The sequence below is a fragment of the Hyaena hyaena genome, unplaced genomic scaffold, assembly GCF_003009895.1.
Source record: "Hyaena hyaena isolate Hyena2069 unplaced genomic scaffold, ASM300989v1 scaffold_357, whole genome shotgun sequence".
In the NCBI taxonomy this organism is placed as follows: domain Eukaryota; kingdom Metazoa; phylum Chordata; class Mammalia; order Carnivora; family Hyaenidae; genus Hyaena; species Hyaena hyaena.
The window spans coordinates 1,303,649-1,375,737 of NW_024080990.1; the positions used below are offsets into that span (position 1 = coordinate 1,303,649).

Sequence of the window (72,089 nt, forward strand, 5' to 3'; positions counted from 1 at the left end):
AAATTTCTAACACTTGTACTTTGAAGACCAGTTTTAGAAGAAGGGGCTACGACAACTTGTTAATTTTCTTGGAATAAAATTCTAGAGTTAATGTTACCCATGAAAACCACATATTTTTGTTATTAATTTATATGTTTAATTTTACAGTTCCTGTGCTCAATAGGCCATAATTCCTCACAGGCTTCCTCAGACATGTGGTCTATGGTCAGAAAATCAGATCAGAATCATATTGTCTTAAAACAACATTAAATGAATTCATTATTAAAATAATAAAAAGACATCATTTTGACAGTTTTGTTTTTGTTTTTGTTTTGTTTTGGTTTGTTTTTGGGTTTTCTTTGACAGTTTCTGTTGTTGTTTTTTAAAGGAAAAGCTGTAAGATTCCTAAAGAGCAAATGCTTAAAGAAAATAAACCCAAGGTGGACTTCATTTTAAGTAGAAAGAAGAGCCGTGAGGAAGGAAGACTTTGGGCTCCTGGCCAGCAGCTCTTCTAGGTGCTGTTCTTTGTGCTTCAGTGAGACCCCGTGTGACTATGCTCCACAACCATATTTGTTGTATGAGAAGTTTCAAATAAGAAAATCAGCTGATCAAAGGAATAGGGAAATACCTTTGTTCCCCCTCCCCACCATTGTCCTAAACTATATACCTTTCATAGTTACATGTGTATATGTTGAAACTAAAAAACTACACCACATCCCCTTGGCAATTGAGATGATTGTAAACAGCATACAACATACAGAACACACTCACAGTTTTGGTTTTGGTTTAAAAATCTGCTTCTCTTGTAGAATTCCCCATTCTATTTCATGGCATCATCCATCTGTCCCTCCGTCCATTCATATTTATTTTTAAAATTCCAGTATAGTTAACATACAATGTTTTATTAGTTTCAGGTGTACAATACAGTGATTCAACAATTCTATACATTATGCACTGCTCATCGTGATAAGTGTACACTTAATCCCCTTCACCTATTTCACCTATCCCTCCACCCAACTCCTCTTTGGCAACCAGCAGTTCTCCATATTTAAGAGTCTGTTTTTAATGTCTGACTCTTTTTTTCTTTGTTCATTTGTTTTGTTTCTTAATTTCCACATGTGAGTGAAATCATATGGTATTTGGCTGACTGACTTATTTCACTTAGCATTATACCCTCCAGACTGCATCCATTGCAAATTGTTTTAAGTGGCAAGATTTCATTCTTTTTTATGGCTGAGTAATATGTCCATATATATATATATATATATATACACCACATCTTTATTTATCATCTGTGGATGGACACTTGGGTTGCTTCTACACCTTGGCTATTGTAAGTAATGCCATGGCATTATTCTATAAGTCATCCAAGCTAACTGAATCCTAGAATTCCCATTCTAAATGCCTTCTTCTCCCTCACTCCTCATATGCTATTGGCCATGAATTCTTGGAAATTCTGTAATTCATAAATTACTATCTTATGTCATTAGCTCTCCTCTTTTATCTATCCTCTCTGTAACAATCTTGGTTTAAAACATTACTTTGTCCTGAGATATTGCAGTTGTTCCCTAAATAGTTATCTGACCTTCCAACTTGCCCTTATCCTTTGGCCCCAGGACCAAATCCACCTACTAGATAGTCTACAGATAAATCTTTTTGAAATGCAAATATAATTATGCTAAACTCCTGTGTAAACTTTTGTCAGTGGCTTCCCCACTCCTTGAAGGGCAAAGTCCAAACTTAGCTTCATGTCATAAAGTGACCTTGTTTATTTATCTGGCCTATGTCCCTACCCCGTCTGGTATTTCCTTCATAGATGCTATTCCAGGACTTTAGTCCTTCTACACATCTTATCCCCTTATTTTACACCTCCATGCTGCTCACTGAGCTACTTATCTTTCCATTCTGTCAGAAGAACTCTTACCCTTTATCCCAGATAATTCCTCCTTCGTATTTTTACTTATTTATTTTTAAGTATGCTTCATGCTCAGCATGGGGTTTGAACTTCTGACCCTGAGATCAAGACCTGAGCTGAGATCAAGAGTCAGACACTTAACCGACTGAGCCACCTAAGGGCCCACGTTCTTGTTCTTCTTCTCCTTCTCCTTCTCCTTCTCCTTCTTCTTCTTCTTCTTCTTCTTCTCAATGTCACACCTTTCTTACTTTGCCCTTCTAAAAAGAACTGGTCATTTCCTCCCTAGTGATACCAGTAAACCTAGAATCCATTGCTAATCTCAAATGTCTTCCCTATGAGACTGAGTAGGGACTAGGTCATTTCTATTTTGATGTCTTCTGTCTAGCACTGGACCTGATACAGGGGAGGTGCTTTATAAATGTCCATTAAGTAAAAGGAAATCCAAGCCCATACCAGAATATAACATTGTTTTTTTAAAGACTTTTTAATTTTTAAAAAATGTTTATTTTTGAGGGAGAGAGTGAGAGGGAGGGAGGGAGAGAGACAGCACACGTGGGAGAGAGGTAGAGAGAGATACAGACAACAGAATCTGAAGCAGGCTACAGGTTCTGAGCTGTCAGCACAGAGCCCAACACAGGGCTGGAACCCATGAACTGTGAGATCATGACCTGAGCTGAAGTTGGATGCTCAACTGACTGAGCCACCTAGGCACCCCTGTTTTCTTCTAATAACATTACTACATTACTACCCAACCATTGTAAAAAAAATCAGTAAAGATACAAAGAGTGAATACGCTGTTTTTCAGAAGCCTGAGTACCAATTGAAACTACATGTTTTTTTACTTCTAAGGTCCTTAAAGACCCCTTTTCTTTTATCACTGGGAATTCCCTAAAGGGTATATGCTGTGTTTCAGAATAGGGCTATTGTTGTGGATTACCACGGCTAAGAGAGATAGGACTCCAATAACCAAGCTAGAACTCAGCTGTTTTCCCTGACAGCTTCCTCAAAATGCTGCTTCAGGTTCTAACCTTGTTCCCAAGCTGTAGCCACCATGAGGTCTTTCTTGGTGCCAGAAGGCTGGAACTCAATTTCTCCCTCTCAGTCCTGGAGATGCCGGCACTATGCCATTATGAAATGCAGTTGAGCGGGCAAGCACTCAACTGCTGCATCCCAGGGCTGGTTGGTAAGGGCATGACATGTATCACATGCTTAGTTAAGTGGTACCGTTGTTATATCCCCTTGAAGGATCTGGTTTGCAACTCTAAAGCCCTAGATTCCTTCTTATCTAATGGTGAATTATTTCTCAAACAGAATTATGTCTGCTGTTTCCAATTGTGCCACTCTGAACTCTTCTTCACTGTCTGCAGACATTTCCGTAAGTCTGAGTCTCAATAGTGTATAACTCAAATTTATATTCCAGAAGCCTCCTTAGTTGTAATAATACAGAATAGTCCTTTGTAACACTCAGGGAACGTACTATTTTTCCACATTTGTATCTTCATTAGCTATATTGTTATTAATCACAAAAAATGGCTTACCTATATAAAAGATATGGTTTGTGGTTAGTTTTGTTAATTATAAAAAACCTGTGAAGTACAGTCAGTTGGGTTACAGAGTCCTGACAGCAGAAGTATGTGTTGCTCTTTGAGGAACAGGTTCAAGGTATGCTTTCACCAATGTATTATGTTCAATGAGTTATGTTGTACATAACTCATATAGAGAAGAGTGAATTTACTTTTCCTCCCGGAGAGCCTGAGCTTTACTTTGCCTGGATGTATATCTCATATTATTCTGTTGTTTTACTTTTATAGACATAATCTGTGTTTTGTGTTCAGTGTTTCATGAATAACACCCAGTTACAGGAAAATGAAACTTCTTTTTTAGAAAATTTTTAATTTATGAGACAGAGAAAGAAGGAGAGAATGAAGAGAGACAGCATGCACATGAGTGGAGTGGGGAGGGACAGAGAGAGAGAGAATCTCAAGCAGGTTCCACATTTAGTGTGGAACCCCAAATGGGACTCAATCCCATGACCCTGGGATCATGACTTGAGCCACATTCAAGAGTCAGATGCTTATCTGATGAGCAACCCAGGCACAAAGGAAAAGGAAACTTCTTTAACAACAATTAATAAATACTGGATATACTTGCATGGTAGATTCAGATGATACATTTTTTAATGGCTCATGATATCGTTTAATGAGTAGTAAGGACTGGTACTTCATGACCTTTTATTATTTATAGTGCTATACAGTCTGACAAATCAGATGTGATTGCTTTGTTATGATTAGTTCTACTGAACACAGAGAATGTGCTAAAATTATTTTATTTATTGCTTTGAATCAAACTACAAAGAACTACAAATATTCAGATTCACGACTTATAACCAAAAAGATACATAAAGACTCTCAAGTGATCATTTTATTAAACAAATACAAATTTAAAATGTTTATGGTAAAATATATCAGTATTGAACAAAAATGTTTGTAAACAGTAGTTCTACAACTGGGTAGACATCTTGGTTTTATTAATTTTGGTGATGTCTTCCCAACCACGTCTAATCTTCAGTATCTTCTTCCTCAAGCATGGCAGGAATAGTATGGCTTTACATATCAGGACAACAGTTGGAAGGATAATGGCGATCATAAAAGATGGAGGTGTATACCATACAAATTGTTTTATATCCACCCATTTATTCCAGGCGAAAATCAATGCATGTATTGTGCCCAGCAGAAGGCAAACAATTCCTAGCTTGCTCTGCAAAAGAAAAAAAAAATTATCTTGGTGAGATTGGTTCAAGAAGAGTTTATTTTGTCTGACCTCTTCTGGATCCATTTTGTTGCTTGGAAATTCTTTCATTCATCTGTGTTTATTTCCCTATCATATTTCTCAACAATGTTCACTCACATCTTTCCATTCTTTTCACATATCCCCACCATACTACTTTGGGTAGTGTCTTTGTTATATAAGAAAATCCACAATCAATCTCTTCTCGGTCTCAGCCAATCAATAACACTGACTTCCTTTTCTCCACACTTTGTTCATCTGTCTTATGACATTTATTTGATCCACTTTGTCTCTGTAGCATTTGCCTTCATTCTGCCTATCAAGAGACTTCTAAAATCAGGGACTCTTACTCATCACAGCCTCCCTGCAGAACCAACATAATGATTTGTGCATTTTAGGTGCTCAGTAAATATTAATAGGTTGACTGAAAATTAGTGCAAAAATCAATTTGGTATTAGTGATCTTTATCAATTATGAAAGCAACTAAAGTCAGTGACTCTGATTTTGGTACATGGATACTAATTGGCCCATGTTAAAAATGAAAGATCCTGATAAAGTGGAAAAACACCAACAATTATTTCCACTGTTTGAACAACACATAAAGATGAAGATGTGAAGAAAAATTTCAACTTGCATTGGGATACTTGGCACTATCCAGAAAAAGTTGCTTTAAAACAGTTGTTCATGTATGTAATTTTATGGCATTCTGACAAGAGCTTTTCTAGATAAGTTTTGACTTCTATTCATTTTACTGGAAATGGTCATTAGCCTGCCAGAATGAATCCAACTCACAATTATTCAGCAGTAAGCACTCTTAAGCCCCCAACAAATACAATCAAATAGCTAAGTTTATCTTTTCAAATATGTATCTCTGAGGTAAATCAGAGAGTAACTAGTTCTTGCATTGTAAATGGAAAGTTTCTAGGTTATTAATTGAAAAATACATGTGACCGGTTGAAGGTTAAGTTAACCAAGTACGTATTGTATACTTATTATGGGCTACGTATTGTGTGCATAGCGGAATGGGACGGGATGTTGAGATGCAGTACGTGAATTCTTAATTAAATCTGAGAAGTAATGTCAGCATATGTGTGATAGAGCAAATGTAGTAAGAAAGTTATTTAATGAGGAGGGGCGCCTGGGTGGCTAGTTGGTTAGATGTCCCACTTTGGCTCAGGTCATGATCTCATGGTTTGTGGGCTCGAGCCCCGTGTTGGGCTCTGTGCTGACAGCTAGCTCAGAGCCTGGAGCCTACTTCAGGTTCTGTATCTCCCTCTCTGACCCTCCCCTGCTCATGCTGTCTCTCTCTCTCTCTCAGAAATAAATAAAACATTTAAAAAATTAAAAAAGAAAATTATTTAATGAGGAACAGAGAACTCTACTGCCTACCAAGCTGAACCTACGAAATCAGTAAATACTGTACTTGGAAAATGTGGCATCATTTCTAAGCTCCACTGGAACAATTCAGACGGAGACACATTTTCCAGCCTCATCAGGTGTCCTAAGTGTCTGTAGGAGTAGATGTATAGACCAGTAGAAGCGATAGTGGGGAATGTCTGACTTTGTGGGCATTTCCAAAAATGTCCACCCATAAAAGCTAAAGCAATATACTTTTTAAAATCTTGGCAGTGCCTGTGACTAAACTGTAGTCCTTTGACTCTGGTCGGACATGGATTCCCCTGTGACTTCTGGCTCATAACTCTTTTTAGGGTGTAATCTACCACTAGCAGATTAACCTCAGTAAATCTGAGACAATTTTGAATTCCAAGAATACAGAGCAACTTCAAGTGAGTGAGCTACATAAAATGGAGGTTGGAAAAAGCAGCTTTTAAAATTAGATATTAGAATACTTTCAGTAGATAAAACTCCGTATTTCAAGGAGAGATGCTTTTTTATAGATAGTACCAAGCTATATAACTTAAAAGTCATAAATAAAATCAGGGGACAGGAGGTAGAATATTTTCATTTTGGGGGAACTAACAAACTATGGATATTAAATTCCTAAAATATCACCTTTGTAGCTAGTGGGTGGATAGAAAATTATCTAGCAAGTTTCAAATGTTAGAAATATTTTTCTTTGAGTAATGCCTTTTATTTATGTCTAGAAAACACTTCTACTTAGAAGCAATAGGGAAAAATGATTGGAGAGCACATTATTGATTGGAACAAGCGTGGGATTTTTGCTATTGGAAAACCATTTGTTATTTTTTTATGGGGTAAAGTCAATATACTTGATGATATTATAAGCACAAAAAGATTTGCCTCTCTGAGGGGCCGAAGTTCTTTTATATACAATTTACCTGGATATAGTGAAATTCTCTCCACGTCAGAGAGTCGCTCACAGATGGAATAGATGTCACAGCTAACAGAGCCAGTATTGCGAGTGCCACAATTCCCACAGACACATAAATTTCCATTCTCCACACATCATCTGCAATCCAGGCATCTTCTTTATTTTGTTGGACCTACCAGACAGGAAAAGAGGAAAGAAAGAATGCAAACAACATTGGTTTCCGGCAGATGAGCCTCCTCCTTTCTACATTCCCTCTGTCTATGACGGAGGGCCTGCTAACTTGGAGCCTCCACAAATTTATGACTTTGTTTTTGCATTCCTCTAGAAGTGACATAGGAGCTATCAGTCTCTTTCCTTGAATGCAACATTTACATACTCTGTTTTATTAATTTATGTAATAGTTACTTGATGCTTACGATTGTAATGTGCACACTTGTGTGGTAAAGAACAATTACCATTACAAAGTAATCTCATGAGGGTGGCAGAAGGTTGCTATGTGGCCCTGTCCATGAACAAAACTCGTTGTTTCTGTTGTTCAAGTCGGAGTTTACTATTTTCAACTGAAAAACAATTCCTCAGTATAAAACTATTTACAACTAAGCCCCAAGGAAGAGTTACAAGAAAACATTTAGAAATGCAGATTACATTCCCAACACAGCATTTCAAGAGAGGTTTGGGGTACTGAGATTAAAATAAGATAGAGTTAATTTGTTAGAAGACTTAGACTTTTTAGTGTAGTGACACTGATAATGTTGTCACCTACCTGTTGATATGCCAGGTTTAGCATCATGTATCTGTAGGATCGCCTCATTGGATAGGATAAACTATAGATTGTATGCAGTACAGCAAAAAAGAAACTCAGAAGCCCAAATTGTTTTCTTGTTAACATCCATCTATCCAACCAATGTGGAAATTTCTTATATTTGGTTCCATTATGAAGCTGTACAATTGCTGCTATCACACCTGGCATATAAACCAGTGCCAAGAGGGTGATGGAAACCATTGGCAAGACTTTGTTGATAACCAGGATTGGAATTTTATAAAAATACATTTTACGGGAAGTTACAAAAGGGTGAATTATTTCCCTCAGAAGAGTGTAAAGAAAAGTCAGAGATGATACGATAGCAGCAACTTTAACTGGCAAGCGCCACTCTGGTAAGAGTTCCTGCTTGTTCTGAAGTTCCGCGGGGCAATCAAATTCATCAAAATGGGTTGTTTGGTGCGTGTGCAAAGGCACAGGTCTTTTCAGCATGTTGATCTTCCCTGAGTCCTTATTCTACAATGGAAAGAAAATAAACATTTTAAAATTAAACAAAACGATGAGATTTTTCCTAAACTCATTACTTATTTTGCTCATTGTGCTTATTAGTAAAAAAAGACATTCAGAACCTTGCTTTTGGATATTGGTTAGCTGAAGATGTCATAGTCCTATGTAGCACTGATCAATGCTGGACTTGGCTATGTTAGGATTCTCCATTATAAATTTTAAAACATTTTTTACTTATGTAGTTTTTAAAAGAGAGAGAGAGAGAGAGAGAGAACGCACAAGTGGGGAGGGGCAGAGAGATGGAGAGAGAATCCCAAACAGGCTCTGCACTGCCAGCACAGAGCCCAACGTGGGGCTCAATCTCGCAAACTGTGAAATCATGACCCGAGCTGAAACCAAGAATTGTACTGAGCACCCACGTGCCTCTAGGATTCTCCATCAATATCTATTAGTCATTTTTCTGTAAGACAGACAATATCTCTATGAAAGCTGACACCATTGTATTTTTATCTCGAAGGCACCAAAGAATAGAATAATGTAAGCGGGAAACTAAAATTGAAAAACTTAAAAAAATATCCAGGAATCGTTGGTAAAAAAAAAAAAAAAAAATCCAGGAATCGGTAAAAATAATAGCACGTGTAGATTGTACAGATAGTTGTATTTGTTTTATAATATTTTTATTGGTTACTTGGCAACTCTCCACAAAGAATGAAAGAGTGAATTCTTCATTCAGTCAAGTACAAACGATTAAGAATAATATAGTCATTACAATTATAAAAATATATAATTTCCATCATGATGTACTTTGGTTTTATATTTCTAAAATATCTCATTTGCATAAGTAATGATTGACAACTGCTCTATCAGGAGGTACAAAGGTTATATAAGTAGTTAAATCCCATAGGGATGATCTATTTCCTAAGAAAGTTATACTTCTTTATCCAGTTGCATTTCTAAGCCGTCAACAACTCAAAAGTAGAGTGCTTTGAATATTTTGTCATTTCTCCAACTGACTGATACACTAGCAAGGTAAAAAAAAAAAAAAATAAAGAAAACAAAAACAAAAAAAAATACTTCTAAGTAAGAACTTAGAATAGTTCATATCATGTTGGTTTAATGAATAAATTTACTTTCTCACCCAATTTATTCTTCATTTCTTAGAGCTCTATATGTAGAACCATAACATTTTTATTCTCAAAATATTAGTGAAAATCTTGTTCATTTCCTCATTTTATGCAGAATAACTTTAATTCACATAGTCCTCTATCATTTTTAGTGTTTAAAGTAGTCTCTTGCCATTTGACTTTTACTTTCAGTGATAAATCAGTTACATCCAATGCTTCTTCTAGGTGCTCTATTTAGAAAGAAGTTGAGCATGATACAGCTTCTGTCATCTCTGCATGTTAAAACAATCTAAGTACAGTCGACTGAGATCAATCTTCTGGTTAACAATGAAGAATTATAGACAGCAGGTAAGATGGTTAACTTGAAAAGTGAAGATGATTTTATTTTATCCACATTTATTTTATAGAACATGTGCTAGTAATATCTTATTATCCCCATTAAAATAATTAACAAAAATAATATAAATAAGTAACATATATAATTTATATACTATTTTTCCTATTAAAATAATTAAGATAAAATAATTTCTGTAAAAATTGCAGAAAATACTACTTAGAAAGGTAAAAAGTTTGGAACAAAAAGTTTCCACCACTTTTCAGTTGAATCATGTAGAAAGGTGGCACAAAAATGGGACAAATAATTCTTATTCCAAAATTGAATTTACTTGTTTAAATGGTAAATCATCAATTAACTTGATAATTTCTTGGTAAGCAGCCATAAAACCTATGGAATAAAAAACGCATACTCACAAAATTACTGTTATATAGGCACTGATGGCTCTTTTTACAACCTTAGACCCACAGTATGTTGGAAGGAATTGGAAAGGCCTTGGAGATGAACTAGTCCAACTCTCTCATTTTATAGAAAAACCAAGACCCAGAGTTTTCAGTGACTTATTTGAAGTTATTCAATGAAGTCCATGACAAGTCAGTCAAGGTAGAATTTCTTATACCACACTGAACCTTCAGCCATCACAGTATCAGTGATAGGAATCAGAGTGAAGGTATCAGGCAGCTACAGTGAAAATCACTTTTACAACCCTAGGAGAGAGAGGACAGCATTAAAATCATGTTTCTAGATTTTAATTAATTATTATTATTATATTACCAAATAATCATCATCTTCTAGATTTTTCCTAGGCTTCATTGTCCAAGGTTGTTGGCTCATAATGTCTTGTCTGCTCTCCATTAATTCTTTAAAATAGAATTGTTTCAGCCACCTATGAAAACATAATTATCTTCTTTGAGTCTAATGTTGGATACGGCAATATGAAAAATTTACTCACATAAGGACGAGAGTGACCTAGAAAGTGCAATTAAAATACATATAGTGACTGATTTACTATTAAACCTCACATAATATGTCAGAATCTCAAACCAGTGCCCTTGTGTCAATAGTAACTGCTTTGCTTTGTCGACTATTCATACAATGAGTGACAAACATGTCTATATGGAATTCAAAGGGTCAGATGTTGCCTTTTATTTTAGGGGAAGTTAATTCCTGGTGCTCATTTAGAGGAAAACCAGCTCTGCTCAAAGGTAAATAGAATTAGGAATGAATTTTTTTTTTTTTTTTTTTGAGCTACAATGCTATCAGTAGAGGTTAGAATTGGCTGAAGATTATACTGTAGGAAGTTGTGTTGAATAGACTTTTGGGGTTGATACTGGAATATGAAATAATAATTAAATGACTTTATGGGGGAAACATTCTGAGGTTCCAACAGTAAACAGAATAGACACTCTTGGAAAGGTGGACCTGGATAGTGGCATAAAGGACCAAAAGCTGTATGTTCAGAGTGCCATCTTCTCATCGGAGTAACAGGCTGGTTTTTGTAGATAAGACATGAACTGTTAGTATATTTCCAAAGGAGTTGTTGAATCAAATTGTGTTCAATCATTGACCTGCCAATTCTCCAAACTTCCTACCTGACAAAAGAATCTCTTCCTTAACACCCTTCGTTGTTCCTCCTCAGGCTTGGGTGTGGCCTTTTTTTTTTTTTTTTTTTAAGGAAGGGAAACATATGATATCACAATATTATTCACTGTTTTGATTAGTTCTAAATTTATTTCCAGAGGGCTACTTCGCCAATTTGCACTTCATGAAATTCAATGAGAAAAACAGACTAGATATACAACAACTTGACTGACAGAAACATTCCAAGTGTTCCTGAATTTTAGACCACCTGTAATACTTTATTAAGTAAGTGAAAAGTTGTTTCCAGGAATAGCCTAAAATAATTCAAACAATCTCCAACTTATAAAGGTTGGATTTTCTCAAAAAATAAAGAGGAGCCCTCTTTACATAATGCCAACATTTACCTTTGTTGAAGTGCTATGAGAACATTTTCCACAGATTATTTTGAAAATTTGCAGCATTCATGCTTAGGATACTTGTTTTGCTCTCTGCCCACATTTTCCCCCTTCTTTTTAATGTTCTAAAACTTTTTCCAGGCGCCTGGGTGGCTCAGTCCGTTAAGTGTCCGACTTCTGCTCAGGTCATGATCTTGCGGTTCGTGGGTTCAAGCCCCACGATGGTCTCTGTTCTGACAGCTAGCTCAGAGCCTGGGCCTGCTTCAGATTCTGTGTCTCCCTCTCTCTGTGACTCTCCCTTGCTCATGCTGTGTGTGTCTCTCTCAGAAATAAGTAAAAACATTAAAAAAATTTTTCTTTTAAACCATATTCTCCATTTGGAGAATGTCCCTCCTTTGGCATATGACTCATTCATGGCTAATCACAGTTCTCTGTTTCCCTGATGGCACTGATTGGCTTAGGGATGGCATACAACCCTAGTTAAATTATTAGAGTCCTGGGGCGCCTGGGTGGCTTAGTCGGTTAAGCGTCCGACTTTCGCTCAGGTCATGATCTCACGGTTCGTGGGTTCGAGCCCCGCGTCGGGCTCTGTGCTGACTGCCAGCTCGGAGCCTGGAGCCTGTTTCAGTCTGTGACTCCCTCTCTCTCTGACCCTCCCCTGCTCACGCTGTCTCTCTCTCTCTCTCCTAGAAATAAATAAAAATACAAAAAAAAAATTATTAGAGTCCCTCTCTGATATTCATATATGGAAGTGGAAGATAAAGAGATGTCCTTAACATTTTTTAAGTTGGGAAGAAGCCAGCACACCAAAGTACAAGCAAGAAATGGGGAAAGACACAGAAGAGTCCTGGTGATATATTTTAAGTATTTAGAATTCCTAAGACCAGGTAATGAATTTTTCAGTCACACAAGCCAATATATTCCCTTTTTTGCTTTAGTTTGAATTGAGTATCGCTGGCATTTGAGACTCCTGAGTAAAGCATATGCCAATCATCAGGTATTTATAGAATTCAACTTTATAACAGACACTGAGGAGGAAAAAGAAATGAGACTATGTTCTGGGGGAGCTTACAGTCTATTTCCTTAATAAATATCATTCCAAATCACAGTGATTTAACCAACATTATAGACTAATCTGGGAGGTGGCTATGTGTCCAAGAATAGGAATAGAAGTTTTCTCTACTGTAATCGAACAAAATATAATTCACTGTTTAGATATTTTAACTCTGAGTTGTAGGATGGGAAAGATGTTAACATACAAATCTACACTTATTCAATATTAACTCATTAACTATATTATGAACAATAATACTGGGCAGTGGGAATACAAAGTTAAATGAGACGGAGCCTGCGCTCTCAAAAAACTCAGTCTAGAGGAGAGCGCAGAAATTTCAACAACTAACCGCATGGTAGTACAATGAATCCTAAAGGAAGGCAGTTTTATAGACAGATCATGGCACTGAAAGGGCGGGAGCTCTGTTGTAGACCTGGTCCTGGGGCGGCAAGCAAGTAGGCAGCATTTCCCTTTTTTTAAAAAAATTTTTTAATGTTTTATTTATTTTTGAGAGAGAGAGATAGAGACAGCATGAGCAGGGGAGGGTCAGAGACAGAGGGAGACACAGAATCCGAAGCAGGCTCCAGGCTCTGAACTAGCTGTCAGCACAGAGCCCGACACGGGGCTCAAACCCTCGAGTCTTGAGATCATGACCTGAATGGAAGTTGGTTGCTTAACTGACTGAGCCACCCAGGCGCTCCCACAGCAGCATTTCCTGACTGAGGGCCACTTCATACAGAATCTGGGTGAAAAGGCAAAGGGGCCTTGGAGAAGTATCCATCCATTCATCTGCATGGTAGGGAGACGATACTAAAGAGCAAGGCCAAGGAAAAGTCCAGGGCAGTGAGGGAGCCTGTTGGCTCTGTGGTCCACAGTTAGACTTGTGCCAGAAGCCAAGAAAATAAAATACCAGTCAAATAAAATATGTTGGTTTCCATCAGACATTAACCAAATGTATAATTTAAATTCTACAGTAAAATCTTTTCATGAAAAAAAAAAAAAAAAAACCACCCAGGAAACTGCAGTGTTCAGATGTTTGGAACTCCAGATTTGACCCAAAGTTCTCTAACTTTCATCCCACTTAAAAATCAAAACATATTTTTGATGCGAGTGTTCTGTTTTGCCGTACCAGGATGGCTGCTGACCTGATGTTCCTGCTAAATATTGACACAGCCCAATTGACTCATGTTTTTGTCAAAGAGTTTAGAATATGAAGAAACGCAATGACTAAAATATAATATGGATTGCTTTGCGTTTCCAAATCTATGCTTTCAAGCGTATACTAGTTTCACTACATTTAACTATGTAAAGGCAAGATGTTTTTCTTCACTGGGCTGTTTTTTTAAAAGCATTGCTTAATATCTGTGTTAAATAAATCTTAGTCAATGTCAGGATGTTGTGGGATTTTTTTTTTTTTACAGCGAAAGAAATTCAGAAGTGTTTTAAGTTTTTTATGTCTATAAACCCCTTCTGGTAGACCTGACCCGTGACATACAGGAAGCCTTGATCTACTATTTGGAGAGAACCTGAATCCCAAACTAGATCCTGAAAGAGTAGGACTAATGTTCCCAGATCTTAAAATGAAAACTTCCTGTTACCAGGAAACCTGAAGGCAAGTCACACGATTTTAAGTACTGTGTACCATTCATCAATGCTATGCAAACCCGCCGCGATTTTGCCACGCTGGAAAACTTGCCATCAGAACCCAACGGAAGAACAAACTGAATAACCCATCATATTCCCTGAGCCCCCAGCGAAAAGACTTCCTTGTGAGTCCCTGGCTCCCAGTCCCTGGACCGGCCACAACGGAGCACTGTGCTCCGGGGAGAGCCGCGCATAAGGGGCGAATTGAGCTGCCCTCGCCCCGGAGCGCCTCCGCTCCAGGGCTGGGAGGCTTGCAACCGGCTAAACCCTTCCCGAGGCTGGGAGCCCGCGCCCGCCCTCGCAGGGCCACCTGGAGACGGGGAGCAAGTGGCGAGCTGGGACGATTCTAGGGACTCACCCGCTTCTCGGCGCGACGGGACCGTAAGTTGCGGCTCAGCTGCTGCGGAGAAGTGCCAGCTCCACGCGGCGTCAGAGCCTTAGGAGTCCGAAGCCTGCTCTAAAGCTGCAGACCCCGCCTCCGTGTCAATGGCCCGTCCAGCGCCACCTGCAGGTGCCTGGCGTCCGCGCGCCTCCAGGGAGTGACATTCCTCGGAGGTCGCACAGACCCAAGAGTTTCCCCACATTGCAACGTGGCTCCTAGCTTTCTTTCAAACGGCCCTGTCTCCCGCCTCAGGTCCGCTCCTCGGCCTCCCACTTTCGTTAATCTCCTCAGTAATGAACACTCGTGTTCATTCTTCGGAGCTGTGGTGCTCAAGCTTTAATGCGTATCACCTGTAGGCCTTGCTAACACCCTGATTTGGGCCTCCCTCATGGTTTCCTCATCGGTAAGTCTGGGATGGGGCCTGAGATTCCTCGTTTGTAACGAGCTCCCGGGCGTTGCTGGAGCACTCTCAGACCACGCTTTGCGATGGACTGTTTTAGAGCTTAGCTGGCCCATTTTAAACTTCGCAGCAACTCAGTGAAATGACTGCTGTTGACAGTTGAGGAATCCGAATCTGAATCTCTGAGAGCGACTTGCCCCCTAAATTGTGCAAAATTTGCACCCTAAACTGCACACATTCTGTCATAAGCTCTTCAACTCTGTGCTAACTCCTCTTCCCCGCCTCTGATCTATTAAAGCCAACTTTCCATACCTAACCCAATCAGGTACTCCACACTGAAATTTAAGCTACTGTCACCACTTAAAAGTGTTGGCGTGTTTTTTAAAATGAGGGGTATGGAGAAAGAGAGAATGTGTGCAAGGGATTTACTCCTCTGAGTTGGAGCCAGCCTCAGGGTTAGCATGTCTGAAACCTGAATTGCAGCTTTTAGGCATTTGGTGCGCAACATCCCCAGAAGTAACCTGATTAGAAAAACAAAGGAAAATAAACTCTCAACTGCAATTTCGTGACTGTTCTTTAATCAACCAGGGCAAGTAAGGGCTATGCCTGTTTTATTATGTATTTTTTTTTTTGTAGTCATTGACTTTCCACAGGGTAATATTAAAGCTCTTTGAAGATTAAACTACCATGGACTGACGCCTTGTGGTAGAAATAGAATCTTACACTTTATTTCTAGCGAAATTAGAAAATAATCACTTAAAAAAGTTTTAGGAAAAAGAATCTGTGTTTATTGCACAAAGAATTAAGAACGAGTCTAAGCACTGTTGAATTTTTAAAATGATCTTGGGTTTTAAATGATTGCACAAAGCAATATGCTTTCATTAAAAAAAATTTTTTTTTAAAGTTTTATTTATTTCTGAGAGAAAGAGAGAGACAGTGTGAGCAGGAGAGGGTTAGAGAGAGAGGGAGACACAGAATCTGAAGCAGATTCCAGGCTCTGAGCTGTCAGTACAGAGCCCAACGCAGGCTCGAACCCACAAACCGTGAGATCATGACCTGAGCTGAAGTCAATCGCTTAATCGACTGAGCACCCAGGTGCTCCTGCTTTCATTTTTAAAGTTTTGGTAGAACAAAGGTCATTGTCTTTCATAATCTATTTTGCACATGAAGAGGGCAAGGAAGTTATTATCATATTAATGTAAGTTGGCTAATTATAGCAAATTTCAATTAAAACTGTTTTTCTTCTTCTAGTTAAAACCTGTAAAAATCAAGCCCAAATGTTTTTGTTTTATAATTAAACAAATTTTTTAAATTAAATTCAATTCAATTCAGTTTAGTTTAAATCAAGTTAGCTAACATATAGTGTAGTATTGGTTTCAGGAGTAGAATTTAGTGATTCATCACTTACATCTAATACACAGTGCTCATCCCAACAAGTATCCCCCTTAATGCCCATCACCCATCTAGCCCAACTAACCCACCCACCTTCTCTCCAACAACCCTGTGTTTCAAAGTAAAAAGATTGAAAATGTGAGGTTGTTTACAAATTAGTTTGTAGATATTATAAAGGCAACACAATGTTGGGTTAAAAAAACATGGTATCTATTGACTTGTCAGGAGTTAATATTGCAAATGAAATCTCTGCAATTTCTGCATACAAAAATTTGCGTACAAATTACCTGTGATTTGGGTATGAGATAAAGAAAATGTTTGTTTGTTTGTTTGTTTTGAGAAACACAAAGCCAAAGCATCTAAAATGTTCCAAGTCAGCCTCTATATAGCACAAACTTTTTTTTTCTGAGCAAAGATTTTATTTTATTTTTTTAAGTTTTATTCTTCTGCAGTCATTTTTTTTTTACAAATAGCTTATTGTCAGGTTGGTTTCCATATAACACCCAGTGCTCATCCCCACAAGTGCCCTCCTCCATGCCCATCTCCCTCCTCACCCCCCACACCCATGAGTCCTCAGTTTGTTCTCAGCATTCAAGAGTCTCTCATGGTTTGCCTCTCTCCCTCTCCCCCATTATTACTCCCCTTCTTCTCCCCCATGGTCCACCGTTAAGTTCCTCCTAATCCTCCTATACGTAGCACAAACTTTTTAAAACCAGTATGATTTGTGGAAAACAGTGATAGGCTATTACACATTTTGAAAAGCAGACTACTGGTTTTGGCATGACTCATGAGCACTAGAGGATTTTAAAATAGGAATTCAACTGTGAGCTACAATCGAATATGGATCATTCAGAATATTTTGTAATGAACTTAAACTATAGCAAGAGAGTATATCAACAAAACAGTTCTTTGATGTTATTTGGGATCAAATACTAAACTAGTGATTTGACAGAAACGTGTCATGGGGAAAATACAGTAATTTAGAATCTATGAATACTTCTCTCTGACCAATAAGGAGATTAATGTTAGAACTTGATGGGATAACTGACATTTAAGAAGAATGGAGTGTGATGGTGTTAAAGATAAAATTGTTCACACCATTAAAAATAATCACAAGAGCAATACATAGTAAAATGTAAGTTGGTGACAAGAACTTTATTAAGTTTATCTAAGTAACTCCTAAAGGGCACAGTAATTCAAATTATGATCAACATATTTCCAAGTCTACTTCTCACTGTGTAAGAATGGTCAGATATATTTTAAGACAAGGAAAAAATTACCTGAAATTTATGAAGACAAATTTTGTCAAAATGATAATTTTAATGCACACATGGTAAAGGTCTACTGGCCTAATTTTCTTATTCTGCTACCCTTCTTTGATAAATTCTCTTCACTCTCTCAAGATCTGCTAATGATCAGAGTATTGTGTGTGATCAGTTTGTCTCCAAGTCTGTATGTGAAAGTGGTTGCGGGTAGAGAGAAGGTCTATCGTTGGGATTGGTATTTAAAAATTCTTCCTGGGGCGCCTGGGTGGCTTAGTCGGTTAAGCGTCCGACTTTCGCTCAGGTCATGATCTCACGGTTCGTGGGTTCGAGCCCCGCGTTGGGCTCTGTGCTGACTGCCAGCTCAGAGCCTGGAGCCTATTTCAGAGTCTGTATCTCCCTCTCTCTCTCTGACCCTCCCTGCTCATGCTCTCTCTCTCTCTTCTAGAAATAAATAAAAATATTAAAAAAAAAAAATTCTTCCATATATTTTACCATAACCCAATTTATTGTTCTTTTACCAACACTGTTAACATGCAACATCTATTCTAGATAGATTTTAAGAATGGGTGGTTTATTTCAATCCTCAAAGATCCATCTCTGCCCAAATACTGTTTAATGATGCTCAAACTTCCATGACAAAATATATTCTATTCTATTCTCTTGGATCTTTTTTTTAAAGTTTATTTTGAGAGAGAGAGAGAATCCCAAGCAGGCTCTACACCATTGTGCAGAGCCCGAGAGCCTGACACAGGGCTTGATCCCACCAACCGAGAGATTATGGCCTGAGCTGAGATCCAAAGTCGGATGCTTAACTGACTGGGCCACCCAGGCACTCCTATTGTCTTTGTATCTGTTGTAATCCATCAAAGGGCTCAAGTCCCTGGAAATGGTACCGTATTAATCCTTACCATTTATTGACATCCTACTATGAATAAATATTTCAAGACTTTTTTGAAAATATGTTCTAGCATAGGGGGTAAAATGTCAGCAAATTAAAGATTTACACTGGGGAGTTGTAAAGGGGTTGTATCTTAGAAGAAAGAGAAGCACTAGGACCAAGAAGGTAGATTTCACAATTTTTGTAATATTACTTAAACTAGGCAATTTCTCCTTTTACCACATGCGTATATCAGACATTATGTGATAGTGAAATACACTCTCATGTTTAAACCACTCCATCTTGATACTCTTTGTTATAGTAGCTAAGCCCATACCCTAGCTTGTTTCATATAACACTTTATAGAGTCTGTCTGTATTGAAGATTTTTATGTGTTTCTGTTACCGTCACTGAAATGTGAACTTTAAGAGAGTAGAGACCTTGCCAATTTGAATCCTTGTATCTCTTGTAATGTAGAGATTGATGGAATAGACTCATTGTAAATGTTTGTGGAAGGTGATTTTAGACCTTGGTCTCAAAAAAGTTCTATTGGGCACATAAATATGGAGTCTATGAATGTCTAGACATCATTAGACCAACACTGTGGGCACATATCCATTGTTGCTTATTTCACACAGGACGCACTCTTACCCACCTTCCTTAGTCTGTATCCTTCTTATTTTCCACTATAGGAACATGTGGGTCTGGCAATACCATTTCTGGCAATGCCAGAAATTACAGGCCTTACATACTTTGGGTTGCAGGAAATGGGGAGCTGGAGAGTGTTGGATGGGGAGCTGGTTCAATAGATAGTTCAAGAAGGCTGATTGATAAGAGTTGGACCTAAAGTTTCTTATAATGAACTTTGGCTTATAAAAAGTCCCTGGCATAAGGAACCATGCCTACCAATTCCTGGATTTGAGCTTCTAAAAGAAAGGATACTATCAGTTATGAAATGCCTACTCTTTCCCAGGACTGTGTTTGGGTCTCTTAGTATCCTCACTAATTGTTATAATCCTCTGTTTATAGGTGAACTGAAGCTTAGAAAGTTCAAGTAACTTGACTGAAGTTGTATAGTGCCGGGAGCCACACCGGCCTCTCTGGATGGCAGTCACAGCAAGGAAATGGCAGTGTTTGCATAGTTCCTGCCATGAGAAATGAAAACTGGTATCTCTTTCTGCTACAACTGGCTCATGTTGGAAATGAGCCTGCTGGTATTGACCAGGCCTCACAATATTCCATATCAGACCCATATTCTGAACACAGATACCTCATAAGGAAAAGCGTATTCCTGCCTTTACAAAAGAGATTTTAGATGGAAACTCTATGGATGGTTGTCAAAAGAATCTTCCTATGGGCCTTGCAGATCCAAGACTTAGATAATAAAGGGGGTTAAGAACACAAGAGTTACAATTGAGCCTGGCCCCGAGACAAAGAGCCTAATTTAGAGTTAGGGTACAGATAAGGGCAGAGCATAGTTACTACATATATCTTTGCTAATTGGTGAAGCATAGCAGTCCCTTTCTCAAGGCCTACTTTCTGCAAACACCCTCCCTCACAGATGGCTGGGATGAGGATAGATAAGAGTAGCTAAAACATTACCCACAAACAAAAGGATGACACATTTAGGGCCTCCATGGTTTTCACACATTCAGCATCAAATAGGTTTCCACAAACAACTCATTAACCAGCTCAAAAATATTGGTCCTCTTGAGAGCTAGACAGGATGACTCTTAGCCCATCTATACACTTAACCTATGACCTAACCTTAGCGTTATTAACTTAGAACAAATATGTATCCTGTCTTTTACTAAGAATACCCTGTTAATTCTTTAGTTATAACATTTACTTAAACTCACTATAATTGGAATAGTTCTGCAAGAATATTTCTGTAAAACCTGCTTCTGTACACTTTCCAAAGTGTCTTATCACAAAGAGTTATCCATTGTAAAAATTCCTTTTTCTGATGTCATGTTATCATTTAACCTACAAATACAGACACCAAAACCGACAGGACAGAGATGCCTGCCTGGTGATCAGAAAGAATCACGGGGCTCTCTCACTCTCTCTCTCGCCGACACCGTCCGTCCTTCAGGGACCCCTGGACCTGCCGGAGCCGGCCTCCGACAGTATAGTTTTTAGAAGTCAAGCTGGGACTTCAGCCAAAGTCCACTTGATGCCAGTTCTCCCTCCACTTTTAACACTGCTTCTATAACCACATATACACAGCCAAAGTTTCTTCAGGCTGTACTTGGTTGGGGAAGGGGAGGGTGGATCAAGAGAGTTAAACTTAACAGAAACCATCCAATAATCCATTCAATTTCCCCTCGGTATCAGTTAGAGTGTTGGCTAAGCTACTCTGACAAAGAGTACCAAATACAGTGTTTAAAGAAGTGGTTTCACTGTCATGTAATAATCCTGCAGTGAGTATCCCATGTTGGTGAGGTTGTTCTGCTGTGTCATTCAGTCACACCATACCGACTCTTTCCATCTGGCAGCTCTGCTGTCTCCTAGGGCACTGTTCTTGGTATCATGGTTGAAACATGGTACCGGCAGATCCATGATCTAGCTGGCAGGTCTTCCTTGAGAGAGTACAAGTCCAAAGCAATTACAAGGCAGAAATTGCACTTCCTGTCACATTCTATTGCTGATAATTTAGTCATGTGTCAAGGTAAGCAGGGAAATGTATCTCTGGCTGGGTGTTCAGCCTGTAAGGTCCATTAGCATGGAAACAAATAGCAAACTTTGGTGACCAATTAGAAATCTCCGCCACATTCTTGCCTCCAACTCTGATCCTTGTGTTCATACCACGCTTGGGAACTTTGATTTCTTCCTTCATTGGACTTAATATCTTCCTCATTCTGAAGCCTGTTTGAAGGTTCAGGGTAAACTTGTTATTCACAGCTTAGTCTTACACTGGAGGCTGTTAGTACCAAAGCAGGCTCTTATATTTCTTGACCATGAGCATCCTTGTGTAAAGGGTCTCTCACACTGTCTTCCTGCTGGCTTGCCAGGTATGGCTGGACATGGCGAATATTCAGTGGGAACACTGCTTGGTTCCATTATGGGACTGCCTACTGCCATAGAATCAATTTTTCTTTTTAATTAAAAAAAAATAGCCAAGTGCCATAACTGCAAAGCAATACTAAGGGTACCAAGAAGGCAAATCTATAGGACATGTTATTTATATTCTTGAGAGTGGAGTATTTATGCACAGTCATCCAGAATCCCTTCTTAGTGACTTTTAGTTTCTCACAGCATCTTGGTTGCTAAAGTCTTGGGTTTCTAAAGTCTTCAAAACAATTTTTGTTCTTAGCCCAGAAAATACCAAAGCCCTAATGCATATTACTTTGTTAATAAATACTCATTAAGTGCAGTGTGTGTGTGTGTGTGTGCGCGCGCGTGCGTGTGTGTATGTGTGTGTGTGTGTGTGTGTAGCATTATGTTGAACCCTGTAGGTCAACTTAAACAGTCATTTAAAAGATTCTTGCAAATAAATTGCAGTTTGAAGATAAATATCCACAATGAAAGCATAAGTCAACAAAAAGAAGATGAAAAAGCTGGCATGTTTTGTTGCTGTCTTTTGTTTTTTGTTTTTTTTTCCAGCATCACTGAGATATAACTGACACATAACATGTCATTAGTTAACAAATTCATGACCACATTGTTAACAATTTTTTTGTGTGTGTGGTGAGAACTTTCAAGAAATACTTTCTTAGCAATTTTCCAATATACAATGCAGTATTGTTAAGTATAGTCACCATGGTATACATTCCATCCCCAGGACTTACTCACTTTATAACTGGAAGTTTGTATTTTGACCACTTTTGCCCATTCCACACCTCCCCACCCCTGCCCTGGCTCCTGGAAACCACCATTCTATTCTCTGTTTCTATGAGTTCAGTTTTTTATGTTCCACATGTAAGTGAGATCTTTTTCTGTATTTGTCTTTCTCTTACTTATTTCACTTAGCATAATGCACTCAGGTTTCATATATGTTGTCACAAATGACAGTTTTTCTTCTTTTTTTTTATGGCTGAATAATATTCCAGCATGTGTGCATGTGTGTTTGCATTCGAGCATATATGATATATAATAATATATATCTCTTCAAGATATCTCTTCAAGATGCTGATTTTATTTCCTTCATATATATATATATATATATATTTTTTATATACATACCCAGAAGTGGACAGTGGACTTGCTGGGTCATATGGTAGTTCTATTTTTAATTTGTTTAGGAATTTGCCATGCTGGTTTTATTTTTTTTTATAGTGGCTGTACCAGTTAACGTTCCCACCAACAGTGTATAAAGGTTCCCTTTTCTAAATATCCTTGAACTGGCATTTTTTTCTTACTTCAAGTTAAACCTCTTTGTCAGTTTCATTACAAAGTAATTTTTGGGAAGCCATCCAGAAGACTATTTGAAATGTGGACTTATATCCAGCATAGATAATGATAAATCTTACCTTATTATCTTCAGATTTTAGCCTATGATTGTATATGTGTGCTTATATTTGTAAGTATATTAGGGATTATATATAGATAGGGCATGCGATCAAAAATTGAAGAGACCTTTGTTGTAGGGAAAGAGGAACATGGAAATGTTCAGTAGGAGAGCCAGAAGACTCAGAGACTTCTGCACCTTCCTTACTTTGAACCAGATTTCTCTGCTAGACTGTCAACTGTTCGGAGGCAGGGGCCATTTTTTTTCATTTGACTTCTCAGGCTTAGTAAAGAACATAGTATATTGCAAAGAGTTGATAAATTGCTTCTTGGGGATAATTTAAGGGTCAAGTGGTCGACAGCGTCAAGTGCTATAAAAAGGTCAAATAAGGTAAGTAAAAAGGCTGTTAGATTCAACCTTTGTGATGACTCGATTAACTGTATGCAAACATTGAGGGAGGAAGCCATACTGAGTGCATCAAGGGAGAACTGGGGAACAGACCCCAAGATGTTGGATACAAAAGGAAGGAAAGCTGTAGCAGCAGCTAGAGACCATTCTTTTTAAAGGTGAGAGAGATTAGATTCTTCTTTATAGGCTGAGCAGAAGAGAGCTGCATATAGAGAGAGATTGAAGATCTATGAAAAAAGGAGATTGAGTGATGGAGTTAAGTGCTGGAGAAAAGTGAACAGAGAGGAAAAGCAGAACACGGCAGAAAAATTATCTTCGGGCAGAAGCAGAGACCTTCTTTTTCTCAGAGATTAGGAGAAAGAAGAGAGATATGAGGTGCACACAGTCTTGTGGGGAGGGGTGAAGGACAGTGAGTGAGCTTTGGCCTGATGAGAGTCAAGACCAGCTGAAGGGGATGGAGGGTAAGGACTCTGAAACTGCAAAAATTGATGGGGCACCTGGGTGGCTTAGCTAGTTAAGTGTCTGACTCTTAACTTTGGCTCAGGTCATGATACAGTTCATGGTATCGAGCCCCATGTGGGACTCTGCACTGACAGTGCTGAGCCTACTTGGAATTCTCTGTCTCCTCTCTCTCTCTGCCCCTCCCCTGCTCACATGCTCTCTCTCTCCAAATAAATTTTTTTAAAAAAGACCTTTTAAAAAAAGAAACTGCAAAAATTGAACAGTTATTCTTTTTCTTCAGAATGTATGACATTTGTTTGAGTAAATGGGATGGTAAGGTATATGAATAACTGAGTCACTAGTGAAAAAAAATACAAAGGCACTTAGACCCAAGCACTGGGTAATAAAATAAAGACAGGGTTGCCTAAAATTCATGGAAGTGATGGAGCAATGATTTGGCATTTAGTTTGTTATGGAAAATATAGTGGAGAAGTGAACTTGACCTCTGAAGAGTCAAAGAATTTTCATGGGGGAATAGAGAGGGAGAGGTTTTGTTTTCTCTTCCAAACCAGAAGTGGCATATATGGATTAAAGTTTTCTCTGGTCTGGCAACATGCTTATGTCTAGAAATTAGCTTTGTAAACTTGGTAGCGTTCTTCCCCTAAAGCACTGCTTCTTTGGGTTAACCAGAGGGTTTCTAATGCAGTGCATTGGTTTTGATTCCTTAGTTCTTCCTCAAGATTTATCCTTCGTCAGTGAGCTTGTTAAAGCTTTAGCTTTTTTCATATCTCTAACCCTGAGCATACAGCGTGACTCATAGTAACGGCAGCTCAAAAAAAAATTTTTTTTTTGAGTTGAATTCTCCCACTCAGCCCTTGCTGTCGACCTGTCTTTAGCTCTGCTTTTGTATTGCAGTATTGCAGTTTGCTTCCCCCAAAGCCCCCATTTCTGTCTACACACCTCTATTACAGCTCTTTTTTGATCATGTTCTGGTCCATCATGTAACATGACCATCTCTCCTACTGACGGGCAGCTACAGAATCCTTAAAAACATCATGAGCTTCACAGAGAGTGTGGTCAGTTGGGATAATTCAACACAAAACACAGAAATAGGTTGGTGGACAATTAAAGTGAACTTTATGCACTGTTTCCATTTGAGGTGGGATAGGGTTCTTAGAATCAAAGAAACCATTTTTATCTTCTCAGTGTGGAAAGGGGGACCTTTGGAGGGCCCAGACTTCACAGCTTCTGTGAAGTTGATTTAGTGATGGGCTGCTGTGCTATGTGGCCACACAGTGGCGCCAGAGCCCTTTGTAGTGAAAATGAAGAACCCAGAGCATCCATCAGCTACTGCTGCTTTCTGTTTACATTGTTTCACCAGTCTTTTTTCAAACTTACTGTAAAGAGAGAAGGATGGCATTTTTTGTGATTGTGTTGGTATTACGATAGCTGAGCATATTCCAAAGTCTAAAGAATTTCCATGAGGCTTAGCGCCTGGATGGCTCAGTCAGTTAAGTGACCGACTTTGGCTCAGGTCATGATCTCATGGTTCTTGAGTTCAGGGCCCATGTCATGCTCAGTGCCGACAGCTCACAACCTGGAGCCTGCTTCACATTCTGTGTCTCCCTTTCTCTCAGTCCCTCCCTGGCTCACGCTCTGTCTCTGTCTCTCTCTCTCAAGAATAAATAAACATAAAAGAATTTAAAGAATTTCCATGAGGCTTAGAATAGCATCAGAATCGGTATGTTCAGATGCCTCTGTGTGTGTGTGTGTGTGTGTATGTATGTGTGTTGGTCTATCATTTATGTTTGCTTATGAGTATATAAATGTGTATCAGTACATAATATCCTTTACTATCTATATCTAATATTCACTGGTTTTATTGGTACCAAATGCTTACAGTTTCAAGCATTTCCATAGGTTATTATTTTTTACTGAGGTATAATTGGCCTATAAAATTATACCACTTTCAGGTATACAACATAATGTTTCAATATTCATATATATTGCAAAATGATCAGCACAGTCAGTCTAGTTAACATCTGTCACCATACATAGTTACAAAAAATGTTTTTCTTCCTGTGATGAGAACTTTTAAAATCTATTAGCAACTTTCAAGTATGCCATGCAGCATTATTACTAACTGTAGTAACTATACTACACACTAAATCCCCTTGGCTTATGTATTTTATAACTGGAAATTTGTACCCTTGACACCCTTCACCCATTCGCCACCACTTCCTCCCACCTATGGCAACCACCAATCTCTTCCCTATATCTATGAGGTCAGTTTTTTGTGTTTTCCCCAGATTCCACATATAAATGATCTAATACAGTATTTGTCTTTCTCTGTCTGACTTACTTCACTTAGCATAATGCCCTCAAGATCTATTCATGTTGTTGTAAATGGCAGGATTTCACTTCTTTCTTTCTTTCCTTCTTTCTTTCTTTCTTTCTTTCTTTCTTTCTTTCTTTCTTTCTTTCTTTCTTTCTTCCTTTCTGAAACAAGATCTGGCTAGTTTTATTAAAGACAAATTTTGTGTAATTTACTTTCCACCAGTCAGTTCTGGCCTGCTTGTAATGATATCAGAATCATCTGGATCAATGATAGCCAGAGTGCATACTCTAGTATTTCCCACATGCTGTGCCCAATTCAATATTGTTGCCCCTGTAGTGATGGACACTAGTTTGGGCCAACATGGAGTAGTACTCTATTTCAAATTTCCTCAAGGCTAGGCAGTTGTTGACAAGGATGACCAGTTTCACTTTGTGATATCTGATCATTTTCAGAGTCTGCTTGAGTCCCAGCATGTACTTTCCACTTTTCATAATGAGTTGCTGCCTAGAGTTGATCAACTCCAGTGACTTTTCTTCTTCCTTGCAGTCACCATCTTCCTGCCTTAGGTGTGAGATGGGCCCAACTAAGAGCAGCACCTAGATGGCCAGAGCAAGAAAGGAATAAGCACACACACACACACACACACACACACACACACAGGTGCATACACATATTCCACACTACTTTTTGAGTCATCCTTCAAAGGACACTTAGGTTGTTTCCATGCCTTGACTGTTGTAAATAATGCTGCAATAAATACGGGGGTGCATATATCTTTTTGAATGAGTATTTTTGTTTTCTTCAAATGCGTACCCAGAAGTAGAATTACTGGATCATATGGTATATTTATCTGTGTTTTGAGGAGCCTCCATACTGTTTTCCACAGTGGCTGTACCAGTTTACATTCCTACCAACAGCACACAGGGTTCCTTTTTCTCCACATCCTCACCAGCACTTGCTACTTCTTGTCTTTTGGATGAGAGCCATTTCAATAGCTATGAGGTGATAGAAGTTATCCTATTTAATCTGCATAAAATTCCTTGAAAATAGGTATTTCTTGAAAATAGGTTTTCATTTTATAAATCAGGAAATTGATGCTGAGAGGAAATAAATAATGGTCTCAAGCACGCAAAGTTTTTCTATTCTTTAACAGCAATGTAATGCTTCTGATAGCTCCACTTAACTTTCACAACATCTTAGTGAGTTTAAATATATATAGAAATATAGGAGCAGTTTACAGTCAATTGATTAAAAAGGGAAGAAAGTCTTAGTGACCAGTGTTTATGTCCAGTTCCTGATCTGTTGAATATTAGCCTCTGTGAGTATGGGGATCTTGTCCCTGGTCAAAGCAGACACATCACACCCAAACTTCCGCTACAGCTAAAGCACCATTGTGATCTATGCAGGTTACTGTAGGATGGAAGAAATCACCCCATTCTCCAAGCAGCTTTCACAGCCCCACTTTAACCTCAGGCATTACCTAAGGGATTTAAGAATCATGAACAGCAGCCATAAGCTGAGACATTGCTAATCGATATATGTACACACTCGTAATATGGCTATTTTAATTTATTTTTCTCCAATTACCTGCAAGTTCTGCAAGTTCAAGCATGTCTTCATAGATGACTTGTTATTTCTTCACTAATTTTGTTAGAGCATCTTTTGCCCACATTAACAATTTGTTTTTATAAAGTCAAATAAATCTACCTTCTTTTTTTTTTTTAATGTTTTTATTTATTTCTGAGAGAGAGAGAGACAGTGTGAGCAGGGAGGGTCAGAGAGAGAGGGAGGCACAGAATCTGAAGCAGGCTCCAGGCTCTGAGCTAGCTGTCAACACAGAGCCCGACACGGGCCTGAACCCACGAACTGTGAGATCATGACCTGAGCCGAAGTCGGACGCTCAACTGACTGAGCTACCCAGGCGCCCCTACCTTCTTAAAAAAAACCTTATAGTTATTTTTCCTAAATTTTTAAATCCCTTATTGTATATTTACATCTTTAATGTATCTTAAGGTTACTTCTATATGTTGTGGTAGGTAAGGATATGATTTTAGTTTCTTTCCAATGAGTGGTGGTTTGTGCCAAGCTATGCTTTCTTTATAGAATTTAAATATCACCTTTTTCATGATTAAGTTACCATATATAGTGGGATCTATTTGGTTTTAGCTTTTTTCTGTGTTTTACTAACTATTCACCCTTCACCATGTGGTCCTTTTATTCTGGTCACCCTGGCCAAGGACTTCATACCCGGTGTTTAATAATTACTTTATTACTTTATTGTATATACTGGAATGTAGCAGTCAGAGGTAGAGTGAAGGAAAAACCATCTTTCTAAGACTCTGATTCATGGTCTATAACATGAGAAAATAATTTACTCTATTTCATAAGGTAGTTGTCAGGATTAAATGAGAAAATGAATGTGAACTGTGTGGTGCATAGAAAGTATTCAATGAATGTTACCATTATTACTGGAGAATAATGGAGGGCAGTGTTGAATGAAGGCAGGGAATTGGCAGAAGGAGGAAAGAAAGGTCAGTGCAAAGCAAGGAAGGCCAGATTCATGAGGGAATGAAGGGCAGAGGAGGGGCAGCCCTTAGTTGCATCTGGAGGCTGAAGAAGCTGTTAGTTCCTCAGTCCTAATTACAACCTGCCCCAAAATTGGAGACTTTCTGGCAGAAGACTTAGAGATCATCTAATTTAACCAGGTTGCATGAAAGAAAAGTGAATTCTGGAACTACTCAAGGTCAGCCTGTGGGAGCTCCCAACCTAAAATCCAGGACTCCCAACTCTGCTTCTGGGTTGTTTTAGCACTGTTCACATTGCTTTATGTTAATTGGGATATTTGCAGGCATAAGACTGAGGTAGATTTTTGTCTGTATTATATGAGCTCACTTCACACCTGGAATTGCTGAACTATAATATCATATGGAATTGAGGGAGGGCAAGGAATTAATAACTTTCTCTCAAAAGAACAACTTATGTGGAGGCTTTGTTCTCCTTGGCATAGTATCCTCAAGTTCATGGTGCATTCAATACATCTCTTCCTACAAAGGCTACATGTAATGTGATTTTTCCCTATTATGAAAGAATTATGGCTTCTTTTATGTGTGACCTCTTCAAGATGCTTTCTATTATCTTTACTTATGATATAACCTTATAGAGACTTATTTCTCAGTAAGATCCCAAATATGAATAGCAGTAACTTGATTTTATGAGCTAATATATTTTTGATAGAGTTATGCTTTCTGAGTCTTCCTTAGAGAAAAATCTTACTTATGTAGGTATATTCGCATCTATCTTATATATATATGGCTACTGGACAAAAGGAAGTGAGGAGTTGTTCTTTGAACGATTTCTGAAGTTTTAGAGGCTGTTAAAATGGAAGGGCCATTTCCTTTAAAATTTCATTGAAAAATTTTATTTATGGGCCCAAACATAGAGTCACTGTACCATTTTCTGGGTTCATTTTTATATGTTGCTAATGAGATTTTTCATTTCACTATTCAAATAAATATCTTTTAGAAAAGATTATTCCTTTTCTAACTCTAACTTTTCTAACTGTGTAACTCTCTGGTACACACATCAATATGGGTGAAGACAAAAATTGGAACTGTGATAATATTATATTTATTGTGGTTTCTGATGACAAAAGTACATTTATTGAATGAAATGTGGAAGTTGTAGAACAGAAAAAATGAAGTAAGAATGAGTGGTACTTTCATCAAGCAAGTAGAGTTATTCTCCTGTTGAGAATTTGGTGGTGCCTTTCTAGAGAAAGAGAGTATTGTTACATGCAAGTAGGATTACACCAGATATTGCTGCTTTCTAGCCATATAATCATTACTCAGTTTCCTGGACTCTCAAAGCAATATCTTCTTAGAAGGAGGCGTGGTCTAAAAGGAAACACTGCAGATGACAGAAATGGGGTGGTTTTCACAGCTTTGAGCATGTGACTGTTTCTGTGAGTTCCAGGGATTTTGCTGACATGGGGTTCAGAGATTTGAAAGTGTCTGAGTGATTGAAACCAGGAAACAGGATGTAAAAAAGGAAGAAGAGGGAAAATACTAGCCTTCTTGATAAGTCAGAGGTGGTGTTTAAATGGAACTGAGCGTGTTGATTCCGTTTTGGTGGTTTAACCTATTGAAACAGCTGTTTTCATCATGGTGCCATTAAAAAACCTTCTAGGTTGACAGTTTTTCCCTCTTCAAACAATGCTACAATAAACATCTCTGTACCGATATTCTTACCCACTGGCACTTTACTTCTATGTGATAGATATCCATGCAGGAGATTTCTGGGTCTGAGGCTACATGAATTTTAAGAGTATTTGATAATGGCAGAATGTTTCTTTTCTTTTCTTTTTTTTTTTTTTTTTACAAATAGTTTATTGTCAAATTAGTTTCCACATAACACTCAGTGCTCATCCCCACAAGTGTCCTCCTCCATGCCCATCCCTCCTCCCCCCCACATCCATCAGTCCTCAGTTTTTGTCAGCATTCAAGAGTCTCTCATGGTTTGCCTCTCTCCCTTTCCCCCACCATTTCCGCCCTTCTTCTCCCCCTTGTTCCTCCGTCAAGTTCCTCCTAATCCTCCTATACGTGCAAACATATGATATTTGTCCTTCTCTGCCTGACTTATTTCACTCAGCATAACACCCTCAAGGTCCATCCATGTTGCTACACATGGCCAGATTTCATTGTTTCTCATTGCCATGTAGTATTCCATGGTATAGATAAACCACATCTTCTTGATCCATTCATCTGTTGATGGACACTTAGGCTCTTTCCATGTTTTGGCTATTGTGGAGAGTGCTGCTATGAACATTGGGGTACATGAGCTCCTATGCCTCAGCATTTCTGTATCCCTTGGGTAAATTCCTAGCAGTGCTATTGCTGGGTCATAGGGGAGTTCTACTGTTAGTTTCCTGAGGAACCTCCACACGGTTTTCCAGAGGGGCTGTACCAGTTTACATTCCCACCAACAGTGTAGGAGGGTGCCCGTTTCTCCACATCCTCGCCAGCATCTAGAGTTCTCTGATTAGCTCATTTTAGCCACTCTGACTGGCGTGAGGTGGTATCTCAGTGTGGTTTTGATTTGTATTTCCCTGATGAGGAGGGATGCTGAGCATCGTTTCATGAGTCTGTTGGGCATCTGGATGTCCTCTTTGGAGAAGTGTCTGTTCATATCTTCTGCCCAGATAATGGCAGAATGTTTCTTAAAAACACTCATAAAATGACTCACATTTCTGCTACCAGTGCAGCTGGCTGCGGCATCAAAGTAGGAAAGGCTAATTCACTAAGGAAAATGGCTAATCTGATGTATGTACAAATTCATATTATGGGTACTTTAATTTGTTTTTCTTGGGGTGCCTGTGTGGCTCAGTTGGTTAAGCATCTGACTTCGGCTCAGGTCATGATTTCACGGTTCGTGGGTTCGAGCCCCACATTGGACTCTGTGCTGACAGCTAGCTCAGAGCCTGGAGCCTGCTTCTGATTCTGTGTCTCCTTCTCTCTCTGACCCTCCCCTGCTCACGCTGTCTCTCTCTGTCTCTCAAAAATAAATGTTAAAAAATTTTAATTTGTTTCTCTGTAATTACCTGTAAGATCAAGCATATCTTCATAGATGACTTGTTATTTCTTCACTGATTTTGTTAGAGCATCTTTTGCCACATAAGAATTTGTTTTTATAAATTCCGATAAATCTTACCTTCTCAAAAAAACTTAATTATAGTTATTTTTCCTAAAAATTTAAATCTCTTATTGTATATTTAAGTCTTTAATGTGTCTTAAGGTTATTTTATATGTTGTGATAGGGAGGGGTATGATTTTATTTTCTTTCAGATGAGTGGTGGTTTGTGCCAAGCTATGCTTTCCCTACAGAATTTAAATATCACCTTTTTCATAATTAAGTTACTATATGTAGTGGGATCTATTTGGTTTTAGCTTTTTTGTGTTTTACTAACTATTCATCCTTTACCACACCAACGACAAATTGATTTGACTACAATGGCTTAATAGTAGGCCTTACTATCTGGTGAGGAAAATCCTCTCTTAGTCTTTTATTCTATTTTATATATTCTATTTTAGTTTTGAATTTATCAAACTATACATGCTCACAGTTTAAAAATATAATAATTTTATAAGGCTTTTCTCCCTTCGAAAACCAGCTGTCCATGTTGGCTCTGTTGTTCCTTTCCCTCTGTTAGAGGCAATAATTAAATAACTTAGACATTCTTACTTTACATTGAATTTCATGGTGATACAATCCCATTCTGTTAGATGAGGATTTAGCTCTCTTTTGTTCCCCATCCCTGCCACACATGAACCCTGCCTATCCCCTCATCCTTTGTCTGGTACAATTTTTGCTTTGATAGAGCTTATATCCTTTTGTTCTGGAAAAATTTCTCACCTCTTTGTTGATGGTTCCCCCTCCTCACTGTCCTTGTTCTTTTATGGTTCTACAGGGACCCAACTTTTTGTTGTTTGTTTGATCTTGTGGCTGTGCCATCCCTGAGGCCCATAGGATCCTCCTCAGGATCTCTGAATGTAGCCAGCGGATAGGAAAAGAGAGGGAGGGATCACTTTGGGAGGTTTTACTGGGCTAGATCTAGAACTGTATACATCATTACACTTATATCCTATTGGCTAAACTCAGTTAGTCACACCTAAATGTAAGCGAGTTGGGAAAAAGTAGTCTAGCATGTGCCCACAAGGAGACAAAGAGGGTTTTGTGAACATAAAGAGACTTCTGTGATCATTTGCCCTGATGGCCACTTGGGATCTGTCTCATATTCCTCCCACACAGAACATATCCTCCTTCCAGGCCTCCCCAAAGCAGACAACCCATTTAGTCACTGCATCCAGTTCCAAGTTTGGGATTTCTGGGTGATATGCAGTCTCTCTACGAGGGCTGGATGTGGTTACCTGTGAAGCACTGACATGTGAACAAGGGAAAAAAAGGTTTCTGATCTTCCTACCACCTTAGGTAGAGTAGTAATGGTAGAGCAGAGACAGGATAAACAGAAAGAAAATTCTATTTAGGAAAGAAAAGGTGGGAGACATACAACAATCTCTGGTCCATAGATTCTGAAATTTTGTTAAGCAAGCATTATAGAAATTTCCTAGCCTGAAGAAAAAGAAATTTCTTGTGTGGCTCTGATTCTGCTTTTGGAGAGGAATTTCCGTGACACTGTTCCTCATGACTCCTGGCTCATCTTCTGGGAGATTCTTTCTCCTCATTTACCTTTTATATTCACATCAGATGTAGACTTTGATGAGTATGTCTTCTCTGGCAGTATGTGTAACTCTCTGTCCTTTCCTTCTGGAGGATTGTATTAAGACTTTTCCAAATCAGCTTTCTTTAAACCAGTCTCATGATTTCTTTGGCAATTCTACCAGAATTTTGATAGTTTTAAACTATTACTTTCAATAAGTTCCAAATACTGATTACCACTCACATAGATTTTCCCTGGACATAACTCTTAAGCTTTGTCTGTTTATTTCTTTACTCTCATATTGCTCAACTTAAGAATAACTACTTTGAGTTGTGTCTTGGTTGGAAGGTGGCACCCTTCTTTTAGTATCTGCTGCAAGGCTGAATTTCCTTGCTTAGCTGAAAAGACTTTTGTTGCTTAAGGTGTTTTAAAATCTTATCTCTTAATATTTGGTGAACAAAGAGAGACAGATTTTCCAACCCTGTAAAGCATTCTGACTTTGGACTCTATGTTTTTTTTCTGTTATTGCTTGAAAGCCAGATAAATTCTTACCTGAGCTCATCTTTTACATGGAATACTTTGCTGATGGCAGGCAATAGTAGCCATTATATATGATCTCTCTAACACTTTCCAACCACTTCCTATGGAGCTCCAGACTCACGGCAGTCAGTCATCTGTCTTTCTTTAAAAAAATTTTTTTTTAATGTTTTATTTATTTCTGAGAGAGAGATTCAGAGAGAGAGAGAGAGAGAGACAGCGTGAGCAGGGGAGGGTCAGAGAGAGAGAGGGAGACACAGAATGTGAAGCAGGCTCCAGGCTCTGAGCTGTCAGCACAGAGCCCGACATGGGGCTCGAACCCACGAACCGTGAAATCATGACCTGAGCTGAAGTCAGACACTTAACCGACTGAGCCACCCAGGCATCCCCAGTCACCTTTCTTTCAAGTCATCAGACAGCAGTTTTATCAGATGTTTTGTCTAGCATTGCAAGGGTCTCTGGCCATCCAGACTCTCATGTTTGTTTACTTCTCCATGTCAACCCCATATATTTTAGGTTTTTTGTTGTTTTGTTATGAAAGCTTCTCACTTCAGGGTGGTAGGTTCTATGTAACTTGGTATCAAGAATATTAGCAGTTAAAACAGGCAAATTCCCAAATCATAATGGATTAACACAGTAAAAGTTCATACTTTGCTTACCCAAGATCTAAAGTAATGTTCAGTAGGTAGCTTTCTATATGGTTGTTTATGGAGTCAGATGATTCATTTTTTTAGGCCAAAATTTATCTACCTGACACACTACATGGATACATCTTTAAGCTTTTAGATAACCGCTTGAGAAAAACCTGGACTCTCCCTGCATTGCTCTTTCCCTCATCATGTGTCCTCATGCTGAGAAGCAAAGGGACATCCTCCTCCCTATCATCTTCTTCTCTCTACCATTGAAGAATTGAGTATGAAAACCTGTCCTATCAACAGACAAATTGCAATAAATACCATGTGGTGAGGACAGTGGGAATGAATGAAGCATTGGGGAACAGAGGTTTTGAGAAATAATTCACCCAAATGACACTGTCCTTGAGAACTCTCTCATTTATTTTAAATACAGAAAAGTCTAAAGCAACTTATTGCCATTCAAAACAGCGATAGTTCAAAAGGTATTCAGGCCACCATACTGCATAAATCCAGCTGACATCACTCACAATTATCCATGTGAATAGTGTCCCCTGGAGTTGTGTGATAGAATGATGCCACCAGGAGGGTATAGCACTGTCAACAAGAAGTTCCTCTTGTAACTTCAAACCCAGTTCTACCCACTCTATTAGAAAATTATACCCATCTGGGGAAGTTAATGAAGACTCTTTTCAACTTTAGAAACTTTTATAGATTTCTCTCCCTCCTCCCCCCAAGGTTGATGGAGATATAATTGACATATAACATTGTGTAAACTCAAGGGGTACAACATATTGATTTGCTTCACTTACATATTGGGCAATGACTACCACTGTAGTGCTAGCTGACACCTTCAATCATGTTATGCAATTACTTTCTTTTTTTGTGGTGAGAACATTTTAGTTCTACTCTTTTGGCAACTTTCAAGTATACAGTACAGTATTATTAATTATAATTACCATGCTACACATTACATCCCCAGAACTTAATCTTTTAGCTGGAGGTTTGTGCTCTTGACCAATGTCTCTCCATTTCCTGACTCTCCAGCTGTGGCAACAACCCTCTAGTCTCTGTATGTATGAGTTTGGCTTTTTTAGGTTCCACATGTAGGTTATATCATACCATATTTGTCTCTTTCTGGTCTGACTTATTTCACATTAGGGAACAACTTTATTTCAATTTCATGGCCTTGAAATTTATGTTAGATGCATTGTATCTGGTTGGCCAAAAGGGGAAAAATGTGTGGGAAGTTTTGATGAGAGGCACACATCACTCCCACTCATATACTCCAATGGCTGGAATTCAGACCCATGGTTGCATCTCATTGCAAGCGAGACTGGCAAATGTTGTCTAGCTGTGTTCCTGGAAGGAAAAGGAAACTGATTTTGGTAAACACATAGCAGTAACTGCCACATCTTTTATTTTGCCTTCTTTAGAGACTAAACCTCCAATTTTCTGCCATGGTGGGAGAAAGGCAATCTTTTGCCTGTTTTGATTGGAGGTGAGATCTGTTTCTTCCCCTCCCCACCTAGCTCTATTGTGATGTAATGGACATATAACATTGTGTAAGTTTAAGGTATACAAAGTGATGATTTGATAAGCATATATGTTGCAAAATGATAAACACAGTAAGGTTAGGTAACATATCTAACACCTCATATAGTTACTTTTTGGGGAGGAGGATGAGAACTTTCAAGATGTACTTTCTTATCAAATTTCAAATAATATGCTATTGTTAAATGTAGTCACCATGCAATATAGTAATCCCCAGAACATATTGTTGGGGACGGTCACTGAGAAGACCTGACCAGCAGTTGAGCCATGAGCTGTACCCTAGCAATTGGAGGCTCTTCACCTCTCCTCTATCCTTGGAATGTGAGTTCCACTTGCTTTTCCTGCTCCCAGAGGCTGTTCCAAGGACACAGCCTTAAGGTAGTGATATGGTTTTGAATCCATATGGCCTGTATATGTGACTGAACCCAGTTAAGGCCTCAATATAAGCTTTTAAGATTTGGTGGATAGGTGCAGAGATCTACTTGTCTTGCTGCTACCCAAGTCAAGCCTTGTATATAAGTTCCCTTTGCTTAGTGGAACTGCCCTCTACCAACCTGGAGTGGCCTGCCTCTTTCTTTAGTGTTTCCTTACCCCTTATGTAGTGTGCTAGTTTCAGATTACACCTGGGAAGGTTCTGAGGAGTTTGTGATCCAAAAAGTATTCATCTTATAACTGAAAGTTTGTACCCTTTGGATACCTTCATCCATTTTCTCTACTTCTCCCTGTTCATGAGAACCACCAATCTACTCTTTCTGTGAATTTAGTTTCCTTAGATTCCACAAAAGTGGGATAATACAGTATTTATTTTTCTCTTTTTTCACATAGCATAATGTCCTCAAAGTCCATCTATGTCGTTGTCAGTGGCAGGATTTCTGCCTTTTTTGTGGCTGAATAATAGTCCTGTGTGTGTGTGTGTGTGTGTGTGTGTGTGTGATTCTGTTTTCCCAATGGGAGAAGCCACAGGCCCAAGGGAGCCCTCTCCTTGTGGTGCTGTGCTGGCCTGGGGGACGGACAATGAGGTCAATGTGAAGCTGCTCTTTTCACCCTTCTAATATGGTCCTTCTTGATCCTGTCACCCAGGGATGTGCCTCAGCCTTACCCCCAGGTTCTGGGATTTTCACAATGGTGTCTTATCTGTGGATAGTTGGTAACTGGTCTTCTTGAGAGGGGAACTGAAGCCATAAATGACCTATGTTGTGATCTTGATGATGTCACTTCTCCTGTTTCTTAAATAGGCTTGCAATCAATACACCTTAGTTTCCCATTCATCCTTTCTTCCAGAGATATGTGTTCGCCATTTGAGGATTTTACAGTATAAATTGGTTTGTTCTTGGCTTTGCTTAATACTGACAGGAATTCATTTTCTCAGGTCTGAAAGATGATTGACCAAACATCATCTGCTTTCTAGCTTCCAGGATTTTGTTGCTGTTAGGCACTCTCCCTGTCATTGTAGGTTTGGAATTTACAATAAGTTCTCTGTGAATACATTTCAGTAAGCCTTTAGAAGGCAGGAAGTAAGACACCTTTGTTTAATCCACCATCTTTTTCCCAAACAGCACTTTCTTTCCATAATTTTCTTGAATATCACTTTCTATCTTTAAAGGGAATGGCTGAATGCATTTTGATATATTAATAGCATACATATATATCTGATAAAAAGAAGGTTAACTCCTTTCCATGTACATTGGAGGGATGCATTATGTTAAAGAAAATCCAGAACTGGACAATAGTTAAAGCAGTAAAACCAGATTTTATTCAGGAATTATTGTAATAGGGGGAAAAAGACCACCATGTAGAACAGGGATCAATTCCTAATACAACATGAACAAGTGGGAATTTATAGCCATGGAGCAACATGGGGGCCAGTTGATGAAATATTACTAAGAGGAAAAATCAGTAATAAGGGGGGATTCTGGCTATGCCAATTTGATAGGACTCTTGCTGAAGGCAAGCCAGGGTGATCTGATATCTGATGTAGGAGATGAGGAATTTCACTGTATATTACAGGATCAGATTTGGATTACAGGTATGGATTTGCTGTAAAATGACTTAGGATTCTTGCAACAACTGGGCTATGCAACAGAACACACATGAAGCTCAAGATTGAAGCCTAGCTGAAAAGAGGGCTTTAGAGGAGCCTAACTAAAATTTGATCAAGCAAAGAGTCTTTATCAATTATTTTATTTTTAAAAATTTTTTTTAAATTTATTCATTTTTTGAGAGAGAGAGGGAGAGAGAGAAAGAGAGAGCAAGTAGGAGAGGGGAAGAGAGAGAGGGAGGCATAGAATCCAAAGCAGGCTCCAGGCTCTGAGCTGTCAGCACAGAGCCCGACATGGGGCTTGAACTCATGAGCCATGAGATCACAAAGTCAGATGCTCAACTGACTGAGCCACCCAGGTGTCCCCATAAACTGTTTAATGACTATATAGAGATGTGTGTATGTGAAATGCATGATTATATGACTGCATAAAAGGATTTTAACATTGGTTACCAGGCTGGGGAAGTAGGCATGTATTCAGGAGGAGAAAAGTCAACTACTAAAGTCTACTAAAGAGAAGAGACTACAAAAATAGCATTTGTCTCATAATTCCATTTATTTAAAATTTACAGTGTATGTGGCTATGTGTCTAAAGACATACTTGAAAGCCTGATTAAAATATATTAATTGTGTTGTGGCAGACAAAAGATGGCCAAGAATTTCTTGATCCCCCTCCTATCAAGATGTGGACATCCCAGAACTCTCCTGTCAGAGCTGGACAGACTCAGTGACTGCTTTGACTGGCAGAACATAGCAGAAGTGAAGCTCCACCACTTTCCAGGATTAGACCCAAAGAGAGTGGCAGCTTCCACTGTCTTCTTTTGAAGCCCTGAGCCACCATGAAAGAAGTGTGACAACCCTGAGTCCCTAAAAGATGAGGTTCCATGTGGAAGGAGAGGTCAGGGTGCCTGACATATGAGTGAAGAAGCCATCTTGGGAGTGAAAATGTATCTAAAGACATGCCAGAAAGAATACTTTCTGAATATTAATTGTAGTATCTCTCAATAATGGGGATTTCAGATGATTGATTTTCTTGTTCACAATTTCAAAAGAGGTACTGTAGTATAATAATTGAAAGCTTTTATTCTGGAGCTAGATTACTTGAGTTCAAATACCGTGGCTATCACTAACTGTTTAATCTGGGACACATTAATTAATCTTATGTGCCTCAATTTTCTCATCTATAGAATGAGGATAGTAATTGTACTTGCCTGATGGGAATGTTGTGAGGATTGAATGAACTAATCCATGCAAAGAACTTAGAATAGTGCCTAATAAATGTGAACTACCATTAGCAATAAATGTGGGGTTCAAATTATTTTCCCTGAGCATGTGGAAAAAAGATACAAAGGATGGTAATATGGATATACACTTCCCTTCATTCTTAATAAATTATTTATTGATGAACCCAATACATAGGCTTAAGGAAGTAGGGATAGAATTTCACACTTAAGGAATTTTGAGATTTATGTTATTCCCTAAGTTTAAAGTACAGAATTGGCACTAAAGGAGGGTAGAGTACAGCTCAATTTTAGTGTATTTGGTAAGTACTTAGACTGAAGCAAGAAGGAACCATGATTTTAGGAGCTGCAAGAGAGAAATTAGGGCATCCTCATGGACTGGATAACTTGTTGAGGACTAGGAGTATGACAAACAATAAAAGGGAATTTAAAAAAATCTTAGAGAAGTTAGGAGAGCTCTCCAGTTCCCAGAATTTATGTCTTTTGGAGAGCAATAGAGTTTAAGAAGCTCTTTGGTTAGATCCCGTCTCACCCAAGTTTTAACTCTAGTTTATTGGGGAATATTTTTCTTATGAAATGCAAGTTAAGACAATGCAGGATATAAATGAGAAATATAGGATTCCCTCCATGGCTCGATTTAAAGTAAAGCATTATCTGTAGATTCATTTCCCTAAAGCTGTGCCAATGCAAGTAAACTAAGTGGAGAGGAAATTCTCCTGATGATACAGGCCAATAAAACCCCTCTTAATGTATTTTGAATTTGAATAATGCACCCTGACTTTTTACATTTATTTGAATGCATTTGTTAGCTGTACTATAATCTTCATTTGGGCTGTATGGAAATACCCAAATTATGTGGTAATAAGATTCATATGACCTAGTTCTCAGAAATCATTAAACTACAGATGGATCTTTCTCTCTGACATTTTAATGTCTGAAGGTAAAATATGTTGTTTTATCTTCTTAAGAAGTATAGTCTAGTAAATGTGGGTCTAGATGCAGTATGAATGGAATGTTGGAAATAAACTCAATTTCCTCCTTCCTCAACTAGCTTCAAATAATCTGTTGCAACTCAGGTCATCAAATGGGACATATATCTGGATGTCTATGTAAAGCATTCTGTAGAATTTAATGGAAGATTTAAGAATTCGAGAGGACTTTAAACCTAGTTTTGCTAGTATTATGTGCAATTGTGATACAAAGCAGTATGGTGTAAGAGCTATGTTATTTTATTTAATACATATATGTATGATTTAATTCTGAAAAGACAATTTCAGAGGTCAAATAAAGTCCATAACTGAGTTAAAACTTCACAGCACTGAAGATGGATAATGGGGCCCCAAGTGTAATAGATATCTGGGAACTCAGATATTTATGGAACATTAGCTCTAGGTTTTCAGATGTATGCAATGATTAGCTTAGATCAACAGTCTCAAATAATCTTATTTTGGAATATAGTTCAACACAGTGTTTAGAGGTATTCCAGAGGAATAAAGAAACTTGGGAAATCTTAGGCTAAAACAATGTAGACAATTTTCTTTATTGCAGGACTTTTTGGAGGCTTTGCTATGCTAGTATAAAGGATAAATCTTCCAGTGTGAGAATTTTCCAATTGTGTGTACCTTTTTAAGAAACTGATTCTAAAAATATTAATGAAAATAAATATTCTCTACTGTGAAAATTATATCATCTCAGTTCTTATACTATCATCCTTCTGACAGTGGGTCATAGGTCCTCATATTCTTGATACATAAAAGTAGTTCTTTCTAAATGGGGAAAGATATCTTTATGTTTTTCTTTTTAGTTTTATCCTAGAATGCAGCTTCTGAGTGGTGAGGAAAAAAATGGGATAATTGTTTGCCACCCAGATCAGCTAATCACTCGGTAGGTCAATGGGTGACAGGTCTCAGACAAATTCCCCCTACCTACTTTTTGGTTGCTATCAGACTTGCTATAGAACATGCACTGGAAATTTAGCATTGTTCTCTTTGTCATTTAACTTATATAAGAGGTAGAACTAGAATTAGAACTCAGGTAGCTCTGATTTCAAAACCATTACATTTTATTGTCTGTGGCTATGTAAATTAGAATTTCTCAGTAAAATCACCAAAGGGAGCACCTGAGTGACTCAGTCAATTGAGCTTCTGACGCTTGACTTCAGCTCAGTGTCATGATCCCAGGGTCATGGGATTGAACCCCAGCTGGACACTGCTGAGTGTGGAACCTGCTTAAGATTCTCTCTCTCTCTCTCTCTCTCTCTCTCTCCCCCCCCGCACCCCCTCCCCCATTTGTGCTCTCTCTCTTAAAAAAAATAAAATCACCAAAGGAAGTCTACCATTCTTCTTTTCTTTTAATTAATTTTTTTTAAATTGAGTGTAGTTGACAAACAATATTATATTAGTTTTAGGTGTATAACATAGTGAATCAATGTTTATATGTATTATGAAGTGATTATCACAATAAATTTAGCTGCTATCACCATATAAAATTGTTACAATATTAACTATATTCCCTATGCTGTATATTACATACTGTATTATTTATTTTATTATTTTTTTAATTTAATTTTTTAAATGTTTATTTTTGAGAAAAAGAGAGAGACAGAGTTTGAGCTAGGGAGGGCAAGAGAGGGGGAGACACAGAATGCAAAGTAGGCTCCAGGGTCAGAGCTGTCAGGACAGAACTCACAAACCATGAGATCATGACCGAAGTCGGACGCTTGGGCGCTTAACCAACTGAGCCACCCGGGCACCCCTGTCTTGTTTATTTTATAAATGGAAGTTTGTATATTTTGATTCTCTTCCTCAATTTCATCTTTCCCTTCCCTGCCTCTCCACCAAATTATTCTCTGTATCTGTAAGTCTATTTGTATTTTGTTTGTTCATTTGTTTTGTTCTTTAGATTCCATGTATAAATGAAATCATATAGTATTTGTTTTTCTGTCTGACTTATTTCATTTAGGATAAAACCCTCTAGGCCTATCCATGTTATTGCAAATGGCAAGATCTCAGTTTTTTTTTATGGCTGAGTAGTATTCCATTATTTATATATACCCACATCTTCTTTATCCCTTCATTTATTGATGGATACTTGAGTTGCTTCCATATCTTGGCTGTTGTAAATGATGGTAGAATGAACATGGGTGTATATATCTTTCTGAATTAATGTTTTTGTTTTCTTTAGATAAATACCCAGAAGTGAAATTGCTGGATCACGTGGTAGTTCTATTTTTTTAAGAACTACCATAGCAGTTTCCACAGAGGATGTATTTTTTGAAGAACTTTCATAGCAGTTTCCACAGAGGGTGTACCATTTTGCATTCCCACTAACAGTACATGAACTTTCCCTTTTCCGCACATCCTTTCCAACACTTATTTTTTTATCTTTTTGAAAGTAGCCATTCTGACAGATATGAGGTGATACCTCATTATAGTTTTGATTTGCATTTCCCTGATGATGAGAGATATTGAGTATCTTTTCATGTGTCTGTTGGCCATCTGTATGTCTTCTTTGGAGAAATATCTATTCAAGTCCTCTGCCCATTTTTTAATTGGATGGAAAACTACGATTCTTTGTGTTTATACATAAAGCATTGGGTGCTGGACAGAAAGACACCATCCAAAATTTTAAATTCATTTGTTTGGTAGAGGTAGAAATTAATAGACAACAAACAAGCAAACATAAAACATAGAAACAAAACAATATAATGGGAAAATATAGCTTTTAAATACTGTAAATAAGTAGATTATATCTTTTGAGATCCAATAATAATGATATTATTTTGCATATGAATGACAGAGATATAAACACCATAAAATTTCAATTTCATATTTGGATTAAATAAAGCCCTATTTAGATTAATACATCCAGCAAAAATGTAGAAGAGTATTGTTTATTGACTGTGGCTAATTTAAAAACTATGTGGTAGAGAACATTATGAAATTTAGAAGACATTTTTTAGAAATGAATATTGTAGAATCTAAGTTTAAAATAAAATTAAAAATAGAAATGAATAACATTCATTTGTGAGAGGACAAGAACACACAAAATATGATATAGTGTAATAACAAAGATAAATCTTTTTTTAATGTTTTTATTTATTTTTGAGAGAGAGAGACAGCATGAGCAGGGGAGGTCAGAGAGAGAGGGAGATACAGAATCTGAAGCAGGCTCTGAGCTAGCTGTCAGCACGGAGCCCAGTGCGGGGCTTGAACCCACGAACCGTGAGATCATGACCTGAGCTGAAGTCGGACGCTTAACTGCCTGAGCCACCCAGGCACCCCTACAAAGGTAAATCTTTAACCAGAATGCTGGGAGACCTTAAATCCTCTTTGAAAGAAGTTCAGTGGAGACCAGTGACCACTAAGTGCATGCTCCTCAGGCTGGAACAGGACTAGAAGTGTGAATAGCAAGCAGCTGACGTGTGGAATTGGTTTTTTGGAAAAAAAATGTAAAAAAGCTTGGGGGGTTGACATTTGTTAAGGCCTATTTCACTAAACTGGTACACTTTTTAATAAGTACACAAGAAACCAAAATGTCAAAAGATGAATCAATTTTTTCTCTTAAGATCTTTTGGAGCCGTACTTAGTCTCACCCCTACTGTGACCCTTTCACTTGGAAATTATTCACAGCAAAAGAACAAGCCTCTCATTTCATGGTCAGAGGGGATAAGAGAAATGCTATATGAATGGTAAAAATCCTTTTTTAAAATGATTACTTTATAGTAAAGATGGCACTTTCATCTGGAGAACAATTCTTTTTCACATTTGTGACCTAATATACTGCACACTTTCAATTGATCATTGTGGGGACTTTAATTATTAAATTTGAAGTAAATTCCCCTTTTCTCCATTAGGCTATTTAACTTTAATTTTCATCATGTAATGGAGTAGGAAAGGTCAAGGGCTCCCCTCTCATAGGAGATTTCATTCATCTTCTAGGCAAGAATGGCTATGACAAAAGATTAAGGTACACAGGTGCTCAAGGAAGTAGGTTCTGGGGGGCAGCAAAGGACCTGAGACCCTTTGGAAAAGACTTTTAAGAATCAAGAATTTTCCAATTGGACTCTGTATTTTATTTCCCTTATTCCTCTCCCTGCAAATAAAAGCCTCAAGACCATGAAGGGACACTTTGCTGCTGGGCTGAAGAAGGGACAGAGCTGTCACTGGTTTTGAAGATGCCACTCTGAGAGTGGGCCCTTCATCAGAGTTCACTCAAGGTCACATGTATCATTAAAATGGTCAGATTTTTAAAAAATATGAATATTCAATAAAATGGAAAGTGTTATTATTTAAGAACTTCAGAGAACTGTACAGAACATACACAGTTTTCAAACTTCAGTGTGTATCAGAATCACTTGCAGGTTTATTAAAACAAATTGTGGAACAGTAATTTCAGAATTTCTGATTCTGTGTGAGTCAGATGGTGAAGAGACTGCATTTCTAACAGGTTTCTGTTGGTCTGGGAACCATAGCTGGAGAATCATTTTAGAGTTCTACAAGTGAACCATGACTCATTTGTGTGCTACTAATGGGTTTCAGCTTAAATATGGACTACTGCATCTTTGGAGTAGCAAATGGGTCATGGAAGGGCTAGAGTCATAGATCTGTTAACTCTGGCTGTGATCAGTCTAGACTGTTTAATCCCAGTGTGCCATACAAATAGTATCACTTTCTCAATGTGTGAAGACATGCAAAAGTTGGGGGTGTAATCAATTCTATAGAACTTAAAGGTTTCCAGTGATTTTATTCTGTTAGGGAAAAAGTAGACATAACTTGTCTCAGGAATAGAATATCTTAAATAAGGCAAAGGATACTCAAATAATTCCCCAAACAGTTACACTTCGTAGGAAGGAGAGAAAGGAATGAGAACATTTGTTGAGCGACTTTCTTGTGGTAGGCACATGCCAGGTACTCAGTATGTTATTGTGTTTAATTCTCATTACAACCTATTGAGGTAGGTATTATTTTCTCTTTTGCTTCATCTAACTGGGATTTAGAAGACATACATAATTTGCTCACAGTCACAGAGCTGCAGGAAAACCAGACTTAAGCCCAGTTATCTATGACTTGAAGTTCCAAGCTCCATCACATGGCCTCAGGGGTGAAGCAAAATGGGGGGGGAGGAGTCTTTCTTTCCTTCATCTGGAATTGGATGAGCTTCAGGAAAACTTAAGACTGAGGTTATACCTAAGTTCCCAATGAAAAAGCCTATCCAGTTTAAATATTTTAGGCTTGCAGGGGATTATCTAGCTAGATATTTTAAGCATATGATTACCATGACTCTTCTCATGTGTGTATGTTTCCCTTCTGATGTTGATTTGCAGCTGACACCTGGTGTCATAATTTCTGGCTGCATTATGTAGGCACAATGGGGTGATGAATTAGTTGGGCAGTTATATTAAAGCAGGTTGGAGGACCAAAGTTTTTTAGGTAGTTTTCCTGTGTCTTCCATATCCCTTTGTGGAGATTCAGTCTAGAGACCTTTGTCTAGAAGCCATATCTCACTACCACTGTAGATAGCCTTCTCTGAATTTTGGACGCTTCCACTTTTTCATTCTTGCCTACCTTGTTTTCATACCTCCTAATTTCAAACTTACAACACTCTTCACACATAATTTTCAACTCTATTTTACTTGAGCTTCAGTTTATTATTTGTAATTTAAAAGGGATTACTAATTTCTTTTATTGTGGTTCCCCTCACATTTCTTGTTTGAAATGCACCCATTCACAATGGGGTGCTCAAATAGTGTTTTAACTAGATACTTTATTAATTACTTTAGCTGATTTTCTTCAATTACTTTAATTAGTGCTGTGTTGTATTATTTTTATTCTTTGACTTCTGAAATTAAAAGTTCACCATAGGGGCACCTGGGTGGCTCAGTCAGTTGAGCATCCGACTTTGGCTCAGGTCATGATCTCACGCTTTGTGGATTCGAGCCCCGTGTCGGGTTCTGTGCTGACAGCTAGCTCAGAGCCTGGAGCCTGTCTTTGGATTCTGTGACTCCCTCTCTCTCTCTCTCTGACACTCCCTCCTCACGCTGATTCTATCTCTCTCTCAAAAATAAATAAAACATTTTTAAAAAGCTCACCTTATTGGGGCACCTGCGTGGCTCAGTTGGGTAAGCATCCTACTCTTGGTTTCATCTCAGGTCATGATTTCACAGGTTGTGAGTTCAAGCCCCGCAATTGGCTCCATGCTGATAGTGTGGAGCCTTGTTGGGATTTTCTCTCTGCCCCTTCTCTGCTTGCTTGCTCTTTCAGAAAATAAATTTAAAAAATTTTTTAAATAAAAGTTCACTTTGTGATATATTGAACACACTTGAAATCACTTGAGTGAATGAAGCCTTGTATCTGGGAAAGGTACAGCAATTAAAAACTTGTGGGACCTTGAAAGATTGCCATTAGGTAACAGAGGAAAGACTAACATCCAGAGAGATTAAGAGGTTGTCTGGCAGCACTGCTAGTGCAAATACGTTTGAGATCAGCCAGATTTGCACTTGATTCCTGGATTTTAATTTACCAGTTCTGTGATCCTGAGGAACATAATAGTTTTGAACATGTTTCTTCATCTGCCAAAGATTTAAATTAACTCTTTAATTAATGAGGGAACCAGTAAAGTGTTAAAACTGATTCAAAGAGAATTTGATTTATAGAGATTTATATTCTCTATCAGGTGAAATTTATTTGCAACTCTACAAAAAGGAATAATTTAAATTGTTATGGGCTAGAAACATTTGTATTACTGTTCAGTTTTCTACAAGTTAACTTCTTTCCCTGAAGAGTTTGTTAAATAGTTTAGACAGTCAAAGACTATCAAAGATGCACCACCCCACGGAATGAGATATTCCTGGAGAATTTATTAGACAAATGACCAACATTCCCCTGGAAAGGCATTACATTGTTTTATAGACTTGCTGGCTTATAAAAGACTTGTAAATATTTTAATAGTTTTCTTCCTTTCTAGAATGCATGTGGTGGTGTGTTTTTTTTTCCAGAAAAAATATTTTGTTTCTTTATATGACTCTGTGTTTTTTGAACACATATCTCTCCTTAAAATAAATACTTATAACATTTACAGAACATTAGAACTCTTGGGTGGGGTGAATAATGATACCCAGTAATCTCTTTTTCTATTTTTCCAAGACTTTGGCCACTTTGGGGATTGGGAGGTAAAAAAAAATGCAGTTGATGTAAAACAGACATAGAAGGAAAAGAAATAAAATGTACATTTGTATTATCTGTAACTCTGATATTATTAGAGAAAAGACATAGCTTACTTAAAAAAATATTAAACCCATATAACCATACCTTAATTATGTGATCTTGGATTCTTAAAATATTTCTGAGCTAGCAGTTTCCATAACAGGATTTTCTCCTTAAATGTCTAGTACATTTACAAGTTTAATTTCCTTAGAAGTTCAATTTCCTTATTGTTTTGTGAATTATGGGAATGCTAGAGATGATGGTTGCTTAGACAATATTGATAGCGATTTCTATAAACTAATTACAATGGAACTGCTCCAATTTCAGAGATATTATAATCTAAATTCTTAATACTATTTGGAGATAGGAAAAGATATTGCAATCACATACCATGGTCAAGACCTTTGTCAATTATAGACATTGAGACACTCAGACACATGGATATCTCAGCCTAAGTTGTATACGTTTAGCTACTGGTCAAAAATAAACAGAGAAAAACTACTCTCTGATTCAGATCTCAGAGAACTTTCTTCTCAATGGGTATGAAATCTTAACTGATTTGTGTTCACAAATAGACAAGCAAACAAAAAAGACCAGCAAATCAGATTTCTCTCATCTTTCACTTTACAGAAAATGCATCTCTATCATCCACCAAGAGGTTCACCAAATGGTTAGATTACAAACCAAATCCCCAATCACTGCTGCCACTGATAGGGAATAACTTTACTATGTACAATCTAGAAGCAAAAGCAAAACATATTCAGTAGAGGGGAAACAAAAGTTCTAGAGAAACCATTAGCAAAATTAAGCTTCTATTGCCCCTTGGCTTCATGTGGAAAACAAGTAAAGATGTGCTGGGTTTAAATAGCTAATGAAGAATGAATAAGCTAAGACTTTTGGAGCTGTTGGGATGGAATGAATTATTTTGCATGTGAAAGGATCTGAATTTTGGAGGATCAGGGGTGGAATGCTATAGACAGTATTTGTTTTTCCAAATTTATGTTATCTTAACACCCAATTAATGGTATTAGGAGGTGGGGTTTGGGGGAGATGATTAAGCCATAAGGGTGGAGCCCTCACAAAAAGGATTGGAGCCCATATAAAGAGACAGCAGAGAGATCCCTCCTGAGCTTTCACCAAGTGAGGTTATGGCAAAATGATGGCTGTCTATGAGCCAGGAATGGGGCCCTCTTCTTCCATCTTAAAACAAAAACAAACAAACAAACACCTCTTTTCATCTCCACTCCTGCTGTTAACTACTGTTAACTACTGCCCCGTTTTTCTGCTCTTTGTTGTAGAAAAATTCCTCAAAAAACGTTGTCTATATTCTTCCCAATAGCCTATGAGCCTGCTCCAATCATGCTTTTGCTCCCTTGACACACACATGCTATTCAACTGAAACTGTCTTCTCAAGGTCATTGGTAACTTCCCTATCACCAGTCATTGATTCTCAGTTCTCAGGTGAGGACTTTTCAGCAGGTGTTTAACATGGTTGATTTCTCTTTCACCCTTGAAAAACTTTCTTCACTTGGCTTCCAGGGCACCATACTCTCCATGACTTCCATATTTTCTCCTTGTTTCTTCACTAGTTGTCTTAGTTCTGGCTGCCGCAGCAAAATACCATAAACTGAGTGTCTTAAACAACATTTATTTCTTACAGTTCTAGTTGTCCAAAATCAAGTGGCATACAGATTCAGTGTCTGCTGAGAGACACTGGTTTGGTTTGTAGACAGCAGGCTTCTTGCTGTGTATCCTCACATGGCAGAGGGAATGAAGGCGGGAGGGGAAGGAAGGGAGAAGAGAGAGAGAGACAGAGCTCAAGTGCAGTCATAGGTTTGGGTGTGTGAGCTCTGGTCTCTCCTTTTCTTATAAGGGCACTAACCCCATGAGGGATCCACCCTCATAACCTCTCATAAACAGAATTACGTCTCAAAGCTCCTATCTCCTAATACTATCACATTAGGGATTGAAGCTTCAACATATGAATTTTGGGGTAACACAAACTTTCATTCCATAGCACTAGTCTTAGGTCAAGAACTCTCTTTGATCAATACTTTGTAAAATACTTCCTGAGTTTAAAGCCATTTTCTGGCTGTATCAGAAAACATAGTCTGCATATAATATTTGACTCCCCTAATTTTCCTAGGTGATAAGATCATGATCTTTTTATGTCTGTACTGTGCAATGAGGAAGATGGTAGTTTTTAATTTAAAAGTTTCTTTTGAGGATTCAATGTTATAAAGATTTAAATGCTTAGGATTGTGCTTGTGATAGTACACACTCAATAAAATGTTAGAGTTATTTTTTATTACCTGCAGGCAGGTGGGCTTACTAATACTGAACCCGAGGACTGGTCATGAGCAGTCTGGAGAGTCTCATGACTCTTCTGTGGAAGAGCCTTTTATTCCAGCCAGCAACTGGAGGTGGGGTGGGGTAGAGTGGAGTGGTGGTGTTCTTCTCTATAGGTTGATTTTTTAATAGGAAGTTTTGGTTGTCCTAATAACTAGAAAGTACTTCTGGCATTTAGTGGGTGGGGAGCAGGGTTTAAAGTCCTGTAATGCATGAAGCATTATCCCTCCCTAAATGTCAAAATTGCCCATATTAAGGAATGCTATATTAGACCCAATATATGGTTGAGATGATCTGAGATGTTATATTCTCTATACTCTGGCAACTCTCAAAAGTAATGGTAGAGAGAAAGGGGCTGGGGCTTGTGGTGAGACCCTAATTCCATCACATGAATAATAAGCTAAGGCACTTCTCAGGAGAGAATGAGGAGGCAGAGAGATTGAGGGGGAATGTTTTGCTAGTAGAGCGTCCTCCCCGTAGAAGGAAGCTAGAAATGGAAAGACTGGTTGAATGTTGCCTTTGTATTCAAATAAACATTTAGCTATGTTTATGTTTTGGGGTACAATTTTTATAATTGCTCCACTGCTTATTAAGTGTTGAATCTTACTATGGAGATGTTTGAAACAATGTCAAGAAACTTTGAGACTGACTTGATCTTGAACCAATGAATGAATTTGATCCACTGTATTCCCTATTTATTACTTTGTTAAAAATTTTTTACTGTTTTACAAAGCTATTCATTGATGATTGTCCTTGGTCTATTTTTTCCCCTTGGAGAATGACCTGCCATTTGATGTATGGATTCAGAATGATTACATTTTTTTCTTGCATTATATCTTTTTTTTTTAATGTTTTATTTATTTCTAGGAGAGAGAGAGAGAGAGACAGCGTGAGCAGGGGAGGGTCAGAGAGAGAGGGAGTCACAGACTGAAACAGGCCCCAGGCTCTGAGCTGGCAGTCAGCATAGAGCCCGCTGCGGGGCTCGAACCCACGAACCGCGAGATCATGACCTAAGCGAAAGCTGGATGCTTAACCGACTAAGCCACCCAGGCGCCCCGCATTATATCTTTTAATAATGGTAATGTTTCATTATTCTGGTCTGCTTAAAGGGAATTTTGTTTATATTTATGTGAGTTCTTTTAAGCTGTATTGTAGATGTAGCTAAAGAAAGAATTTCCATCTCTATTCTTATTTTCCTTGTTACTTTTTGGGATTTCCAAGATGGAGGAAAGAAAATTTTGACAATATGCCACCATATTCAAAGTGGGTGACCTTTTATATTCTTTCTTTCTTTCTTTCTTTCTTTCTTTCTTTCTTTCTTTCTTTCTTTCTTTCTTTCTTTCTTTCTTTCGAGAGTGAGAGTGCATGAGAGCAGGGGAGGGGCAGAGGCAGAGGGAGAGAATCCTAAATAGGCTCCACACCTAGTGTGGAGTCCAGTATGGGACTTGATCTCATGATCGTGAGATTGTGACCTGAGTCAAAATCAAGAGTCCATCATTTAGCTGAATGGGCCACCCAGGTACCCCAAGGGGATGGTGTACTCCATAGGCTGGGAATCAAACCCAGGCTTCTTGCATGGCAGGCAAAAATTCACCACTGAACCACCCATATGCCTCAAATTCAAAATATGCAAAAAAGAGATACGAATATTCCATTTTTAAGTCATTTTTGTTGTTTTGGATTTTTGACTGTGAAGTATTGCCATGGAATTAGAATAAAGCTAAACATTTTGTTTTTAACTTTTCAATCTCTGTCTAGGAGACAGGAATATTTTTACAAAAATTAAAATATACAATAGCCATGAAATGACTAAAAAACAAAAACTGTAAACAAAGGTCTGTTAATATGTTCATGAGTTTCTTGAGAGTTGGATTTGTGTTGGAGTGGTCTTTGTACCAATGTTTCCCAAACTTGGCTACACATCAGAATATCTTCAAAAAGCCAGAGGAGGTACTCAGGTTGGAGGGAGGGTTAGCAACACCAGCAACTGCTTTTTTTTTTTTCTTTTTGGAAAGTACTTAACAACTTGAAATGTATCTTTTTTCCCAAAAGCCATGAAATGTAGTTCTTCAAAACATATGAAGTACAATGAATGTTTTTTTTCCTCTAGAGTGTTATATTTCTATATAATTTTATAATTGGATTTATCAAATTAGCTTTTTTGTTTATATAATCTTCCATTATAATAAATCAGGTAAAATGCTTTAATGTGAATGTTTTCTTCTTATCTCTAGGAGACCATGAAAAGGGTTCACTTTGTTGCAAAATGCACCTTAAAGATAATTATGTCACTTTATACTTTGGATAAATTGTTCATAAAAGGACTTAAAACTGCTTTTAGTGATAAACGCTTATATCTGATAATGCAAGGAAATGGGACATTGTAAATGGAAAATAAATGGTTTTATATGAAGTCTTAAGTATTTTTAATACATCTGTCCTATTATAAAGTGGTTTACTTCTTTAAATGTTGCTTATAAAACATATAAATTATGATTTTACTATAATGCTTTTAAAAAAGCAATTATATTTTTTATAAACTTACTTTATCTCTGATAGAAGATCTTAGAAAATCTAATTATGCTTCATATTTTAGGCATTTCATTTATTTACTTGAGCAGTAAGGAAATGTAACTTAAAAATGCCTGAGACACTAGAACTTTATGATAAATACATTTTGGAAGAGAACTCTCTGGAGACAGGTGAATTATTTGACACTTTCTTGGCAATTGTTTTGTATCCATATTCTCTGAATCTCTGAGCATGGATTGTCACTGGACATTTAGTTATAATACTTTTGAGCATAAACTGAATTGAAGAATAACTGTGCTCTTTCTGGTTAGAAATAGTGAGTAAAATCATAAAAATTATAACTGTATAGATAACATCTTAAATTTTTTGTTTATCTCAGGATAAAGAAAGAAAAAAACAGTGCTGGCCCACTTTTTCTGGTAGGAATAGCCCACAAATTATTATTGTAATTATGTCCTTTTTGAGAGAGTTAAAATATTACCTGTGGATTAAGTATCTGACACGAATATACTTTAGTTTGGAATGTGTTCTGGATCAGAGATAACTTCACCCTGGTGAATGAGCCCTAATGAGAAAAATGTTTTGATTTTCTAAACATGTATGTTTATGTAGGAAGGACTATACATTTTTCTTCTGGTGGCTGTGACTTCAGTCCAATATGTATGTCAACTGCACTTAGTTGCAGCTTAAACACCAGAAAAATCTCAAAATTTACTTCTGACAGCTTCCTTTTTTAAAAAAATTCCTTTAACATACACTCCCTACCAGATTCTACTTTTGTTCACTGTCTAGTACTCAGGTAGCTGGGTTTTTTTGTTTTTTTTTTTTGGTATTATACATACTTTATAGTAGTTTAATCCTCCAGTAAGGTCATCATCTGTCCATTACCATGTTTTTAAATCTCCTCATCTTTTCTCTCTTGAATTCATCATTCTGATCGAAGTTCCATATATTTGAAATACCTCTTAAGTAATTTCTGCAGAAAGGGTATCCAGGTGGTATGTTTTCTTTATATGTTGCTTTGGCTCAGCTCAGGACAGTAAACTTCAATTTCATCTTTGATAAATTGCCTGTGTTCTAATAATTCTTATTTCTTTTTCAGGAAAATCAAGAAGTTTTAGTTTGAATCTTCATTTTTCTTTCCTTTACTCTCATCCTTTTCATTTATTTCTTAATCTCCTCTGCATTCTGTGAGATCATTTCAAGTTTATACTTCTCATCACTTACTCTATTTTCCTCTGTATCATCTGTGCAGCTTTTATCCCAAGTAAAATAATATTTTATCTTTTTCTTATATTCCTTTAAAATACTCATGTTTAAAATGTATCTTTTAGATCCCCTTTGGACATCTTTATTTTATTTGTTTATTTTTTAAAGTTTATTTATTTTCAGAGAGATAGAGAAAGAGAGGGATATTGGCAGAGAGAGGAGAGAGAGAATTCCAAGCAGGCTCCACACTGAGTGCAGAGCCCAACACAGGGCTCAAACCCATGAACCATTAGGTCATGACCAGATCCAAAATCAAGAGTTGGATTAACTGAGCCACCCAGGCACCCCTGGCTATTTTTACTTTTAACCAGGATTTCTGTTTCTTTCTTTCTTTTTTTTTTTTTTTATAAATAGTTTATTGTCAAGTTGGTTACCATATAACATCAGTGCTCATCCCCACAAGTGCCCATGCCCATCTCCACATAAAGCAGGATTTCTGTTTCTTTTTGATAGAGGTTGTGTCTTTTTAATTTTTTTGAGAAAGTGTAATTGTATTTAAACATTTTCCTTCAGGGGCACTTGGATGGCTCAGTTTGTAGAGCATGTGACTTTTGTTTTTTTTGTTTTTTTGTTTTTTTTTTTACAAATAGTTTATTGTCAAATTAGTTTCTACATAACACTCAGTGCTCATCCCCAAAGTGCCCTCCTCCATGCCCATCCCCCCTCCCCCCCACATCCATCAGTCCTCAGTTTTTGTCAGCATTCAAGAGTCTCTCATGGTTTGCCTCTCTCCCTTTCCCCCACCATTTCCGCCCTTCTTCTCCCGCTTGTTCCTCCGTCAAGTTCCTCCTAATCCTCCTATACGTGCAAACATATGATATTTGTCCTTCTCTGCCTGACTTATTTCGCTCAGCATAACACCCTCAAGGTCCATCCATGTTGCTACACATGGCCAGATTTCGTTGTTTCTCATTGCCATGTAGTATTCCATGGTATAGATAAACCACATCTTCTTGATCCATTCATCTGTTGATGGACACTTAGGCTCTTTCCATGTTTTAGCTATTGTGGAGAGTGCTGCTATGAACATTGGGGTCCATGTGCTCCTATGCCTCAGCATTTCTGTATCCCTCGGGTAAATTCCTAGCAGTGCTATTGCTGGGTCATAGGGGAGTTCTATTGTTAGTTTCCTGAGGAACCTCCACACGGTTTTCCAGAGGGGCTGTACCAGTTTACATTCCCACCAACAGTGTAGGAGGGTGCCCGTTTCTCCACATCCTCGCCAGCATCTAGAGTTCTCTGATTTGCTCATTTTAGCCACTCTGACTGGTGTGAGGTGGTATCTCAGTGTGGTTTTGATTTGTATTTCCCTGATGAGGAGGGATGCTGAGCATCGTTTCATGTGTCTGTTGGCCATCTGGATGTCCTCTTTGGAGAAGTGTCTGTTCATGTCTTCTGCCCATTTCTTCACTGGGTTGTTTGTTTTTCGGGAGTGTAGTTTGGTGAGTTCCTTATAGATTCTGGATATTAACCCTTTATCTGATATGTCATTTGCAACTATCTTTTCCCATTCCGTTGGTTGCCTATTAATTTTCTGGGTTGTTACCTTGGCTGTGCAGAAGCTTTTAATCTTGATGAGGTCCCAACAGTTTATTTTTGCTCTTGATTCCCTTGCTTTTGGGGATGTGTCAAGTAAGAAGGAGCATGTGACTTTTGATTTTGAGGTTCTAAGTATGAGCCTCATGTTGGGCATAGCGACTACTTAAAAATAAAATGTTTAAAAAATAAACATTTTCCTCCAATTCCTATATTAATCCATTTTAGAGGCATGCTTTCCCTTTTACTATGTTGTAACCCTGCACTGGATATTTCCAGACATTAATGATTATTGCTTCCATTTAATAGAATGAAACTAAGGCTTAGAATGCAGAAGACAGGATTAAAATTCATGTCCATATGCATTGAAAGACCAGGATTTCCCTATGATCTCTAGAATGGAGATAGCCCTTTCTACATGAGATGTTTATAAATAGTCAAAGTTTTTGGACTAGAGTTAGCCAACTTCATGCAATTGAATTCCATATAAATTCTCCACCAGGTAGCTGTCTAGTTATAAGTTTAATTCCTAATATCTAGCAGTCATCTGCCTTTGCCAGGCTTAATGAAGTATGCATTGTTTTCTTACCACTTCCACTTTAAAAATCTGGCAGTAGGAAGCAATGCAGGACCTGAACAGCTACCTGAGATGACATATGGTCAAATGACATCATAAGGTTTCCCTCTCTATTTTTGAGCTGTTGTTTATTGTAGATCTGTCCATAGAAAGAGAAACTTAAGGTAGAGCTGAGGTACACAACTCTGGCTGCTTCAAAATACAGTGTCCACTCAGTATGGATTGGACTCAGCTCATGCTCAGCTCATACAGCTCCTGTATTTTTGAGTGAGTGAGTGATTGTGTACCTTCCCTACATACTTTGGGATGGACAATCTTTTCTTTTTCTTTTCCAGTTGGCAAAGTATTCATGAGTCATAAATTGTGTTTCTCAATAAGTTTGTTCAGCATTATTGGTAAGGTATAGTTATGAAAAAAAGCCCCTTGTTTCTAGCTATAGGTTGACTATTAGTCTTCTTTTTATTTACTGCTTTTATCTTTTTTTTTTTTTTTGTATTTCTAAAAGATAGAAAAGGGGACAGACTGCATCATGGAAGGAAAGCCAGCTGCCATTTTTTAAAAAGTTTATTTATTTATTTTGAGAGAGAGAGAAAGAGAGTGTATGACCAGAGAAGAGCAGAGAGAGAGAATCCCAAGCAGGTTCCGTGGGGCTTGATATGGGGCTTGAACTCATGAACCAAGAGATCATGATTTGGGCCGAAATCAAAAGTCAGTCACTTAACCAACTGAACCACCCTGGCACCCCCTTTCTTTTTAATAAGGCTCCATGCCCTTGGAGCCTAATACTCCACATTGGGTGTGGAACTGAATATGGGTCTTGAACTCATGACTCTGAGATCAAGACCTGAGCTGAGATCAAGAGTTGGATGCTTAACCAACTGAGCTACCCAGGCACTCCAAGCCATATGCCATTTTTTAATTAAAACCCCTGCTAGTTATTTTTGCAAATAATGCTTTGTCTTCCAAGCATGATATTTGGCTAATATATAATGTCCTGGGAAACTTATATCATTTCACACATGAGGACAGAAGGATCTTTGGGACTGTGAAAGATTCTGAATTATTTTCTTTTTTGCTAGTCCTTCATATTGGATTTGGGGAAAATGACATTGGCCTTTGTTTTTCCATTATCACTGACAAATGAATCTTCCATTGAGACACCCTGCCTTCTTTTACATTCTCCTTCTCATCTAGAACTTTGCCTTCTGCGTTTCACTAAGAGTTTTTTCAAGTTTATTTATTTTGAGAGAGACAGAGAGAGAGTGGAAGTGGGGAAGAGGCAGAGAGACAGGAAAAGAGAAGATCCCAAGAGAAGATCTGCACCGTTAACACAGAGCCCGATGCAGGACTGAAATTCACAAGTGTGAGATTAGGACCTGAGCTGAAATCAAGAGTTGGTTGCTTAACTGATTGAGCCACATAGACTTTTGTCACTCAGCTTTTTAGGGTTGAGTAATTTGAGAAAACCCTTAAGAAGACCTGTGATTTCATCTGTTTTGCTATACAGCGGTGCACTGGTTTCACCTAGTTTTTTAACTGTACATTTTTCAAAAACATTTCTCCTCAAATTGCTTTGAAAAGAATTGAGAAAATACATATAGGATGTAGGAGGGAGGTATTTCTGATTGGTACAAATGACATATTCCTGTAATAGAGTTCATAAGAATATATATATTCATTTTCAGTATAAACAGCCAATGATGATGGGCAGTTATTCTAACTTCATATTCCAAGTGAAAAGAACTCATTCTCAGAGGAAATAATAAGGTCTTTCACCTTACTGCAACAATTCTTTGAATTGCTCTGCTAGATTCTGTAATACTTAGATACCTGTAGTCTATAAAGTGCTTGTATAGCTAGTTTTCAAAGTGTGATCCCTGAGTTCTTGGAACCCTTTCAAGCAGCTCATGAGATCAAAATTGTTTTCATTATAATACTTAAACCTTATTTGCCGTTTTCACTCCCCTTTTTCGCAGGTGTGCAGTGGAGTTTTCCAGAGGCTGCTTGATGTATGCTTTTGCAGCACATGGAGTATGTGAGAATGAGAATGCATTGCCTTCAGTTAGGCCAGATATAAATGGAATAAAAAATGGAAGACATTTGTGATAGGCTGAAATGGTCTCTCAAAGGTCCCCATTCTAATCCTTGAAATTATAGATACATTATTTTATGAGACAAAAAGGACTTTGCAGAGACCATTGAATTAAGGACTTTGTTATGGGGAGATTGTTTTGGATTATCTGAGGAGAGCCCAATGTAATCATTAAAAGTGAGTGAGTACATGGAGAAGAGGACAATAGGAGTGAAAGTGTCAGAGTGATGAGATGTGCGGAAGACTGATGGGACATTGGTGGCTTTGAAGATGAAAGGGGACCACAGCCAAGGGGTATGGGAGACCCCTTAAGTAGAAAAGGCAAGATAAACAGATGTTTCCTTGAGGCCTTCAGAAAGGAACATAGTCTGCCATCACCTTGATTTCAACCTTGTGAGACCCATCTCCAGAACTGTAAGATAATAAATTTATGTCGTTTTAAACCACTAAGTAACTTGAAGTAATTGGTGATAGCAGCAATGGGAAATGAATACAGTGTTCATCAACAGCCTCTTTTAAAGGCCATATTATTCTTCTGCTTTACACCCTTCAGTGAATATAGTTGCTTTCAAAAGAAATCAAGCTCTAGAGTTTGACTGTAAGGCCTTTGTCATTTGACTTCATTAATTCAGCGTTTTGTCTTTTTTGACTCCCTATTTTCCATCCTATATGCCATGCATATAAAGCTAGTATTGTTTTTCAAAATAGCCAGCTTTCCCATGTCCTTGTTCTTTTGCACACACTGTTCCCTGCCTGCAAAGCCCATTTTATTCATCTTTCCAACCCCTACCTATCCTTATAAACTCACCATTAAAGCCCTCTGTCATGCAAAACCTTGCCTCAGCCCACCAGATTAGGCTGCCTCTTTCATAGGTAGTACTTGCCACATTATATCTAGTTTGTATCTATTGTCTGTGTTCCCACCCTGCAGTGAGCTTCTTGGATGTAGGGGTAATAGGGGTGGTGGTAATAATGCTATATTTGTGTCCCTTCAGCATCTAGTACATCACTTGATTCACAGTATTCCTCAATAATGTTTTTATTGATTGCTCAGTTGATTGATGATTGGCCAGTCCCTCACTAATTTATCTACTCGTTCATTCATTTATTAATTTGAATCAGCCTTCAAACATGATCCTATCACATACTCAACTGATCTTTGCCTTATTCTTCAGCCTCTCTTAGCTTCCATCCTGTTTTTCTGTCCCTTTTCCTGCCAAATAACTTGGTGAATGATCTACACATGTGATTTAAATTTTCTTCTTCTCATGACCTTGTAATTACTCAACATGTTACTTCCATACTGGCTTTTCTTTTTCAAAGGCACTTGCTGATCCCTTCCTTCCTTCCTTCCTTCCTTTTCCTTTCTCTCTCTCCTTCTTTCCCTCTCTCCCTCCCTCCTTTCTTTCTTTCTTTCTTTCTTTCTTTCTTTCTTTCTTTCTTTCTCTTTCTTTCTTTCTTCTTTCTGAAAAAAAGAACTTTGACCACTACTACTCTGATCTTTCCCTCCTTTAGTTTCCATGGATATTACTGCTCTTTTCCTACTTCTATGGGGTTTTTTTGCTAGTTCTTCCACTTTCCGCCCCTTAATTCTAGGTATTATCCCAATATTAAATGGTTAAGCCTTGGTTTTTCTCCCTATGCCGTTAATGTCTTGAAGACCCAACCCACCTTCATGGTTTCATCACCATATGCAAAGATGGTTATGTCTGTAGCTAAGACCTGCTACAGATCATATATAAGAAAGACATATGATCACTGTTGAAGCCTTTGCCATTCTTAAACAAAGACAGATACTGCAGTCAATTGATTCTTCATAAGCAATTATCCTATTTCACTTGTTCCTCTCTGTTAGTAACCTCTCCACCATGCTCATTTCTCAGGTTAGAAATGTTGGAATTCATTTTTACATTTTTTATTTTTATCTTTTTATCTTATCTGTTACCAAGTTTTTTTTTTTTTTCCTTCAGGCTATCTCTGAAGATGTGTCCTTTTTGTTCTATTTTTATTTTCCTATAATCACCACCCTAATCTAGTTCCCCATTATCTTAAGAGCCACCTAACTTTATTTCATGCCTCCAGTATTTCTTCACTTTAATCAACCATGCATCCCACACTCTTCTCTCTAATCTACCATGAATCCTAGCATCGCTTTAGCCTCCAACACCCAACTCATCTTTAAGTGCTTTTTTGTTCATCTTCCCATACAAGAAACTATGGTCAGTTTGCATTGGTTATCACAACATGCCCTATATGGGCTTCTTAAACCCCACTAAACATTCAGGCTCATTTTGACTATCCAAGCTGGATTAACACCAATTTATTCAAAAGAACTGGGACATAGATTGCCACAGGGTGGCATTAGGTCTACCTCTTCAGAGGCCATGGTAGCTGTTCAAAAGTGCAGGGGCAAGGAAGATGTCTGGTTTAGAAGTCTTTTGCTGTTCAGGGGCAAGTTGCTCTTGTAACACCCCTAGAGGGATAGTTTCTAGGGTTCTTGCAAGGACCTACCAGTTATGAGTCACTACATTCAGGACACCTGAGTGACTCAGTTGAGTGTCTGACTTTGGCTCAGGTCATGGTCTCATGGTTCATAGGTTCTGGGCCCATGTCAGGCTCTGTGCTGAGAGCTCAGAGCCTAGAGCCAGCTTCAGCTTCTGTGTCTCCCTCTCTTACTGGCCCTTCCTGCTCATGTTCTGTCTCTCTCTCAGAAATAAATAAACACTAAAGAATTTAAAGAAAAAAAGAGTTACTACTTTCAGATAAGTCCAAAATATGGCATCTGCATCAGTTTTTCATAGTTCATTTATATTTCCTCCTAGTCCAAGGGTAATATTCCTATAAGTAATGTTATTCAGCAATACAGTGAACATTCTACCCTTGCTAGGTTATCAGAGGAATAGTGACAGTAACTTAACTGAAGGTTAGCATCTTGTGAAGAAAGGGAAAGGATTTTGTTAACTTTTTGTCCAAAGTTACCAGTCGTGTTGGAATTATTGAGGTCGTTTTTAATCTGTCCCCGTCTCTCACCCCATTTATTTAAAGCTGTTTCACAGTACTCCACAGGTAGCCTCTTGTGACTCCTTCATCTAATACAGTATGAATCACCAATATTTTCTCCCTTCATTATATTCCAAAATTCAGTACCTGCTGTAATTCTAGGCAAGTAGTATCTGTTTAAGAAATAGCCACAGAATATCAGAATCCCAAAGTTATGGGAGACATTCTAAAGTGATGGCTGAATTCCAAACTGTTGACATAAACTAGACATAGAATAAAGCACAAACACCTTATGATTCACTGACAGATTGAAAGAGCACTATTGCAAAACTTTTTTAGAGGTGAAAAGCTCACAGCTCAAAATTTTTAAAAAATCACTTCCAACCCAAGTACCTACAAGTACACATCTGAAAAGAAAAACAATGATTGGATGAAGGCCAAAGTTGATTTTTAAAATTGCTTATGTTTCAGGAGAGGCTCACTATCCCACGTGGATCCGGAGAGCAGCAAGGCAAGCAGAGAAGGTGGAACATGAGGGCTTAGGAGACAGAAGACAATGGATGTGGTTCAGGTTGACTGGTGTATAACTTCCAGCAAGTTAATTTTTCTGTGATTTAACATGAATGCACATTGTGATATTTTCCCATTATCTACCTAAAGTAATATGGTCAGAATTGATGATGCTGTGAAGGGTTTCAGATTATATGGAAGAGAAATTCAGCAGAATTAGAAGGTATTTTTATTTTTTCCCATTGGAGAGCAAAGAATAGAGAAGGAAATTTACAATAAATCTTTTAATTGTGTCTACAAAGGCCAGTTAGAACAGAAATAAACATTTTTTTCTGTGTGTTTGATCAATATATGGAAGAAATTAAATTAACTCAGGCTGACCTGTACTATCTCATTCTTTACTAAAAGAATTTTTGGATCTAAATTATTCTTGTAATTGCTTGTTGTTTTTCTAATTTTTTAGAAAAGTCTAAGAGACTTTTTTAGAAAGTTATTTTCCTTTCTTTTCTTTCTTTCTTTCTTTTCTTCTTCTTTTCCTTCTTCTTCTTCTCTTCTTCTGCTTTTTTTTAACATTTAATGAAGAGAGAGAGAGCAAGTGGGGGAAGTTGTTGAGAGAGAGGGAAAGAGAGAATCCCAGGCATGCCCTACACTGTCAGCTCAGAGCCCCATGTGGGGCTTGATCTCACAACACTAAGATCATGACCTGAGCCCAAATCAACCAATGCTTAACCAACTGAGCCACTCAGGTGACCCTGGTTTTCTAACTTTACTTTTTTTTTTTTTGAATAATCAAAAGCAAATCCTTGATTCCTTGTTAGGTATAAGATTGGCTGTTTTAAAATTGTATTTTGGACAAACAAAATAGAAAAAATGTATTTCAAAATCAAGAACAAAATAGAACCTTTTGTGAGCTACACTTACAATTCTGGTGTTTCTAACCTAAAAGCCAAAGCAGATGGACAAACTGAAAGATATGTGCATCCTAAATCAATGCCCAACCTAAATTATATTCCAAGTCTAAAATGCGTACTGAAAGTGCACTTGATATATTGTAGTATGTGCTTTTGAAAGAAAGGAATTAACATACAATAGGAACTGATAACTAATTTCCTCTCTTTCTTTCTTCCTTCTTTCCTTCCTTTCTTCCTTCCTCCCTCCCTCCCCCTCACTCCCTCTTTCTTTCTTTCTTTCTCATTCTCTTTCTCATTCTCTCTTTATTTTAAGCTTCCTTTTTTAAATAATGCATTTTATCAGTAAAAAGATAGACAAGAATGATACTTTATGTGGTGCTCTATAGTTATCAGCTATAGTGACTGGGAAGTAGGTAGTCTAATTTTCTCTTCCAGAAATTGATCCCTTATTATCCTCTCCTTTGCTCACACCAACCTTGGTAAGTACAAACAATAGAGTAGACAGAAGTACACCCAGACTGCATTTAATCAGCCTGTGTGATTTATTACCACAGGAGGTCATCAAGTCAGTTAAACAGCTGGTCTCAAAATGAGATTGGGAGAATTTTATAACCAATAACATTTGTATAGTAAAGCAGGTGACTTAAGATTTTTATGCTTTAGGTTATGGGATAATACTTCAGTTCATAAAATATTAAACTATAGAATCAGAAAGGAAATTTTCCTTGCAAAATATTATTGAAGATCTTTGATAGAGACCATTTCTGGTATCTTGTGATGGACAAAGATGACCTAACATAACAGGAATATTCTTAGGTGGTAAGTCCAACATTTATTTAATACTGAAACCAAATACAATGACCAAATTGTCAAGCAAAAATTGAAGTTCTGCCTGACTCTGTCTACTCTGACAAAACAATTGGTTTAAACAGGTGAAAATTCAGTTAAACAAATTACTGATATTAGGGGGACATGAAAAATTCTTGCAATTTGCAGAAATCAGCTTAAAAATATGAATTGAGACAAACCTCCTTGATGTATAAATATAGCCTACATGTATCTAAATCATAACAAGTTGATACAGTTTTTAATATAAAAATATCCCAGGGGCTTCTCGGTGGCTCAGGTCGTGGTCTTGGGGTTCATGGGTTCAAGCCTGGCATTGGGCTCTGTGCTGACAGCTCAGAGCTTGGAGCCTGCTTTGGATTCTGCATCTCCTTCTCTCTCTGCTGCTCCTCCACTTGTGCTCTGTCTCTCTCTCAAAAATAAATAAACATTAAAGAATTAATTATCCCTTTTTTATTGGTAGAGTTGGGGTATTCAGATATCTTCATAGCTGGAACTTCTTCATGGTCCTTCTGTTAGTTAGAAATATAATGCAATTCTTTCTTCCTCAAAGTAGCTTGACCAGGAATTTGATAATTTTAAATCCAATGCAATGCCATTTAGTTCTCAGAACTGACTTTTCAAAGAAAGATAAGATACTGTCTGGGGTTTGAGACTGGAAGTGAAAGTGTTGCTCTTAAAACAGAAAAGCTCTTGGGGTGGATGGGTGGCTCAGTCAGTTGAGCATCCAACTTGATTTCAGCTCAGGTCATGATCCCAGACTCATGGGATCGAGCCCTGTGATGGGCTCTGCACAGAGTGTGGAGCCTGCTTAAGATTCTCTCTCTCTGTCTCTCTCTTTCTCCCCCTCTGACCTTTTCCCTCCTGCCCCTACTTGGTCTCTTGCTCTAAAACAAACAAAAAAAAAGCTTTCAAATTAACATTCAAAAGTCTTGCTTTTTTAGTTGCACTGGATATATAGAACTGTTGTAAATCAAAGTTTATAATGTGTGATACTATATAATGCATATTACTTTGATCTTACAATGCATGTCAACAGTCTTTGATCTGCAAGTATGAAGTGCTAGTAGACTAAGAGTAGCTTCTCAGTTTCTTCCATGTTTAGATCCTGCTCTCCATTTGGAGTGTGGAGACTGCTAAGCAGAGGCATGTTTTGGTGGCTTATTCTTCATAATATTTCTGTCCTCTCTGTTTGCTTTTTATGTTGCCTATATTGCTTATTTTCTGAGCTTGATTCTGAAGAAAGAGATAAATGCTCTGTTGATTTGATTTCATGTTGGGCAAGAATGGAGCTAATGACCATAGAATAATAGAGCTTTAAAATTGGCTTTTATGGTTATCAAATAGCATCTATCCTCCACCCCCTAATTTTACAAAGATTAGTAGTCCTAGAGACATAAAGTGATTTTCTCAGAAGTAGGTAGTGTGATTGTTGATTTTACATGTCACCTTGACTGGGTCATGGGATGCAAAGATATTTGGCTAAATGTTATTTCTGGGTGTGTCCATGAGGCTGTTTCCAGATGAGATTAGCATTAAAATTTTTTTTAATGTTTATTTCTGAGAAGAGAAAGAGTGTGATCAGGGGAAGAGCAGAGAGAAAGAGACACCGAATCCAAAGCAGGTTACAGGCTCTGAGCTGTCAGCACAGGACCTGATAGGGGCTGAAACTCAAGAACTGATAGATCATGACCTGACTCAAAGTCCAAAGCTCAGCTGACTGAGCCACCCAAGCACCCTGAAATTAGCATTTGAATGAGAAGACTGAATCAGGAGATTGCCTTCCCAAATGTAGGTGGGTATCATCTACTTCTATTGAGGACCTGAATAGAACCAAAGGCAGAAGAAGGGAGAATTAGCTGTCTCTGCCTGACTGTTGAACTGGAACATTGGTCTTGTCCTGCCCTTGAACTGGGACTTGGCTCATCAGCACTTTTGGTTCTCAGGCTTTCAGACTTGGACTGGAACTACACCACCAGCCTTCTTTGGGCTCCATCTGGGAAATGGCAGATTGTGGGACTTCTTAGCCTCTGTAATTGTGCAAGCTGATTCCTAATAATAAATATCTTAGATATTTATGTATATCCTATTGGTTCTGTTTGTCTGGAGAACACTAACTAAGACAACTAATTAGGGTAGAGATAGGACTAGAATGCAGTTGTGAGTTGACTGCCATTTATCACACCATATCTTTCAAAACGTCTGGCATGGTGCCTAATATAAAATAAATGGTTTTGAATGATGAATGAATACCTAATAGTTTAAGAAAACATTATGACTTTGGGGCGCCCGGGTGGCTTAGTCGGTTAAGCATCCGACTTTCGCTTAGGTCATGATCTCGTGGTTCGTAGGTTCGAGCCCCGCGTCGGGCTCTGTGCTGACTGCCAGCTCGGAGCCTGGAGCCTGTTTCAGAGTCTGTGACTCCCTCTCTTTCTGACCCTCCCCTGCTCACGCTGTCTCTCTCTCTCTCTCTCCTAGAAATAAATAAAACATTAAAAAAATTAAAAAAAAAAAGAAAACATTATGACTTTATTTTGCACTAAGTAGATAGGGCCTGATAGTAGTTACAAATTTTCATTATTCCATTTCTCTGTAAATGAGAAAAACTCTCTCCTCTCATAAAAAAAAAAAAAGAAAACTAAAGAAAAACTTAAACCCAGAATTATCATATGCCTTTCTTTTGCCTTAGGTGTTAATTTACTCATCATAACAGAGAATGTAATCTCTGATGAGTTTTTTATCGGAATCCTTTGTAGTTATGCTCATATATGGTCAGTGCTTTGCCTAAGTGGTAGGAAATTTGACAAACTGACCAAGTTAGTTATAATGACCACATCCTGACACAGCCTTTAGGCACACAAAGTTTATTGACCACATCTGCTAGATCTTTAGGGGTAATAGTTTCAATTAATCTAAGCAACATCTTGTCAGGAGTACAAGGAATAGAGAGACACTTCTAAACTATACTGTGCATATGAATCACCTGGGAATCTTGTTAAAATGCAGATATTATGATTCATAGGTCTGGAGTGGGCTCTGCAACTCAATTTCTACCAAGCTCACATATGCTGCTGAAGTTCTGGTTTGGGGTTCACACACAGTAGGAAGAAACTAGCCACTAGAGAGTTTGACAATGTGACTCGTGTTTATTTCTCTACCTCTGTCTCCAGGCTTCTTGGTATTTTGTTGATGATCTTATACGCTAATGATAGGGATTCACAATCTGTAGCATTTTGGTAAGACTAAAGATTCTAATTACTCTTCAAGTTGCCCTTTTCTCCTCTAAGTTATATAAATATCAACCTCAGTCTTTTTTTGTTGTTGTTGTTTTGTTTTTGGATTTGTAGATCCAGTCATGTCCTATCACATGCTATGATTATTTTGTGGAGAAATAGCAGAATTGAAGGAAACCATTTAAAAATATGGACAAGCAAGTCTGTTAGGAAATATGGTTCACTTAAAGACTCATAGTTTAATTTAGAAATTAAAAGCTTATTTAATTTAGAATGTTTATTATTGGGAATATGGGCAGTGTCACTGAAATTACTCTGGAGCAGAAGTTTACATTTCTATTGAAATGACATCTGGGTATGTATACCCATTTGTAAAGGACAGAGAGAGAAAAAAGAACAGTTTAGCCACAAGGTGGCAGTAAGATATATAAGAAAAAAGTGTGATTTCAAATAAATAATGATTTCAGACATATCTCTGAGGAAATGATTGTTAAAATAAATACCATTTGCTAATACACTGGTATGCAGAAATGCTTTATAGAAACTACTTATTTATAGCATTCTGGGATAATCACATTCTAAATTGTAAGCTGTACTAACTGGGCATCTTCATGGATCCTCTGTGACCATTTGCAGAGGACAGTTGTCAGTTAAAAAAGCAATTGCCTTGTAATATTTTTTTCTTTATCTTGGTTTCACTTACCCAGTAGTTCATATCATAAATTACATACACATATTCCCGAGATGTGAACTCTAGAAGCTCTGACAAGCCATCAACTGCACATGACATACTTAATTTAAACAACTTTCTTTGTACAAAGAATACATGTACTAAAAGTTTTGAAAATGTTTTACTGGTCTGCTCTTTGGGACATTGCATCACTTTGTTTTAACTCTTGAAAATATGCCTCAGTTTTGGGAGCCTTTTTGTCTTAGTCATAAAGATACCTGTATTGTCTCCTAAAAATTAAATTGATAGTGTTTTGAGTACCCCATCAACAGTTCATTGGAAAGCCAAGCTTAAGATTATATAATAGAACGGTGAGATGAACATTGCAAAAGCTACAAAGGTATCCAGATGAATGCGGCATTCTTTTCCCTTTGGAAAAGGATTGCAAGGGTCATGGTAGAAGATGTTAGGAAGGGTTTTGCAAAGGACAAAGAGACAGATTGAATTATTCAATATCTGTTCCAGTTCTTTAAATAAGTTTTCATAAGGTGAAGCCTTGCTCTCCACATATTTAGGACTTGAAAATACCCTCAAATACCAGCTCCAAGCCAAAACTTTCAGCAGCCCCAACTGGGAAAAGGAAAAGTGTTCTGTCTGGAGTCATGGGTGGAATTTCTTCTACTTCTTGCCCTTGGCAAGATGCCTGAATGTCAGTTGTTTTGGGACTGGAAAACATCCAGAGTGAAGCTGGGGGCAAAAAGCCAAGGAGTGACACCTGTGCAGGTGCGTCTCTGGCTCTTATTCAGAGATCTCCAGTGCCAGGCAATCGGGATTGTACTTTCGTTTGTTTTAGACTCTGTTGAATGGCTGGGCAGCATTACATAAATCATATATCTAAATATGAGTGAGATTCCATTCAAATCAGTGCTCAGAAATGAAGAAGCAGTCTTTTTGGAATTTATGAACACTGAAGACTTCAGGTTTATGAAGTCTGCCATACTAGAGTGGTCTTTCAATTACTTTATTTTGAATAAAAAAAAAAAAAACACTGTTGTTTGAAATAACTCCACAGTATCAATCAGTGCTATATTATGGTACCCACAGTGGTTACCGGACAGAATTAAAAAATAATGAGAGAAAGACAATTTAGCAGAGACTTAGTGAGCATTCCAGGGGCTGTAATGTCGCAGTCAGGAATGATGCTGGAAGTTTCTGTTGATGTGAACTTGAAACCACTGGAAGGAGACAGAAGTGCTAAAACCACGGAGGGTTATTGTACAGTGATGCAGTGGTTGATGAAGCAGTGAAGCCATGAAAACTGAAGCTGCAGAGGCATCGGGTGGCTCAGTCAGTTAAGCATCTGACTCTTGAGTTTGGCTCAGGTCATGATCTCACAGTTCCTGGAATTGAACACCACATCAGGCTCTGTGCTGACAGCACTGAGCCTGCTTGGGATTCTCTCTCTCCCTTTCTCTCTGCCCCTTCCCTGCTCACATGTGCTCTTTATCAAAATAAGGAAATAATTTTTTTTAAAAAGCCTAGAGCTGCATTTACATACAAAACATAAAGATGTATACACAAAACTGAATTTGATTTATTAGGAATCGTACTTCTGAGTAAATCTATCATTATCATTTAGTTTCCTAAATTATTGCCACATTGGAAATGGTGAGTCTCTTCTGAAAAATAAAAATCCAGTGCCAAAATTAGTTTTGTCACCCTTAAATTAGGCTCCAAAATAATGCGAATTTTACTATTTTATATTCCCAATTTAGATGATGAAGCTAAACTATTAATTTTAGAACTATGCTTGATTAATACTTGAAATCACTGTGGCAACAGCTCTATCTGCCTTCTAAGCCACCATCCTTATGACACCGGTGAGGAGCAGATGTAGCACACAGTTGACAAGTGGACTATATTGGATCCTTATCTCAGCCTCAGTAAATAATATATTTTGATCACAATGAGCACCAACTTATGATGTGGAGTGATAGCAGATACTGTTATTGTTTCTAACTAATCACAAATGTACACTCCATCGTTGTAACCAGGACTAAGGGGACTCGTGTCATGGCCAAAGACATCTAGGACGCGTCAAAAAGACATAGTATCTCCTAGATTTTCCACTTACCTTCTTATACTCAGAAAAGAAGTTGTCATTTAAATGGTAAAATGGAATTTTAAAAGTTTAACTAACAATTCATATGCCATCGTTTTAAGAGCAGGACTATATTCCTGGCTGAAGCCACCACAGAAGTCAGACAAACTCAGAGAGTGCCTCTAGGAAGAGGGGATACACAGGAGAATACTGTAGACATAGCAACACGGAACTCCAAGAGAGTGTTTTTCCACCAGTGACCAACACAGTGGGACATCAGAGTTAGATGTACCTGTCCTAGATGTGGGCCCGATTCATTCCAGTGCTAATTCAGATATAATTTGGTTATCTCAAAAGTTTAAAATGTATTTTTTTTCTAGAATTGCTTAAATAGTTCATGATAGGCCTTGGATTGGCTAAACAGAGCAAGATGACAATGGGAATTGTTATCAACCTTGATTACATGAGGGAGCTACCTCACTACTGCATATATAGGGGGTGATCATCAGTGGTTTAGAAGCAGATAACTGTCTTGTGTAGACAGTATTATTCCCCAGATTGTGGATTAGGCAAGGAGGTGGGAAATTCCATGCTATGGGTTTGGGATGAGGGTATCTCAGGTCATAGTGGTGCCAACATGCGATTGGCTCCGAGATGAGAAAGAATGAGGTTATAGCTGTAAGCCCTGGCAACACAGAGTGAATGGAAAACTCGAAGGGAGGCACTTAATGACAATTAGAGGTCAGGAGACAATGGGAAAATAAGCTTGTTTCCCAGGTCAGGTGGAAAGGAAGAGCCTGCCAGGGATGTCACAGTTTCCTTCTATGCATCATGCTTCTCTGTCTGTTTTTGGACATCATATACCTGTTTTATTCCTCAACCTGAGAATACTCCCACATTTGGTGCAGAGTCACAGGGCACCCCTATATTCTAACACTAATTATGGGAACTCCAGCCATCATGACTGTTTTTGTCAGGTAAGCCTCCATCATGATACACAATGCTAAAATCTGAGTTTTTCCCCAAAGCTCATATAACTTACTGTCAGGCACACAAAAGGAACTTTTTAATGGGCTAATTCTCAGCATACAAGGTGCCCGTATATCCAAAGAGAATTGGGAAGAACAAGCATTAGCTGGGATGACTCCCTGTGATGGCAGCCCAGTTGACTCTCCAGATAAACTATTCCAGGATGGAAATCCAATAGTTAACATTGACCATGAATTGTATCCTCATAGACTTTGAGCTCATACAAACTGCTGCTAAATGAGGAGGGAACGCTTTTATCCATTTGTCTCAAATGGTTATCATTTGTTGTTCATCTTATGGTGAATCTTTACCCAGGGGCTCATTAGGGGTGCACCTCCTCAGTGCCTCTCTCCTTGTGTGGCTTCATCTCTAAGCCATCAACAGTTCTGTTTGGCTCAATTGTCCAAAATATATTCAGATTCTGACTACTTTTCACCAGTCCTGCAGACAGAATTTTCTTCCTAAGCTACCATCACTTGTCCCGATATATTGTCAAAACTGCCACATAAGTTTCCCAGCCTCTTCTACAGTCTATTTTTCACACAGCTGCAACAGTCAGATCATGCCACTTCTCTGCTTTAAATCCTCCAAGTAAACACAAAGGTTTCAAGGCCATAACAGAGGCCTAAACATCCTGCAATGACAGCACCCCATTCCTTCCCTGTCCCATATGCTACCACTGTTTCCTTTCACATTTTACTCCAGCTACCCCGATATCCTTGTAGTTTCTTTAGTTTCTCCAGTGTGCTCATTATGCTTCCACCCTAGGCTCTTTTGTTCCCTCTCTTGCAATGTTCTCCCTCTCACCCTCATATCTATCCACATGGATATGCTCTTTCTTCCCTCCTCAGGTATTTGTTCAAATATCACTTTATGGGAGACAACTTCCCTGAGGACTGTATTTCAAATAGAAATCTTGAGCTCTTTCATTCTCCAGCCCTTTCCTCAATAACATTGTCATATTTCATGTTTTGTTTAGTTGTCTACGTATTTATTGTTAGTTTTCTCCCCACTAGAATGTGAACTATTATTTTTAAATTGGTCCTTGTCTATTTTGTTCATGGTTGTATTTCAGTGACTGCAGTACTGCCTAGCAAATAGTAGGTCCTTGTTAAATATTTGGTGAATGAATAGGTGAAATGTGGCATGCTTGAGGTAACCACCATCTCCATCATTCCATATCAAGTTATATAAGTCTATTTTATTATATGGCCTGCATTGCCTTTATAGCTATTTGAATTTGTGACTCTTGGCTTATCGCTTAGAAACAAAAGTCTATTTAGGGACAAGTGAACAAATATTCAGATAATATCCCTTTGAGAAAAATAGAAATATCTGTTAACACCACTACCTGCCATTTTCCATTCCCCACCCAGGACAGAAAGTTCAGACCTCAAGAACAGAGTACTTAGTTTCTTGTGAAAGGAGAAAAACAGTTCACTAGGTTTAAAGTAATTCCTCTGAGGTATAAAATGTGATAAATAATGAGCTTATTTGTACAATGTTGAATAAATGGTTTTTGAATTAAATGGAATTGTACATAATTCACACATTTCTTTATTTCAGATCAGAATGGTTTTTAGTTGACTGTGGCGGCTAATACTTTCTGTCTTTGCCTCACCCTTCAATGAGTCGTTAAAAATATATAAAGACTGAGGAAAAGGAAATTGTTTTATTTTATTATTATTA

At 37.9% G+C, this 72,089-nt stretch overlaps 1 protein-coding gene across 1 annotated transcript; it reads right to left on the bottom strand.

The window, feature by feature from the left end:
* Positions 1–4,305: 4,305 nt before the first annotated feature.
* On the bottom strand, positions 4,306–14,790 carry STEAP1 (STEAP family member 1). Its single transcript, XM_039250038.1, has 5 exons — positions 14,732–14,790; positions 10,474–10,585; positions 7,738–8,250; positions 6,982–7,146; positions 4,306–4,651 (listed from the first exon to the last, which is right to left on the bottom strand). Exons 2-5 carry the CDS (start codon positions 10,552–10,554, stop codon positions 4,394–4,396), a joined length of 1,017 nt encoding a protein of 338 aa, XP_039105969.1. The 5' UTR covers positions 10,555–10,585; positions 14,732–14,790; the 3' UTR covers positions 4,306–4,393.
* Between the last annotated feature and the right edge of the window lie 57,299 nt (positions 14,791–72,089).

Bases quoted from the DNA above. Each gene is read 5' to 3' on its own strand.
- STEAP1 (XM_039250038.1), bottom strand. From the start codon at position 10,554: ATGGAGAGCAGACAAGACATTATGAGCCAACAACCTTGGACAATGAAG. The intron at 8,251-10,473 runs GTAATATAATAA...TTTCCATTGTAG, and splicing joins TAGAAGATGATGATTATTTG to AATAAGGACTCAGGGAAGAT. The intron at 7,147-7,737 runs GTAGGTGACAAC...CCTGTCTGGTAG, and splicing joins TAAACCTGGCATATCAACAG to GTCCAACAAAATAAAGAAGA.